This window comes from Eucyclogobius newberryi, unplaced genomic scaffold (assembly GCF_026437365.1).
Source record: "Eucyclogobius newberryi isolate DKJ021-1_F unplaced genomic scaffold, fEucNew1.0.hap1 SCAF_20, whole genome shotgun sequence".
In the NCBI taxonomy this organism is placed as follows: Eukaryota; Metazoa; Chordata; class Actinopteri; order Gobiiformes; family Gobiidae; genus Eucyclogobius; species Eucyclogobius newberryi.
The window spans coordinates 10417136-10489224 of NW_027315835.1; the positions used below are offsets into that span (position 1 = coordinate 10417136).

Sequence of the window (72089 nt, forward strand, 5' to 3'; positions counted from 1 at the left end):
GAAGAGGATGAAGAAGAAGATGAAGATGAAGAAGAAGAAGAGGATGAAGAAGAAGAAGAAGACGAAGACGAAGAAGACAAAGAAGAAGAAGAAGAAGATGAAGATGAAGATGAAGAAGAAGAAGAAGAAGAAGAGGATGAAGAAGAAGAAGAAGAAGATGAAGATGAAGAAGAAGAAGAAGAAGAAGAAGAAGAAGACGAAGAAGAAGAAGAAGAGGATGAAGAAGATGAAGAAGAGGATGAAGAAGAAGAAGACGAAGAAGAAGAAGATGAAGAAGAAGAAGAAGAAGAAGACGAAGACGAAGAAGAAGAAGAAGAAGAAGAAGAAGAAGAAGAAGAGGATGAAGAAGAAGAAGAGGATGAAGAAGATGAAGAAGAGGATGAAGAAGAAGAGGACGAAGAAGAAGAAGATGAAGATGAAGAAGAAGAAGAAGACGAAGACGAAGAAGAAGAAGAAGAAGAAGAAGAAGAAGAAGAAGAAGAAGAAGAAGATGAAGAAGATGAAGAAGAAGAAGAAGAAGAAGAAGATGAAGAAGAAGGAGAAGAAGAAGAAGAAGAAGAAGGAGATGAAGAAGAAGAAGAAGAGGATGAAGAAGACGAAGACGAAGAAGAAGAAGAAGACGATGAAGAAGACGAAGAAGAAAAACGATGAAGAAGAAGACGATGAAGAAGAAGATAAAGAAGAAGACGAAAAAGAAGAAGACGATGAAGATAAAGAAAAAGACGAAAAAGAAAAAGACGATGAAGAAGAAGACGAAGAAGAAAACAAAGAATAAGAAGACAAAAAAGAAGAAGACGAAAAAGAAGAAGAGGACGACGAAGAAGAAGAAGAGGAAGAAGAAGAAGACGATGAAGAAGACCAAGAAGAAGAAGACGAGGCAGAAGACGAGGAAGAAGACGACAAAGAAGACGACGAAGAAGAAGACGATGAAGAAGACAAAGACCAAGAAGAAGAAGAAGACGAGGAAGAAGACGACAAAGAAGACGACGAAGAAGAAGACGACGAAGAGGAAGATGATGAAGAAGAAGACGACAAAGAATAAGAAGACGAAGAAGAAGATGAAGAAGAAGTACACAACGAAGAAGAAGAAGACAAAGAAGAAGAAGAAGACAAAGAAGAAGAAGAAGACAAAGAAGAAGAAGAAGAAGACAAAGAAGAAGAAGAAGAAGAAGACAAAGAAGAAGCACAAGAAGAAGACCAAGAAGATGAAGAAGACCTTTCTGTTTTGAAGCACAAGAAGAGACATCACACATTCAACCATGACCACTGTTGGACCGATCAGACGTAGCTTCTCCACTTGTTTGTACCTGGAAAAGTCATTGAATAAAGTCACTGTTGCCATGTTTACACATGTAGGAAGTCTCCTCTTCCTTCCTCTCCTCCATCGATGCCTAATCCTAAACTCCACTTTGCTTTTTTTTTCCATTACAGCCGTGAGAGTGTGGCCTAAGTGGACTGGACAGCACGCTCGCTCCCTCAGACACGTCCACTATGCCGTAACTCACAACATACTCTCTGGAGCCACAGGGCAGCAGTGTAAATATAGGCCCCACGAACATTAGCCTCACGTTCTGCGCTCTGGTGGGACTCGGTCTTAGAAGCTCTGTTGGCAGTGGACACCAGGAGCATAATAGTGTAAAGAAACCCTATAGAAGGGGCTGGGTTTTCATGTTTTTAGAGTATTTATAGCACTTGAGGTCAGGCGTTTAATACGGGACGAACTAACCATGTTTAGAGCGACTCGGGGCAAAGGGGGTGGAGCTAACATGAAGACACGCCTTGCAATGTTCCATCCATCCATCCATTTTCTACCGCTTGTTCCCTTTCGGGGTCGCGGGTGACTGGAGCCTATCCCAGTGACTTCGGGCCTTAGGCGGGGTACACCCTGGACAGTGGCCAACTTGTCGCCTTGCAATGTTAACTCAAAAATATGCTGATTTGAATACAGGCTTAAGCATCTCAGAGGTTTGTCGGTGCAACGTGGGAAAATTGGCAACATTTCAGGGCAAGATATTTAAGATAGTGCCTGAATTCACACCTCACGCCACAACTAGCTTCCGCGAACACATGTTATTCATATTAAAAAGTGTTAGTGAACGTTTAACACTTGTAATTCGACGTTATCATAAAAGGGTGCTGTTTTTGATCTAGACTGTCTATCTGTCTATTTGTATTTGCAATAAAATGAGGATCAGGCTGAGGCATACCCGTTATTTCTGGACTATAAGTCGCACCTTTTGTCATAGTTTTTGCCGGGGTGCAACTTATACTTATATTTATACTTATATACTTATACTCCGGAGTGACTTATATGTTATAGTATTGGTTATTTTCACACTTGCAACCTCCTCTCATGCTCCAATGCGACTTACATATGTTTTTTTCTTCTCTATTATGCATTTTTTGGCAGGTGCGACTTATACTCCGGAGCGACTCATATGTGATATTATTTGTTATTTTCACACTTGCAACCGCCTCTCATACTCCAGTGCGACTTATACATTTTTATTATTTCTTCTCTATTATGCATTTTTGGCTTCGACTTATATTCCGGTGTGATTTATAATCCAGAAAATACGGTAATTAACCTATTCTGAACATCACAGCCAACATCTCAAACAACATTTTACAAGTAACTGCCTAGAAATAATCTCAAAATAAAGACGAAACACATTTTCAGTGCTGCAGAAAAGAGGAAAAATGGCAGGGGTGTTGCCAAAATTCAATCCCATGACTAATCTTCTGGCACATATGAAGGTATTACACATTTCTGATTGGATCGTGGACAGCTCCTCCCGACTCTGTAGTGGAAACCGGGCTATCGTCTGACTGGCTCTGTCCCCCCCCCCACAAGAGCTGAGTGTAAATGATCCAGGCTCCAAAGGTAGGTAACACTACACAGATTATTATTCTGTCCTACAGCGGTTTGTGAGGGCTCTTCCTGTGGCATGAATCTTTAAAGAGCCCACTGTAATCCATACAGACGGGCGGATAGGAGCACAGAATGGGCCCCTGCTATCTGATGCTGAGCAGGGACCAACTCAAATCTATTACCTCAAAGACAGAGCTCAGATTGCTCACCTACAAATAGCCTACAAATTCCACCAAGAGCCTTTCATTATGGGAACAAAACTGATTATTATTGTCTCACACTTCTAATGTATATTTGAAAAAAAAATACTACAATGACAACTTGACCTGGAATGCCATTGCCTGCAAAATATATTGAGGACACAAACACAAATTGGTTTTAGTGGTAGAATTAGGAAATACAAAGCAAGTAGCTAGTATATTAACTTAAAACATTAGGAGTATTAGTATTTTTAACAATTTATGGTCAGTATGTTTATTTAACTTGTTCATTAACTTGCACTGTCCAGACTGTAAATTAAATTAAATTAAATTGAATTAAATTGAATTACATTGAATTAAATTGAATTAAATTACATTAAATTAAATTAGTAGACTAACACTATATTTGTTTTTGTGGTTTCTTTAAAGCATTTTCAAAAGCATTTTCTAATGATCTAAAAAATGTTGTATTTTATGAGATTGCTCAAGTTCAAAGTCATCACACAAAGTCAGACATAAACCTCCTCTAACCTTCATCACATTTGTAAATATAATGCAGAGAGCAACTGTAACCAATGGCAACTGCTTCTATGTCAACAACAGCAATCTTGGACGGGCCGGGCTCCTGTAGCCTAGTACTGTGCCACAATTGGCTCACCCGCTGCATGCTTAGATAACTTGTCCATCCATTATTCACGCCAGCTCACCTTTAGAGAGTTCTTGAGCTCATTTCCAGGTAAGCACTGTTCACAGGCTGACAGCGCACAGCGGGATCTCCACCTTTTATTGGTAAGTTTTCTTTGTAGTTAATAGTGAATAAGTACCTGTGTTTTGTGTATTCCTCACCTGTGTCACACAAAATGTGTTCATTGTTCATATATTGTGCACAACTAATCGTATTTGTTTCTGACTGATACAAACAGCACACCTAGAACCAACAACCAATAATTTTCAATAACTTATAATGTTTTTTTATCTAGCAAATATACTAGGCTTAGGATTACATGCACAAATCAGCTTTACAATGCATTAGATTAAAGTATACCAGCATAGTATTCTCGTAATATAACAGTAAAGTTTACTTGTGATTTTCCTTGCAGCTAATAGTTTATTTATTCAGTCAAATGGTAGAAAAGGTTTCAAAGGTCGTCATCTGGAAAATGTTTTACAAATCAAAAAGATGACTACCATTAAAACCTTTCCTACCACGGACCACTCCTGTACGGATTTAACGGAATTAAATTAACTTGCGACCAGTCCAATGTATTCTTACCGTATTTATTTTAAACCCAGCACACCACAAACTCTCTAAAAGACAGTCATGGAGCTGATGGGATCCACTCTGTCTGCCACTTACGCCCGGCCAAAAACCAGCCACTTCCTCCCCGCCATCTCCACCATGGCGGCCAGTTACCGCGGCACCCAGCCCGCTTTGGCCATGAACCCCAGTGCCAACATGTGGAGGACCAGCAGCTACTACAAGAGCAACGGCGCCCTCGCATCGCCGCTGTCCTTCCAGCGGGACAATCTCGACCTGGTCCGGGCCAAAACCATGTACTACCCGTCCAACAGAACTGCCCTGTCGACCAGATACACTCCCGAAGACTGGTACAAATCCAACCACAGCAACTACCGGGAGTCCGAGTCGTCCCGGAGAAGCGCCGAGAGGCTGAGGAACGACACGATTCGGCTAATGCAGGATAAGGATCAGCAGACCAGGAGGACGCAGGAAAGTACGAGTAAAAATCTGGGGGAGAGGGTGAACGATATCGTCTTCTGGAAGTCAGAGCTGAGCCATGAAATCGATAACATGGTGACAGAGATAGCGGCTCTCAGCGAGGTCAAGAGGAGGCTGGAGAGAGCGCTGGCCGAGACGGAGGGGCCACTTAAGGTAAACGGTCAATAAATGTGTGTTATCGTTTCACTGCAAGAAGTACTTTTCATTAGAATCTTGTGGATGAAGTATATCAGTATTATGCTATGTTAACCAATTTTTCTCTTTTTTTTCCATTTTTGTTCCAATAGGGTTTTAATATTATTATTGAAAGCTACATTTTCTTGATAATGTTGTGGTTTCACTATAAGAAATTAATTACCGTAATTTCTGGACTATTTGTCGCACCTTTTTTCATAGTTTTGGCCGGGATGCGACTTATTTATACTTATATACTTATACTCCAGAGTGACTTATATGTGATATTATTTGTTATTTTCACACTTGCAACCGCATTTCACACTCCAGTGCGAGTTAAATGTATTTTTTTCTTGCTCTATTATGCATTTTTTGGCTGGTGTGTCTTACACTCCGGTGCGACTCATAGTCCTGAAATTATGGTAAAATGATCAGCAACATAAGTCTATAGTTCTTTGTGTACATGGTGTTTGTTGAAGCTGCTGTTTAGGCCAATAGGAACGGCCTGGGATCAATAATACACACTTATACTTCCAATACTTACGTACTCACGTACAATGAGTCTGGTCACCACTCCTTTTGTCACGCCCCGAGTCAAAGCCAAAAAGTACCGACTACCGAGGCAATCAGATTTGTTTATTTCTGTGATGCATGTGAAACAAAGTCGCTCACTGGTCATCCATCTTTTAGAACAAAATCAAACGTCTCTCAGCTCAGATTAACAGACTTAGCAGTGTTTTTTTAGTCTCCTGTGATATTTTTCCTTTCTTTTTTCCCTCATAAGCAGCCATGTTTGTTTTACGTACAGGCCATGTGTGTCCCCGATTGGCTAATCCACCTGTCAATCAAGCCCAGCTGAACTTGTTGAGATTAAAACGGTGACCAGACCTGTATAAAAAATATATATAAAGAAATAGAATATAAAAAAGAGCTACATTAGACACCATATAATGAGGAATGATCTATAAAGCAACAAATTTGTCTCCATTTTGTAGATCATTTAATGCCATTGCAATATTAAAATAAAGCTACGTTTGACTCTCTGAGAAGTAGTTATAGTAAAGATGGGAGGGAAAATACTAAAGGCCAGGACACCAGCACTTGGTCTGTTTTGTCTATAAATACCACACAATAAAGACACAGTAATTACCCCATATCACGTTTCCACTCTCAAGCCAAGATGTTTTGACTACAAGATCACTTGTGGCAACAGTCTCGCTTTGTACCTTCACGTCACCTAGAAACAAAGACAGTCGTCATTGAAGCTATTTGAGCTAATGGTCAAAAGGACAAGGGCACCAATGCTAAATCTTAGATCAAGTAACAGTGGGGTTCCTCAAGGAGCGGTAATTGGACCTATGTAATTGATGCCAAGCTAATGATATAAAATGAATGACAACAAATGAAACTCTTTACTGTCCTTCATCTGCTCTTGTTTGAGTCATGATCACTTTGTCAATAGGTGTCTCAAGAGTGTTTGTACCACAGAGAGAAGCGGATGTCCATTGATCTAGTGCACGACCACGTGGAGAAAGACCTAATTAGGGTAATGTCCAAGCTCTATAACCAGATGCAGTCTTGATCCAAACGTGAACAGATTAGTCACATTTGGGTTGACAGGAAGTGGAGGTGATCAAATCATGCCAGGAGAGGATGAGGAGGCATCTGGAGAGAGCAGTGGCACAATTAGCGTGAGTATGGGAAAATATGTAAGTATAAGTATTACACAATAGAAACCCCCCCCAAAAAATGTAACCAATACATAATAAATGCTATGAGTGTGAATATGAATATCGTGTTGTTTTCCAATTTATATGATTTAGAATTTAGTTTTTGACATAATGCCAAAAAAAGACTGCTTAGGGAGGGCATCAGGGTTAAAACATGACAAAACGAATGTGTGAATCACTGAAAATTACAAGGCAAATGATAATAAAAAAAAATCACAAGAAAATCTGTTCAACTGTGCAAAAATATGTGTATGTGTATATTGACCTCTGTATGCGTTATTATTGAAAAACTTTTTTTTTTTAAATTACAATGACTATGTTTTAAATCAGAACCATTGCGTATGCGTATGTGTTGTTTTACTTTGCCGCGCTCATAGGTCCAATCGAGCAGCACAGCATGAACTGGAGCGGGACATGAGCGACAAAGTGTCAGCTCAGAGGATCGATGACCGATGTCACCACCTGCGGAACACGTCCAATGGGATCGGCTACTACAGGGGCATCGAGAGACTGGATCCTTCGTGAGTACGCGCAGTCATGGCAACCAAACACGGTAAAATAGGTGTGATAGAGTCAGAGAAACACATGGCATAGGTCTGGTTATGATAAACTTATGTTGATATGAGCAGGCAGAATTGTTATGGTGTAATTTGAGATCAGGCTAGTCAGCAGTGGACATTTTTTATTTTGAATTGCTAACACATTAACTAATCCAAACCATTTTCCTCATGATAACCCTAATATGGAAAGAAATCCATACTTACAAGTAAAATGTATTAGTGAAGAGGCAACGTTTTGGCAACTGGGCCTTGGTCAGGCAAATGGGTGACTGAGGATTGGACAGAGGTTTAAATAGGAGTGGCCTCAAAAATAGGAGTGGCCAATCACAGACGATTAAGAAATACAACATTATCAATACCCAAAAAATAGACATGATAACCCTGAATTTAACAAAATATTCCTATCCATAACCTTAACCATAACCCATTTCTCCTTAGCAAGCTATTTAGCACCAATTGTTGCGCAGTAGTAAGCAGTTGGTAGTAGTAATAATATTGGTCTATTATGAGTACACTTTCACTATTTACATCCTGAAGGAGACACTGCGATTACCCACTATTCACAGCATTGAAGGATGTGTCAAATGTAGGACAGCATTTTCTACCGAAGCAATAAAGTATAACTAATCTTGCCTTGCAGTGATCAAAAGATACTGCATTGGAGAAACACATCATATACATGTAATATCCATATAAATGTTGGGTTTTATGTAATGCAAAGATGTCCCACACAGACTTTCTCTTCCCGACACCTGGTCCAAATTCACGGATGACAACATTCTGCAGTCCCAGAGCGAGCGTGCTGCCTCCCACAAACTCCGGGACGAGATCGAGATCCTGCTCAACACCACGTCCAACGAGATGTGGAACCAGTTCAACAACGTCAACATCTCTTTCACCAACCGCATCTCCGAGACGTCTGACGCCAAGAACAGCCTGCAGACACACCTGGCCAAGGTTTGTTACTCTTCATACATGGTTATTTTACCATATGAAAGCTTTGGGTAATACAAAGCAGTAGGTCTTGACATTTTCGGCAAAGTGAAAGGTTATTGTTGAGGTAAACCTAATCAAATTTAGGACATTTATTCTTTGCATTTTCGCTTATAGTTTAAAATTGAGTTGGAGGACAGGACAGAATTCTATGGAGGTTCATAGAATTTGCTCTCATATTATAGATTTGCTGACCTGGTTTATATTCATATCTTTGTTATTACTGGGCCTATCCGTAGGAAACAAAAACTGGCACAAATTTCGACTTATTCTCAGTGAGCATGAAAAAGCGAAAGTGAAATAACTTTTTGATAGCAATTCCAAAGACGTGATTGTTGTCAGTTGAAAGGACTTTAACTTTAGGTCTTTAATATCGAAGGTTTGCGAAGTAAATCCCAAACAAATAATGAGATAGCTCAATGTTTGTGGATTCTATATTGAAGACCGTATTTTCCGGACTATAAGTCGCACTGGAGTATAAGTCGCACCCAAAAAAATACATAATAGAGAAGAAAAAAACATGTATAAGTTGCACTGGAGTATGAAATGTGGTTGCAAGTGTGAAAATGACAAATAATATCACATATAAGTCGCTCCGGAGTATAAGTATATAAGTATAACGCACCCCGGCCAAAACTATGAAAAAAGGTGCGACTTATAGTCCGGTACTTCTTTCGAAAAAGTAAATCTCCCATTGAGTTATATGGGCCTTTTCCCACAATCTGAGTTTTATGAAATTCTACAACGTGAACATAACCTAATGCTACGGTGAAATGAGCACCCATAGTTCAGCACCAGGACACCAAGTTTCTCCAGGAGTCACTGTAGTGGTCCAGCTGGAGGTCAATCGTCCATGTTTTCGGTGGATTTTTGCCATGTTCCCACCCTCTTCGATAATCCATGAACACTGAAGATTCCTTGGTAGAGGTCTCTGCTTTTCATTTTGATCACAGTCTTTCATAACCATATCATTATTATAACTAATAGAGCCCAGACGTCTATATTGCCACGCATTTCTGACTTCAGTCTTACGCCGCGGGGATATCACATGCTGTTTTGTAACAAGGCAGAATCCCTCTCCTCTTGCATCAGTGGGTAACTCGATTTTCTACTTATTAGCAGATCATGTGCTCGTGCCATCCTCTTTAGTCCGCGAGATGCGAACAAAACCAATGTAAAGTTAATGCATGCACATGTAACCTAAGGACCGATCGATCACAATTGGTCTATGCGTCGCCGGTTTGGGAATTGGTTTGTCATCATTACCAAGCCACCAAGTTAAGATGCACGCTAACTACGCAATGTCCTGCCGGGATGACTAGAATAGACAGCATAGATGCAAAAATAGGTTTATGTTTGTATGGCTTTAGTTGAGATTTGAGGCACACAGTTCTCATTTACCCCAAGAGCTGTTATTTGTCCAGATTCAATTACGTCAGTAGTGTTTAGACACAAAGGGACACATAGTTAGGAGGCATACCAGGTTGATTTATGAGGGTTGCTCTGTATAATCTAGTTTACAGCAGTTTGGCTTGTCATGAACCTACTACAGGAATATGAATATATATGATCCCTTTATGGATTGCAAAAATGTGGCACAGATATTGCCGTCTGCAAACAGGAGGAAGTATGAACTATTGGACAACTTAAAGAAGCAACTCTCCTATTGTAGATGTAGTTTTTAGCCTAGTTTATGAATGGTTAATGTTGGTACACAGATTGAATGGGAAATATTTAACTGTGTTTCCAATAAGCAGGGAAAATATATGACCATTCCCAAATGTATTATGACCCATATCACATTCAAGGTTGAATCCCATCTTAACAAAACTTTATTCCACATTCAAACCATTTATTAAAAGCATAGTTAGCCGTCAATGAACGATGCAGTTGAAAAATTGCATGAATGGCATACCAAAAGAAATAGTTCAAGACGTTTTGGAGCTTTTTCAATCACTTATATTTCCTCATACAGACCCTGCAGGAGATCTTCCAGACTGAGATGCTGATTGAGTCACTGAAGAAGGCCCTCAGGGACAAAGAGTGTCCGCTCAAAGTGGCCCAAACTCGGCTGGAGGAGCGGACCAGGCGCCCCAATGTGGAGCTGTGCCGGGACAACCCACACCACAGGTAAACAGGCACATTTTTATAATCACATAAAAAAAAAGAACATTGAAATCACATTTTACTCATAACATTTTTTTACCATTATGTTATCTAGCAATATTATCATATTGCTACATAGTGTTTTTTTTACCCTTCAACCAATCATACAATTCCCAATTTTTGGCTCCCAGCTTTACATTTTATTTAATTCCTTTTTACATGTTTACTGCTTGAAAGTATACTGATGATTTCAAAGTTCACTATTATGTTATTTTCTTTTTAATGGAGTAAACCTGCTTGTCTTCTTGGAGATGTTATGGCTTTGTCTTGCATGTTCTGAATGTCCTGGAGCTCGAGACGTTTAATGCCACTGTTGAAGACTCCAAGTACAACAGTAACTTTAACATAACTAAACGCATGGATATTTGGTCAAACTCTTTCAGGCTGGTGGTTGAAGTGAAGGAGATCGAGGACACCATTTACAAGCTGCAGGAGAGGCTGATGGAGGCGGAGAACACGCTGCAGAACCTGGTGAAGACTAAAGTGACGCTGGAGCACGACCTCGCCGTCAAAGCCAACTCTCTGTTCCTGGATCAAGAGAAGTGCATGAGCACCCGCAAGAGCTTTCCCAGCATGCCTCGCCTAGTCGGATTCACATAACGACCAGTGAACCTCTGTATGACTATAGATGTTTTAATTCATTTGGAGTGTTGAGTATGAAGGTAGTTTTATGTCTTTATAATGAATGAAAGTGTTGTTATATTCAGGCTTTTAACCATGAAAATCCTATTGACATTTGCAGTTCTCCAGGAATAATACGGACTATCAATAGCACAAGATTGGGTTTAGTAAATTAACTTCAAAAAGTAAAAAAATACTATTAAAAACGTGCATGTAAAAAATTGTTGCGTCAAAATTCAACTTTTCAAAAATATTGCACTGAATTTTTAGACAGATTTATTACATTTATTTATTTATTACATATTTATATTAAATATTATATTATATCCTATTCATACTCCCCAGAAAAAAAATTGCAAAAACTGAAACTCAAATTCTAGTGAAAAAAAACTAAAAAACTTTGTAAATTGAATAATAATTGTAATTTGAATAATGTTGTTTAAAGTAAAAATAAAATAACATTATTTTCCGTCCTATACATTTGTGCCGTTATGTCAGTTTCTTTTTATGCACCTTAGATTTGCAGCACTCTGACAAGTTCTACAGTGCAACAAACAAACAAACAAACAAACCTATGCTCTATCCAACTTGACAATTTTTCCTGGTTCTCTAACTGACTGCTGTTTGCCAAATGTCTCTCCCTGCTCTTCATCTCCATTCCACACTGACTGCCCTGTCCACAAATCAGCCAGGAATCTTTAAAGTCCAAGCAAAACATGGACAATAACCAGCCTTTTACCAAAACTGAGCCAGATCACGTTCACTGTTTTCATACTTTGACTTCACACTCTCTGGCGCTGGTTGCCTGGCGCTGACTCCACTTCTGGTCACATGACGCTGCTCAGGGCTCCGCGGGGGCCCAGGGTTCACTGAACAGGTTGGTAACCCGCTGCATGGGACCACTAATGCACCAGCTTTGTTTTGTGTAACAGGGCAGAAGAGACACGTCGGATGTGTGTTTAACTGGTTTCCCCGGTGAAGATGTTAAACAAACAAAGTCTTCACGCTAATGTTTTCAAAGTCACTTGTCAATATTTGTTGTCTTTAAACTTGATTTGAGTCGTTTGCTGGAGTTTTACTTTTTAACGCCGCCAGAAATGGGAAATCAGCAAAAGAAACAATGTACCGTATTTTCATGACTATAAGTATTTTTTCATAGTTTTGGCCGGGGTGCGACTTACTTTACTTATACTTTACATACTAATATTTATACTTATACACTTATACTCTGAAGCGACTTATATGTGATATTATTTGATATTTTCACACTTTTCATGCTCCAGTGCAACTTATATGTGTTTTGTTCTTCTCTATTATGCATTTTTTGGCTGGTGCGACTTATACTCCGGTGCGACTTATAGTCCGAAAAATACGGTAAAACGGATCTTTAAAGGTGCACTATGTAAAATGTGTATGTGTGCATGGTCTGCCTCCTGCTTGCTTCCATTGAGATGTCATTGCTTTGCCAACAATGTTCCACAGTATGGCATTAAACATATCTATCTTGTGTTTTATTCCTACAAAAAAACATTGAAAAATCTGACTTGTAATTTGGCAAAATAAGTCATAGAGAAGACAAGAATGTGGAGGTCTTGAACCTTCTTCTGGAGTTAGTTACATAGTGCATTTTTAATTATCAATCGCTGGATCATGCATGTTTTACTCATGTTTTAATATAATTGCTATGTGCCTCATTGCATAAAGCATTTACTCCGGAGCTAGAATAAACAATGTACTATTCATATTTTCTAACATGAACAATGCTTTGGTAGAGGGCGGCTTTATACTGTTTCTTGTTGCTCTTTTCCTACATTTTAAAACAGACCCTAAATGTACTGGTAAATACACTTACTGTGCATAATAACACTATAGTTGCTGTACTTTAAATGGACTATAGTCAGTGTTGGGAAGAATACTTTGGAAATTAATTTACTTACAGAATTCTAAATACAAGAATTCAAATGTATTTTCTAACATTTTTCTTCACATCGGCTCATCACAGTATAATTCTGAATCTGTGTAAATCTGTGAATTACATTATAGTGCAAAAAACAACAACAAAAAAGGATTAAAACGGCTTTGTTTCTTGCACCATTTGTAAAGCATTTATTCATCACTGATTAGCAAAGACAAAATCGCACAAGATCCGTATTTTCCTTTTTTTCCAAGCCTAAATTACGTGATACAATGTATTTCTTTGATTTTAGAAAAGTCATTCATTCACATATTCAGCCACTTCCCAACACCGCCTATAGGGTGTTACGACACGCCCATCCCCGTCCCATAAACACCACTATTTCATGTACATTTCGCTCTGTGTGCCACTGGTTTCTGTTTTCCCCACCGACCACACAGTACAGTACATTCACACACAGACACTCCCTCCACTCCCATTGTGACCTTTGCCTTTTCTCAGGAATGTAAACTTCAAATAACTGCGGCTATTTGAACCCGGCCAGCATCGCGTCTCCAGTTGTATCGATCACCGCTATAACACGTTGGAAACTGCATTAAAGATAAGCTGCTTGCACGGCGACTCCTGCATAGCAACACACTATTTAAAGAGTGTGTGTTTCGCTCATAAAGATAAAGTCGTCGGCGGTTGTGTGTGTAAATTGCACTTTGATTTTGAGTAATGTTTTACGGCGGCATTGTCAGGCTGTTCCTATGCTGTGCAAATAGCATTGTGTTTGACCGTGTCCTACAGCCGGTGGTTCTCAAACTGTGGGGCATGGACTACATGTGGTATGCTAGCTGAACTCAGATATATTCCAGTCGATTTAAGTCTGATTTAGTGCTTGTTTAGCAGTTGTTTTAGCTGTTTAGGTCTTGTTTGTCTGAGGGTATTGCTTAGTGTTGATCTGTAACATACATAGAGCAACATTTTATTTTCTTCACAACTACAGGGCAGTGGGCGGGGATAGGGGGTAGGTGATAAACAGTAATGTTGTGAGCATGCAAGCCTAAATTGCAAGACAGCAGGATTACCGGTACTCAAACATGCAAGTATGGATAAAAACGCACAACTTTGAGTAAACTAAAGATGAAGAAACACTGTTGTTTAAGGCTCATTTGGTTGATTTTGTGTAGTATGTCACCTTTAAGTTGGTTAAGTAAAGGTTTAGCTTTAGGTCATGATTTCTTTCTGGTTAAAAATGTGATAAAATGGCAATTGTTGTCTCGGAGCTAGTCTACAAAATTACATCCGACAATATATTCTAGAATAAAACACTTTCAGGGCAGCAAAAGGAGCTGACAGACTTATTTACAAGATTACAAAGTTAGTTATATTTTCAATCAAGTGCCATTTTCTTAGGGTAATTTTGCAAGCAAGCACATTTAGCACTTTTCTCCTGTATTGCCGTGATATCTTTTAAATATTGTCATCAGTTAAAAAAAAAAAAAAATGTGCATCTTCAAACCGTGAAAAACCAGAACTACTTCATTTCAAACAGTTTGCAGCCGTCCAAAGTTATTCCTCAGTTTCACAACACATTCTAATTATACACGTCGATGAGTTTATTAGCACGCAAAAGTCACAAAAGTGCTAACAGCGCACCAGCCTTACTTCCTGGACGGTAAGAACGCACTTTAAGTAGATGCGGTCGGCACACAGCGGTCTCATTTTGACCCCAAGAGCTGCTTTTACAATACGGAGATTCAATCCAGCAATGCATTCATTTGATACGATTTTTTGAGCGCTTCTGCAGCATTGAGATGTCTGCGTGGGGTCTTACTTTCCGCCCTGTGTGTATTCAGCGCTTGTCCAACATTAGCTCTCCCACTCGAGTAGATTCCTTAGCCCTAGCGTCGCAAAGAAAGGCCCCCTGTTGTCAAGTGAATATCAAAGATCCCCAGCGCCCTTGTCACCTCGTAATTAAAGCTACTGACAGAGAGAGCGGGATTGGTTCAGGTTTCTTCACCCTCAGCTTCTTCTCTAACCACCACCAGTATTGTAAAAAAAACAGGTCCAATTACAATCTTCTTCACGATGAAATGTTTCAGTTTGTTTCATTGTGTTTTAATTCAGAATTACCTTTTCAGAATTGTGGGACGAAAACGCTGAATAAATCAAAATGACAAACTAAATAGAACATAAGACGGTCAAGGCCATTGAAAGAAATTCCAGTTGCCACAGGTTATATTTACGGGGAAAATAAGATGGCTGTGTGCTGTCTGTGTTTTATTATCAAGCTTTTTATTCTCTACAAAACAGAATGCAATTTTTTTTGTTAGCTTCACGGCGACTGTAAACGCTGCTCTGAAAGTTGGAAAAAAAGCGTATAAACTGTGAATAATTAGCATGCTATAGGAGCAATACCGTATTTTCCGGACTATAAGTCGCACTGGAGTATAAGTCGCACCAGCCAAAAAATGCATAACAGAGAAGAAAAAAACATATATAAGTTGCACTGGAGTATGAAATGTGGTTGCAAGTGTGAAAATAACAAATAATATCACATATAAGTCGCTCCGGAGTGTAAGTATAAGTATAAGTACATATAGTGTATAAGTATAAGTCGCACCCCGGCCAAAACTATGAAAAAAGTACGGTATTTGATTTTAGGACCACCTTTAATCCTCAAATACTTCTAAAAAAATTGAGAATCTATAGAGCTAATGCCTTAACTAGGTAACTAGGTAACACTAGGTAACACTAGGTAACACTAGGTAACAATAGGTAACACTAGGTAACAATAAGTAATGATTTCTAACAAAAATAAAAATCAATGCAACACTTTTCAGGACACTCAGCAGTCTTGGCGTTTTCCTCACCAAACTTGCACTTATAGAACTAAAATTGACAGTTTTGTTTGACCAGCTCCAGATCCATTGCCCAAGACAGCACTTTTTCTGCGAGTGACACAAATAGCCCCCCGAAGTGAATATATTTGATCTCCTGGCCCGCCCACCGCGCTGAGGGGAATCTACTCCGGCATTCCTCCCGGTCCACACATGTTGGCAGTTTATTTTTACCTTTGGCTCTTGTTATAGATGCCCCGTGCTCCCTGTTATTTTATGGCACCCGCATAGTACACATGCCGTGGCTAAAGAGCTGAGCGCAGAGTACTTAAGCGGTCTTATAGTGGTGGTGATGGGGGGGGGATTGGCACAGTTGAAATTACACTCTTTGACGTGGACCGTGCGCCAAGATAACGCATGCAGCTAAACATTCCAGCGCATATTTGGGGATGCGTTTCGGACTCGGTCACTGGTGATGGGCCTTTAGCTGGAATTGTTCGTTTAAATGAGCTATTCAAATGATCGTTATTAGAAAAAAGCCAGACTGATAACTCATTTTATAAAGAACAAGGCACTGGGAGGAATGATAAAGGCTAAGATTTGATTATAATATGTCTAAACTGGAGGTGGACCTGCATTTACCCTTTGAATTTAACTGCAATCTAAATTAAATGTTGTATTTCGATCATAACGGACGACTACTACGAATTGTGCTCTACAAATAAACTTGCCTCACTTTATGTCTTAAACTGTTTTGTGATTTCTGTCATGTCTTTGTGGTTTTAAAGCATTTTTTTCTTGTTGTTTGAAGCACTTTGAATTGCTTTGTGTACGACTTGTGCTCTACAATTAAACTTGCCTTGCCTTGATTACTACTTCAATGCAAAATAATACTTACATGCAGAAACTCCCTCACATGGGTTGAATTTTCGCTGATCAACCTCTCTAAATTATTGAAATTGAGACCCTAAAGACCCTAAACCTATTATAAAAGACAATTTCAAAGGGTCATGTTCCTCTTTTTACTCTAAAGAATAAATATTAGTTGAACAGGATGACATTCAATCAATGTTTGTGCATTGATTAGAACACGTTTTAAATTCTGATCACTGGCTGGACTCATTGACTTTCCTTTTGGATGTGTTCCAGTCTGCCCTTCAAAATCTTAGACGTGCAGCAGCTGCCCGTTACCATGGGTACAATAATTGGTGTAATAGTAGTTAAGAACCAAGGAACTATCCCCCTAGACAAATACTGTACTCTAAGTTTGAAGTTTTCTATGTTTTTTGGTCCAAACTGCTGGACTTACATGAGAAATCTTGACCTAAAACGATTTTTTTAACTGTGTCAAGATAATATCAGTCAAAACAGTGTGACAAAAAGGCCAATGCGTTTCAATAAGACCTGGCAGTTTGTAAATGTGATTATTTTTTCACACCTCACACCTTTAAGTACATTTTATTACAAAGGAAACACTTGGAAAAAAAGCAAAAACTCACAAAAAAACTACAAAAAACCAGAGACAAACCAAATCGCAACAAAAACTCCATTAAATTACAACTAAGACAGGACTAAATCATGTCTTATCCCAGTCTAAACCTGCACAATACCAAATGCATCTGACTTCTTAGTAGCCAACCATAAGAATTAGTCATCATTCCAGCATCTACACCCAGACCACATCGAGAACCACTTATTTCCTGCATTTTCTTAAGTGGTGGGAAAAAAAACTAAAAAAAAGTCCTTGTCATTCAATACTGTATTGCTATTACAGGAAAGAATCTTGCACTTTTATTTTGGTGAATCATAGTGGACTGAACGGGGAGGAGAACATGAGGCTCGTTGATTGAATCTGATATTATTTAAATATTTATGCGCCTGGCAGAGGAGGAGGAGGATATTGAGAAAGGAAACGTCCCAGATTCTCGCAAAAAGCACTTCAATGATATTACTTTAAAATCTAAGCTGGCCTGAAAGTCACAATACTTCCATTTGTGTCGTAAATGCAGTCAGGAAATTGCAGTTTCTGAAACAGCATTTATGTATTTATATATGTATGTGGTTGTAAAGGGGTCAAAAAAAAGAAAAAAAGGCCAAGTAAGATGCCACTTTATGGAAAATGCGATTAAATGTTCTTTCACCTGGACAATAAAAAGCATCGGTTAAGCTTAGGGCGGTTGAAATGTAGAGTATGTGTAATAGATGAATGTGCTCACGCTGGTCTATTTTACCCAAATGTCATCAATAATACTGTTGGCAACCTGCTTGAGGCATTTACCACCACATGACCTTTGACTCCAGCTATTTTGATTTTGTCACCTTGCGTTTTCTCCAATCAGCAGTTTTTTTAGGCAACACTTTGAGTCTATTTGATCAGTGACGATTTTGGATTTTGTGTAAAGGTGTCCCCCAAGGTATTGCTTTGGGCCCGTTAATCTTTGATCAGTCGTGAATGTTACCAATGTTTTTAGCTCGGAGCTCCTGATATTTCGTGACCCAAAACAAGTACAAATAGACCAAGAAATAAAGTCTCGCAACTTTGTATTGTCAAGTCTTTCAAGTCGAAATACGCCTCAGGAAAAGTGTTTACGAAGCACAGTATCTTGCCGCATCTTAAAAATACATAAAACCTATTACTATTATTTCCTACAAGCCAGGCATTACGAACACTTGGAGCATATTTCCAATAAATCATAAGCTAACAACATTACCGGGCCACTTCCACTCACTCCAGGGCCATATTGTTTGGTTGACTCGCTCTTTCTGTGGCTCATATTACAGCCACTGAACGTTACGGCTAATTTTAAGGGGCAGAGCACTGCGTCGCGTTCTGCTGTCATCACTACATTTGCTCTAATTAAAATGTGTTGATGGCAAAATAGTCCGAGGGCAAACACAGGGAGTGAACACACGAGGGCAAGTCCTCTTTCTTTTGACTGGACAAAGTATTACAAAATTCTGTGTATGATTATAAATGTATGATGTGGTAAGTTGTTTGAAGACATGGAAGACCACAAATGATTTTTACTGCTGACCTAAAAGGGCAAAGAAATATCCATCTACAAGGACATTTTATTGGAAATTTACAGGTGCTCTATGTAACCTTTCTTGTGGCAAATGAATCACATCTCCATGGCGACGAGCAGGTGATGGACTGCTCTCCATAACAGTTACATACTGCACCTTTTTGATACACATTTAGTAGCACAACTTTGGTAGTAATTATGTTTCATCTTTGTGTGCAACAGATTTGGGCTTCACTCAAACAAACAGATGGATACGTCTCTTGAGGAATCCACATCTGCTTTAACACTTCACTGTAAGGTATGTGGACTGGGTTACGGTATCCGAGAAAGTTGTATGCACAACATTCAAGGGCCATAGCTCTGGTCCCATGACAGTGGCATGCGTCACGTCTGAACTTGCTACAACAGGTAGTATGTTTAATTATGTGTACTACGATATTCAAATGTAAATTAAACTAAATGTATGAATAAAAAATAGGCTAATATTCTGTATTCTGCCACGTGCTTGTCTCCATGGAGATTGTCTATCTTTCTTTTTTATTTAACCGTATGGCATTAAACAAGGAGCCAAGTCGGTGACATCATCAGAACAAGTTAGAGGTCAGTTCTGCGGAGAGGCGATCCAGCTCACAGTAAGAATGTATGATTTAAAGGTGTTTTCTAGCAATAATTGGGATTTAATAAGTGCAACATAGATTGGTTTAATGTCATACTGTGGAACATTCAAGACAAAGCAATGGCATCTCCAAGTGAGCAAGTAAGTGACGGACCCTCACTAGAAAACGTACATACTACACCTATAAATGCACAGAAAACGTAACTGAATAAACAAGAATATAACGTTGTGTCTATTCAGTTTTCATTTTATTCATAGCTTTTTCAAACATAGGAAAAACAATAGGAAAAACACAACTAGACTAAACCAAATAAATAATAATAATAATTAATAATAATAACTTTTATTTATATAGCGCTTTTCAGTGACCCAAAGACGCTGAACATAATAAAAAAAAGGGGGGGGGTATTTACAGACAGGGGGGACAACACGTACAATACACATTTATATACAGATAAAATGAACAAGACAGAAGAAGTAGAGAGAAAAAGATGGGGATGTAACAGGGGGTAGAAGAGTAGGCAATGGGGTAGAGGAGGCTAGGGGTAGGGGAGGTCATAGGCTTGGGTGAAGAGGTATGTTTTTAGGCGGGATTTGAATGTTGTGAGTGAGGGAGAGTGGCGGACAGGTTGGGGGAGGGAGTTCCAGAGTCGGGGTGCTGTTCGGGAGAATGCTCTGTCGCCAAAACTTTTGAGTCGGGATGTTGGTGCAGTCAGGGTGAGAGAGGAGGAGGATCGGAGAGCTCGGGTGGGGCGGTGGGGGATGAGGAGGTCAGACAGGTAGGGGGGGGCAAGGTGGTGAAGAGCTTTGAAGGTGAGGAGGAGTATTTTAAAGTTTATGCGCTGCTTGATGGGGAGCCAGTGGAGAGAGCGGAGAACGGGAGTGATGTGATCACGGGACCGGGTGTGGGTGAGGAGGCGGGCAGCGGAGTTTTGGACCATTTGGAGTCTGTGGAGGGAATGGGAGGAGATGCCAGTGAGGAGGGAGTTGCAGTAGTCAAGGCGGGAGGAGATGAAGGCATGGATGAGGGATTCAGCAGCGGGGATTTTGGCGATGCGGCGGAGGTGGAAGTATGAGGTCTTGACAATGTGGCTGACATGGGGAGTGAAGGAGAGGGTGGGGTCCATGATGACACCGAGATTGCGTACCAGGGTAGAGGGGGTGATGGTCGAGGTGTCGATGCTGAGTGAAAAGGGACCAGTTTTATTGAGAGTGGATTTGGTGCCAATGAGGAGGAGCTCTGTTTTGTCACTGTTCAGTTTGAGGAAGTTGAGAGTGAGCCATGATTTTATTGTAGAGATGCAGGTTTCGATGTGGCTGAGGGGAGGGTTTTGGGTGGATTTGGTGGTGAGGTATGTCTGGGTGTCGTCAGCGTAGCAGTGAAAGTCCAGGTTGAGTTGGCGGAGGATGTGACCAAGGGGGAAGATGTAGCAGATGAAGAGGAGGGGGCCGAGGACTGAGCCCTGGGGGACCCCCTGCGTTACTGGGGAGAGGGTGGATGAGTGACCGGAGAGGGAAATGAACTCTTGCCTGTTGGTGAGGTAGGATGTGAGCCAGTCGAGTGCAGAGCCCTCAACACCCAGTTGGCGCAGCCTTTGTAGGAGGATGGAATGGTTTATAGTGTCAAAGGCTGCGCTGAGGTCTAGTAGTAACAGGATGTTGAGGGCCCCGGAGTCTGCTGAGGTGAGGAGATCGTTGAGTACTTTGACCAGGGCTGTTTCAGTGCTGTGAAGTGGGCGGAAGCCAGATTGGAGGGGTTCATAGAGGTTGTTTGACTGGAGGTGGGTGTGAAGTTGGGCGGCGACGATGCGTTCCAGCGTTTTTGAGAGGAACGGCAGGTTGGAGATGGGGCGGTAGTTGGAGAGGTTGGCGGAGTCTAGGGTGGGTTTTTTGAGGATGGGGGTGATGGAGGCCAGTTTGTAGATGGAAGGAACATGGCCGAGGGATAAAGACTGGTTGAAGAGGGTGGTGAGATGGGGGATGAGAGCAGGGAGGCAGGCCTTGGTTAGATTCGTTGGGAGGGGGTCGAGAGAGCAGGTGGTGGTTTTGGAAGCGGTGATGAGGTCTATGATATGAGAGGAGTTAACAGAGGAGAAGGTGGTGAGGGCAGGGAAGGGTGGGTGGTCAGGGAGAGGGGGGGGCAGGGGTGGGGGTGGTGATGGAGTTAATGGAGACGGCAGTCATGGAGCTGTTGATTTTGGAAATTTTGTCATTGAAGGCAAGGAGGAAAGAGTTGCAGAGGTCAGGGAAGGAGGGTGGAGTGATGTCCGGTGGCTGGAGCAGCTTGTTGACGGTGGAGAACAGGGTGCGAGGGCTCCGGTGGGAGCTGTTGATGAGGGTGGAGAGGTGGGCAGATTTGGCGGCTTGGAGAGCGTCACGGTAGGAGGAGATGTGTAATTTGAAAGCTTCGGCGTGGACAATACTGCCTTTGATTACATATCTGAATCGAGTAGAGCTGCGGCTAACAATCATCCCAGTCAACCAATCAGCGCTCAGCAAAGATAAGTGCAATAATCAAATTATTATTGTGCATTTCCTCAACAAACAAAGACTATTATGAAAGTAGCACATTATTCATTTTTATGCCATACCACATGTTCTAAGTTGAGATTTACTACAGAAACAAGGAAAAGGGGACGACAAACCGAAGCTGTAGTATTAGTCACTGTCTCACCACAATAAAAAAAATAGATCTCCTATAAAGTTAAGCTCCCAGCTCGGTGCAAATAAAAACTGTCCTTTGCAAATATTGACGCATGAGGGAAAGGCTCCTTTAAGCACCTCTTAAAAAGGCATGTTAGGTTTTTACAGTTGACCAAAGTTCACATTATTGTCGGAGCTTTTTGCGATGGTGAAACTCTGGCTGTTGCGCCATGTGGAACACAAAGACTTATCACCGGAGCGACGAGCGTATCAGACAAAGTGGTGCTCGGATTGAGAGTGGCACATACTTGGCACCCGTGTGATCAAGAGCACCTAAAGGTCTTGGTCTGAGAGGGGATGAAGACGTGAGGGGAGTGCGAGTGACGGGGTGAAGAGATTGTGATGGGATGATGACAGGGTTTTTCTGATGTCAAGTGACTTCTCTCTCACGTGACTGGACACAAAAGAAAAGGTTCGACAGCAAATATCAGGATAGTTAGTCAGTTACAGATCTTGGCAATAACATTATATTGACAAAAAGTCGGATATACAGTCAACCATTAGTCAGCATTTGTCTCTGGTCCCATGTTAAAGCTGCATATTTTTCAAACCGCAAAAGCAAAAGTATGTATTTCAATCTAGTTCCCATAAAAAGCTCCTACAAACATGCTTAATATGAAGATTTTTGGGTGAGAGAAACTTGGACGGACCTCTAAAGCATAGTCAATTATTGTGCTGGCTCTTACTTACAGAGTTTATGATAAATAGAACACTTTATTATTTGGTGTAGACAGGACACAGCGTCTGATTTTGTTACAAACTGCTGCTTTTACAGTGTACTCTAGGGGGGAAAACTGAATTACTAATTTACGACAATAAAGTCAGGTAATGTACTTTATTTAGTGTGATTGCATGTATTTGACTGATTTAGAAATGCTACTTTTGTGTCACATGTCATTACATAATATAGATGACTACTAATCAAAGTAGATGAATAATACTGGAAAAATAGATTTGTCACAGATGTATCATTTGATCAGAATCACAATCAGAACGGGGTTTATTGCCATTGTCAGAGAACTTCCTTTAGCATAAAACAAATGTATCACTTGATTACTTCAGTCAAATATAGTTATACTGTATGAATGGTAAAAAGCTCAAGAAGAGGAGAAACATATTACTTTACAATCAACAAAACCTTAAAACCTGTTACCACCCACCTGTCCGCCAGCGAACATTTTCTATATCTCAAATATTCTCTTACATCATCACTTTTATTTCCGTGGTCAATACCAGCAAACCATACATCATTTTAAAGCTTATTTTCTCAACAAAACGAATATGTCATTGATTTACATTGAATAATATGCCCCAATAAGCAATTGCCAATAGTTTGTGAGAAAGTCTCAACTTTTACAAACGCATGTCCTACCTGTTTGCTGTTTATGACGGACGAAACGGCTTTAATTCTGTACATCCTTGTACTCAGTCTGTCCGTAAGGAATCATTGAAAAACAATATCCACTTGTATTTTTCCTGAAGTTATCCGATTTCGAGATATTGTCAAGTAAACAAACTTTTCTTCGTTTCTCGCCGGACGAGAATGCGCTTGTCCGGCGCATTTCTCCGTCCATAACAAATGACCTGTTTGACTTATACGATAGTGTTTGACATCGATCTCTTCCTTAGACTATTTCCTACAGAATGAGACCATCCACGATTTGTTTGCTACAGCCTCCGGAGGAAAAAAATTTGGCGCTTCCGAAGCGCGCGTCCATCTTTGTTTTTAGCCCTTAGCTTCTGCTAACAGGCACGCAGGAGACTTTGAGTGACATATTATTCTAGCCAATGAGGAGACCTTTTTACTGATAGGCGGGACAAAGGGCTTATTGACACAGAATCTTCTGTATTCTCGTGCGTAAGGCTGTAAAGAGCCAGATTTCTCGGCAGGATTTTGCGCATAACGTTTTCTGAGTTTATTAGCCTTTTGGACGTGCATTTTGTTAGATATATGTATTATTATACCAATACAAAAATAAAATAAAAATATTATATATATATATTTTTTTTTAACCTCTATATGGGAAATTCATGGGTAAACTCATATTTACACATTTTCACAAATATTGTTTTTTAGCGGTTATAATTGCTATTAGTGGCCTACAAAACATCAAAATGTATGTTTTATGATCATAGAGGAGCTAAAATTGTAATAAAACAGTTTGGCACAGTTGGCACATATTTGGATCACTTGTTCCGAATATACTTTTTGATACAAAAAGGTCAACAGCACCAAAATGCCTGTTCCTAGAGATCTGAAACTTTACACAGTTGTTGTCATAACAAGATAAACAGCATGTGCAGTGAACAGCATATGCACACAATGAAGTATGTCATGCTCAGGACCATTACAAATTGACAATATTCAGGCGAGACTAAAAAAGGATGTTTTGTTTATGTTTGGGCCTCTGTAGTGTAAGTTCTGAAGCCCTGACAGTGTTCATGTGCACATCTGCAGAAACTAGAAGGCCTAAGCTTTCTAATGATGCATCACACTTGCATGTGGAACATAAGATCCTCTTTTAATAAGCAATGCCATTTGGGTATGTCCAACCATTGTGCACAGGGCGAAAATAGGTGGGTGGTAACAGGTTAAAAGTCTCTCGCGACGCCTTGAGGTACAGTACAAACCTCTGACAAACCAAAGAGCTAAAGTGGTCTGATTTCATAGAACAAAATTGCACTAAACACTGAATTTTGCACTACTCATTTCCCCAATATAGTTCACTATTCGTGTCCCAATATTTTGCCGAGTAAACTTTCAACACCGCCTGACCACAGCTCTGTGGAAAGAATGATAAAACATATTCACTGCTTCCTTTCCTCCCTTCACAGGAATCCCATTGACACCGCTCCCACAGGTCACACTTGTATATTTAACATTTAGCAACATGGGCCCGCTCGCTCCAGGGTGGGATGTCCCATTACTGCCTGTGGAAGTGAGTCATGTCAAACAGAGGAGAGCCCCTGACGCGCTCCCTCCCGCTCCCTCGCCCTCTTTCTCTTCTCCCGTCGTCTTTCTCTCTCTCTCCGTCCCTCTGAACCTGACATTCTCGTTCCTCACACTTTCACACGTGGGCTGCTGGTCAGTCACGTGGGGTTTGGGGGCATGAGCGGCCTGGGGAGAGCCCGGCTTCGTCGCTGTGTTTGTGTTTCCTATCGCCAAGACAACAAAAGGCTCGCTTCACAGGGAAAAATCACACTCACCACATTGAGTCCTGATACGCAATGTGTTTAAGGAGTCGGTGTGCTATAGAGCAGGAAGTGTAACTCATTATGGTAACAATGGGTTGGTTGCCATGACAACGGGGAAATAAAGTCTATTTCTGTAACGACATGTGGTTAAAGAGTCATCACGCAATTAAGATGCATTAAAAACTATCTAAGTTGGTAAAATGGTCAAAAATAAGTCCACATACCACAGGCCAGGGGTGTCCAAAGGGTGGTCCAGGGGGAAATACAGCCCTCATTGGCCCAAATTACTAAAATGTACTTTATTAGTAATTATAAGAAATACAACCTTGAACCTTCAAGTAAATTCCACAGCAAGTTTAAAAAGATCCGCCATCATAACCTCAAAACAACCATTTTGGTGCAAGGCAGACCCAACATTTAGGTCATAAATCCAAATAAAAGTGAGGTTCAGTCAAACGTCTGTTTAATGCACCAATAACAGTGATTCAGTGTATTGATTTACTCATTTCAATCCATATCATACATTTCAATAAGTTGGCCTTGATTCACAAAGCTTGGATACCTCTTGTCCCGTCAGTGTAGATATTTGTAAGCTATAAAAAGATCTATTTTTTGATATAACTTGTTGGTCAAAATAACTTGAAGATAAGTGTTTAAATTTAACTTACAATTAAATTAAAAAATATAATTATTTTTTACCTTGACAGAAGTAGGTCTTTATAAACGAACAAACAAAAGTATATTAAAAAAGAAGACATTATTAACCCTGTAATCCTCCTAAACAACAACATTCAAACAAAAAGTAATTCATCCCAAATGTTTTCTTCTTTATTGACTCTAACATTACCAAGTCTAGCCATCACATCAAACAAGTCGGGTAACCACGGCAACCACGCGCCTTCACGCACTTCACGTCTATATCGGGAACTGTGACTGAGGGCCAGTGCGTGACGTCACGACGCACACGGGGCGTAGATCTCCCAAAATGAGAGCGTTTATAACAGCCACTGGCATCAATCTGTGCCCTCAGTCGGACTCTGCGCACCGTGCACTGAGGATACACCGCTGCCACTGGACTTTAGGGAAACTTTTGTCCCGCGTTTATCCATTTTTTGTGTGGAAATTACTGCTGCGAGCAACAAGTAAGTGCACTTTCCTCTTTTGACAAACTTCAACAGTTAATGCGCAGGAGAAGCAGGGAAAAGCTGTCATGGATGGAAGAGAATTACTACTTGAAACGCGTTATAATAATAATAATAATAATAATTACGCAGTGTTTTATTCATGCTTGTCGCGTTAAATGTTAAAGCCTAATTAGACAAATCGCGTTATTGTTTTTATTCAATTCGTCCGTGTTTTGGTGACGCATGACGTGACGCGCGCTTGTCATAATTATTATTTGCACAACATTCACATTTTCCACTTGTGTCATTCACAAACACAAGCTGCAAAAACGCGACTACAACGATCCCAAACCAGCGCAAACATTCCACAGACTAAAATAAGCAGCTGTGTGTATAAATATATAAATATAAAAGCGCGCGTAGCTCATCCCCGGGGGCCCGCTTTTCGTCCCGTTTTGACGTGACACGCCCATGAGTCCCACCAGCAGGGGCCCCCCCCCAAAAAAAACGCGCACCCGCATTACCCCGGGCGCACCCGCACAGAGCGCACCGCCTTGACTCTTGCTTCTGTCCAGACGCTGCGTAAAGATGCTGCTGCTACTACTGGGAATCATCTTCCTGCACATCGCTGCCCTCGTGCTCCTGTTTGTGTCCACTATTGTCAGCGTAAGTATAACGTGCACTTTTTGCAAATTTTATTCAAAAAACGGGTGATAACGTCACAATTTTCACCGATGTGCGCTGTGGGATTGACTTGTGGGATCGCTGTGAGGTTCATTTGCTTTTTTAAATTATTATGGGGTGTTGAGCTTTACTTTTAAGTGATGTTTTTGTTGCATTTTCTGGATTTAATTGTGTTTATATATGGTTGTCGTTGTCAGGTATGGTCAACGGGCGAGTTTGGAACCTCGGACCTTTGGCAAAATTGCTCCTCGATCAACTGTGCTCCTGCTTCAACTGGAGGTAAGTCAAAAAAACATACATAAATAACACACAAATGAATATCTGCATTAACGTGAAGCTTTGCTCTGGGATTTGTAGTCCTTTGCGACGTTTGTAGTCCGCCTTACTACTCAACATTGTTGCGCGAAATGCCAGATGAAAGTGGATCCCTTAAGGTCTTTAAAAAAAAAATTAAAAAAAACTGCAAAACTGCTTGTAATGTGGGTGTGTCCCGTGTCCTCCGGGAGCGTGGTGCCATCTAGGGCAGAGAATGTGGTACTGTCAGAGCTGATAGGCCGTGGCTGTATAAATAGTCACGGTGCTATGTCCATATATTGAGGGCCAGTGTGTTGTAGACGGGGCTATTCGGGGTGGGGCCGGTGCTGCTGCTGCTCCTGCCGCTGTCGCTGCTGCTTCTGGTGTTGGAAACTGTAGTATTTAAAGTTGTGCATCCGTGTGGAGGGACCTTGGGCCACCTCGCGCGGGGCATAGCGCAGGGTCACGCCCAGAGTCAGAGAATAGTGCTCAGGGATCATTAGGACAGTTCAAGGCGGCAGCTGCACGAGTATTTTAAACCCGGAGTAGATGGGATTGGAAATGCCTAAATGCCACACAATAATACGCGTGTTTACGGGAGGTGCAAAAATGAGAGTATTCCAAGTGAAATTAGAAGAATACGAGCATTAATATCACTACTTACTACTGCTTTAACGGCTCATAATTCACCCTACACATGCACGGTTGACCACTTTTGCTCACATTACTTTCACTAAGAGAGTCCCAAAAGTATAAGACGCAAATCGTGCCGCGTAAATACCCCTTTCATGTGCTATTTTAAGGCTCCGGCATTTTAATATGAATATAAAATCCCCCGAAACAGCTCAGAGTGGCCGCTGTGGTGAGGGTGATGTCACAGGTGGAGAATGAGCCTGGCTGTGCGTGTGTGTGTGTTTTGACAGAACAGCAGCAGCTCCCGGGCCCTCTGTAAGGTCCTGGGGGCCAATGCAGCCTCGCCACTCGTTTGACCAGCTTTCTTTCTGTAATGACTCGTCGTTTATTTAAGAGAAGCGTGCCTGTGCTCCCCCAGGGCTCTGCAGAGATGGTCAATAACAGAGGCTTGTGTACATTCCTGTTGGACATTCTGGTGTGGTTGGTTTTGTGAGAACTGTAAATGTTCCATATTTGCTGTTGCCTTGGGAGAGAATAGAATTAAGTACTTTAGTTGTACTTTTCTCAGTATAGAGCTTAATTTTATGTCGTCACACCTCAAAGAAGATTTTAGGATGCTGATTGAGTTGTTCCATTTCCTGTTTGTACTGTTTTTTTCACGTTCAATTCCGCGATTTATAGGCGATTTTATCACCTAATTGCAATTTGTGGACATCTATGGGAAGATGTATGATTCCCAAATGACCTTCAGTCATTGAAACTGCTGTATCACTATCATCCGACCCCCTAATGTGCTGCGATTTGCACATTGATTTTGGATCGCTTCAAAGCTTCTCTTCTGCCGTCTTCTCAATTTTCCCCAACATTGAGAGATGTTCAAAGTTGAATTTTGACCCCTAAATTAAAGAGACCTTACATCACCCGATGCATTCCATAGTCACATAATTCAGAGAAAGAAGCATTTGGGATTCATTCGTAGGAAAGATCGTCAAATTCAACATTTTTGTCATGTGCTTGCGCTGTATGCTGAATCATGGGCTTTATTTTTAGAGACATTTGGTTTTCATTTCCTCTTTTGTCATTGAAACTAAATATATTGGGTTAGGCGGGATTGTAGTAAATAATCACATGCTGGACTCGCATTTTAACATCTTCTTACCCAGGAAACTGCATTACCAAATTAACTTCATCGCCAGATACGCACTCATCGGGATCTAAACTGAATTGGCCCCTAAAGTAGATTTCCTTGTTTGGAAAGCGCATGGCCTCGCATCTCTCGTCGTCGCCAAGTAACGCCGCAACGGCACATTATGTCATTGGTGTAAACTGTAGCGAGCGTGCCACATTTTGAACCCGGGTCCAGGAAATACCTCACGCCACTGTTTTTCTTACTACGACAGCGGCGACGGAGGAAGGAAGACGGACAAGATGTGTTTATCACAAGCCAGCGATGATTTGTGTCGAGGTGAAGGCGGAGCGGAACATTTTGCCCATCAGTCATAATGTTATCAACAGCTATTGCGTAACACGGCCTTATAATGATCGAATTGTTTGTCGGAAAGATTCATAATAAGCTGTAACTTTCCGCCGGTTGGTTCAATCGAAGGAACGTCTTATGTTTCCAAATTAAAGTAAAGGTCGCCGCGAGGTAATACAAACTGGCTGTTGAAAAATCAAGAAGGGCGTCGATTTTCCAGCAGTTTAGGAGATGAAGTGGCAGAATTGTTAGCTTTCGCAGGCTACCGCGGCAACCAGAAATGGCTGCATATTGTCTTTATGTTGTATACGCCGCGATGTCACGATATTTATTAAGGTTTTGTTCGAATCTAAACGTCATCTGCAGATTTCACGATGCTGGATGGTAGGAAGAATGCTAGATTACTCAAGATCACATGTCTAATTCAAGGATTGCACCCTCAACCTGGTCATAAAACACGAGGCTAATCCGTGCAGAGTGTGCAGCGTGCATCCGCCTATAGCATACAACGTTGCTTGGATAGGCAATAGCTACCAATTAAACTTGAGAAGAACAAACAAAAGAATGTAAATGAAGTTAGCGCTGTGTACAGTGAGGTAAAACGAGTTGAAAAGAATACTTAAGGTAAAGTTATGATAAATTATTTACTGTGTCTAAGTCAGGGGTGTCCAAACTTTTTTCACAAAGGGCCGCATTTTGAAACTTAAACGGGGCAGAGGGCCACAAACTTGACAATGTTGAATTTGTTGAATGACAAAGTGAATCATTCGAAATTTTGCATTTGACGTAATTGCGATGAGCCTCCACAACCTTCAATTAGACCTGGAACATTAATATTAGGTTTGTATAACATCAATATGCCTGAATTTTACCAATTTCACAGTAAAAAGTACTACTTTTTGTTGTTTGGGCCGACATAGTAGGAAGCTGGAGGGCCAAAAAAATCGGTCTGAGGGCCGCATTTGGCCCCCGGGCCCTAGTTTGGACATGCCTGGTCTAAGTCATGCGGTACGACGGAGTATAAGGGGCAACCAAAAAAAAAAAATGCGGGGCACTACAAGAATAAAGTAATTAATTAAGGACTTTTTTCTCGTTATTAAATGACTTTTTTCTCGTTATTAAATTACTTTTTTCTCGTTATTAAATTACTTTTTTCTCGTTATTTAATTACTTTTTTCTCGTTATATAGTAGAGTTTATTGTCATTAATTTACGATTTTTTTCTGACTGACTTTTTTCTGACTTCAACTTTTTTCTCATTAATTAACGTATTTTTTTAAATGAATTAATGACTTTATTCTCGTAGTGCAGTACATTTCTTTTTTCTTGGTTGGCCCTTATACTCCGTCGTAAAAAAACACATTTTGCAATTGAGTTGATGTCCGGCGTTTAAGGTGACGATGGTTTTATAGACATAATGGTTTAAGCAAGCATCATCTGTAGTGGTTCAAGTCGCAAAAGTAGACGGCGCGGATGACGTTTGGCGCGAACGGCTCCTGGAAAACAAGTCGAAAACACAGATACAAAGTCATTGGAGGAGGCGATGGACAGAGCGCGAATGAAACCCGAGCGCGCCTAACCCATACACAAGAAATAGCCTCTGCTTAGAAATCCAAGGATTCCTGGCATGGCGTTACAAATGAGGCCTAGACTGATCCAGTCGCCATAAAACACAGCTCCACGATACAAAGATAGACACTGGAGGAAGATAAACAGTTAGACGGACGGCTCCTAGTCGATACAGGTGTGGTAATGGGTTAATGGCCGGGGCCTTGGAAAGACTAGCAGTGGCGATCAATACGGAGCGTTTCAGTCATGGGGCCGGCAGTAAAAGGGGGCACAGGGCTTTTAGCAATAAGATATCCGCATGTTATGAAACCCATTATACGCTCCCAGAAGAAAGCATGTCTGAAGCATTGTTTTTATTCCTATTTAGAGATTTACTCTTTATTGTTTGGTCTCTGTCACTTACTGAGTAGTTTACTTTCAAATAGTTTCTGCATATTTATGGTACATGTTTATATGATTCAAATGTAATTAATATATACATGTTTTGTGATAAGTTTGGTGTACCTCAAGGCATTGCAACCCTTACTGGGACCCTTACTGTTTACTATAATACAGTCAAACACAATACTAAACTCATCAATTATCATATTTTCCGGACTATAAGTTTTTCATGGTTTTGGCCGGAGTGCGACTTATACTTATTATTATACTTATATACTTATACTTATACTCCGGAGCGACTTATATGTGATATTATTTGTTATTTTCACACTTTCAATGCATTTTTTGACTGGTGAGACTTATACTCCGGTGCGACTTATAGCCCGGAAAATACGGTACATGTTTTGTATAACGTGATAAATTTGGCGTACCTCAAGGCATTGCAATGGGACCCTTACTGTTTACTATAATACAGTCAAACACAATACTAAACTCATAATTTACCATATTTTCCGGATTATAAGTCAACGTTTTTTTTCATAGTTTTGGCCGGGGTGCGACTTATACTTATATTTATACTTATATACTTATACTCCGGAGCGACATCTATGTGATAATATTTGTTATTTTCAAACTTTCAACCGCATTTCATACTCCAGTGCAACTTATACATGTTTTTTTCTGCATTTTTTGGCTGGTGCGACTTATACTCCGGAAAATACGATACATGTTATGTATAACACGTGATAAATTTGGCGTACCTCAAGGCATTGCAATGGGACCCTTACTGTTTACTATAATTCAGTCAGCAACGATACTAAACTCATCGATTAGTTTGCTCTCGCTAGTCCTCCTCTTTAGGCCACATCCGTATGTTTACATATGAAGTCCTGAACTGGTCTATTGTTACGACTAATGCTAATGGTATTGCTATTGGTATTGATCGCTGTCTTGTTTGTGTCCGTGTGCAGAGTGGATCCAGGCGGTCCAAGCCGTCATGATCCTCTCCATCATCTTCAGCGTCCTGGCCCTCTTCCTGTTCTTCTGTCAGCTCTTCACTCTGCAGAAGGGGGGCCGCTTCTTCCTCACCGGAGCCTTCCAGATCCTAGCCAGTAAGTCCATTCAATACGCATTAGAATCAGACTCGAATGTCACTGTCGTCTCCGATTAAGATTAAATGACTAAATGAGAAAAGCTTTGAGATGCAAATGTGGTTGTGTGCAGTGAGTTCATATATTTACCGACTGCTGGACATAGTTTATAATTTTTAACCATATTTCCTGACCAAGTAGGAATTGTAAATCAATCCATAACACATTTTAAAGTTTGAAACTCTTAAATTAGGTTTTAGAGTTTTGGGTTTTTAGGTTTTTATTGCTCGAAACGCTCTTTCAGACCATGAACAGTTGTTTTATGAGTTCTATAAAAAGTACACAAGATATTTGAATCATATTTAATAAGCACAGTAGGACTTGTAAATCGCCACAATATATTTTTGACAGTTTGAAGCTATCAAATTACTTTTATGAGTTATTGCTGTTTTTAGTGTTTATTGCTCAAAAAGCCTTTACATTTTATATTTTTGAGCAAATATGTACCGTAAATTTAGTGATAATCCAAAAATATAATATGAAATAAATATGAAATATAATATAATATAAATAAAAGATAATACAAAGATTGTTGCAAGCATTTAATTATAAGATAAGATATTCCTTTATTGTCCCACATGGGGAAATTTCATTGGTGCAACGCAGGTAGATACAGAGGTAGATACAGAAGAACAGATCACTTATAGGAAAAACACTTTCAGTAGAAGATCTCCTATAAATAATAAAAACTCCCATAGACAAATAAATAAATAAATAGATAAATACCATTGCATGTGAATTATAAGATAAGAGTAGATATAACTTTATAAATATTATTCAAATGCAGGTCAAAATCAAGATATTACTTACAAGGAATAATGTAATTTTCAAATAAACAAATAAAAGGGTAAAAAGAAAGACTGCAAATTAACAGTACCAAGGTGGAAACATGTACTCAGTTGTGGAGTTAATAGTAAAAAAACACATGCCTAGAAACAGTGAATAAAAAATAGCTTTCAGACGCCGCTCCCGACACAAAGCCGGAGTCAGAGTGAAGCCCACAGTGCATCCTCTGTGGCAGACGATTAAATTAGGAGAGTCTGAGCCAGTTACTAATGGCTTAGAGCTGCGTTTGTCTGCTCTGCCATGTGCCCTTTGCCAGTCCATTGTGTGGCGTTGGCAGCCCCCCCACCACCCGCTCCGCCCCGCCACCTCCCGGGTCCGTGCTCCGCATTGTGCTCGCACGTTGCCTGGCGCACTGATGCCCACCAAATACTGGGCCCACCGCCAGCGGCCGAGTCCAAATGTCAGATGTCTCACTGAGTAGGGGCTGGACAGAGATAGTGCCCTGTCACGGACCGGGAGGTGGGCAGAGCGGGGCACGCAGAATGCCTTCGATAGAACGATTTCTTGGGTCTTACTGCAGGAAACAAAAGGACTCTAATTAAAACAAAATGTTGAGCGATTTTGTACGGAATTTGATGCTAAAATTTGATTAATGGTGATTAGAAATTCCATTATTCTAACCACAATTGAACAAGGAGAGACAAGACGTTGCTGGAGATTTGTTCCACTTTCTGTAGAAAAGATTGTCTGACAAAAGAAAAAAAGTAAGACGTAAAAGAGTTTGATGGTTGCGCTGTGGCGGCTGAGATTGGACCGCATCATGAAGCTAAAGTAGAAAAATGACAAAAGAAGAAGACTTGTGATTGAGAGTTAGCAACTGGATGAAGGAAAGAAATGAAGACTTCCTGGTTAAGTTTATGTCGCTTCATTTTGCTGCTCGAGACGAATCTGCATACTCAGATCTGACCTCATCAAGTCATTAGAAATACACCAAGTCGGCTTTATCATCCCCGATACAAGCGCCAAAGCTTGAGTTTATTTTCATGACTCGACATTGGCATTTTATAAACCCATTGTAAGCCGTTCGAAGTCGGCTGCCCAGTTTATTCCCTTTAAATACCCTTATCCAGAATCCTCAACGAACGCCATCACTTTCAGTTTATATGTAGTTGAAGATCCATCCATCCATCCATCCATTTTCTACCGCTTGTTCCCTTTCGGGGTCGCGGGTGACTGGAGCCTCTCCCAGTGACTTCGGGCCTTAGGCGGGGTACTCCCTGGACAGTGGCCAACTCGTCGCATGGTCAACACAGAGACATTACAGACAACCATTCACTCTCACATTCATTCACTAGGGCCAATTTAGAGTCACCAATTTTGCCACATGCATGTCTTTGGACGGTGGGAGGAGCCAGAGAACCCGGCGAGAACCCACGGTAACACGGGGAGAACATGCAGACTCCACCCAGAGAGATCATGTGATGTTGGTCTGGTCCGGGAATCGAACCCATGTTGAAGATGTTGATCGTTAACTTAGGTTCAGGAGCTGGACCACGCCTCAACCTCTTACTCCTTCAGCAACCACGCCTCCACTCTTTAACTACATCTAATTACCCAGAAGCCCTATTCATACTGGCCTATCCCAGCTCTCATCGATCCATCATTGATCCATCTTCACTATTATCAATAAACATTTGTTCATATTCCACTGTTGTGGCGTGTGGCTAGTGAACTACCGTATAACAGTTTTTGCGTCTCTTTTTGCAGGCCTGTTCGTGATGAGCGGCGCCATCATCTACACGGTGATGAGTCCGGAGTGGGTGCCTCCCGGAGACTCCTTCGGGTACTCCTACATCCTGGCCTGGGTGGCGTTCCCTCTGGCGCTGATCAGCGGAATCATCTACGTCGTCTTAAGGAAGCGAGAATGAGTCGACCGAGTTTGCACACGACCCAAATCCAACACGACACGTGACCCCGCGCGCTTGTTTCAGGCTCTCGCGCCATTGGCTGTTTGAACGGTGACATCACAGACAGGGGGGTTTATCAGATTCACCATGGAAACCATCTCCAAAACCCAACGATGAAGGATGTAAATAGTATCTATGGTTTAAGACCTATTTATAACACTTTTTACATATATGTACATAGTTTTGTGTTGCTCTGATACTGATGTATGAGCTTTGTTTTAGCTGATTAAGTGCCTCTGTGTTTTATTTGTAACGATAAAATAATTTGATGCTTTCTTTTTTTTTTTTTTTGCCAAAAAGTGAAAAAGATATTACTGTACTCAATAACCAAAATGCATGACAAGAACTAGTTGTTTCTGGCATAGCTGATTTGAAGGGCTTGTGAGTTTTTTTTTTATTTTTTTTTAAATAATTTTCAACAAAATGGTGCTATGTTTTATCATTCCTATCACTACAACAGAGTTACTGCCGCTTCGCCATTCATTTAAATCAGACAAGTGCAATTCTTTCATTATAATATTACTTAACACTTTAGCCGTCTTTACCAATACCGTAGTAGTTATGTAGTAGCTATTAATATCAGTATTATAGCAAATGTCGGAATAGATTTGAAAACATAATATGATAATAATAATAATTTTGATTTGGGCTAACTATCACTAGGCTATACCAAAAAATTAACTCTAGGGGGCATTCAAGTTGAAAGCCATACCAGAATATAGAGACTCTTACAAAGTATTATTAAGGGCACAGAACTGCAGGAATCAAGCAACTATTTGTTTTAACATACTTGAAGTTTGACGTGATGCAGTCTCTGGCCCGTGTGTTTCTTCTACTGTAAAGTTCACTGTTTATATGTCGATGTTTAACTTTCACCCAATAAAACTATGATCACTATTCCTCAGCTTCACCCATGTGTTTCCAACGGCTGCCAATCAACTAACGCACTAAGATGTCTAAATGTCTTGTTGTAAAATGGGGATTTGCAATATTTGCCAAGCTCTGGGGAAAATAAGAGATCGCGGCGTCATTGTTTTATTTTGAAGGCCTGATATTTAGTTTTTATTTATTTTGGAAACCTGCTAATACAGTCACGGTTTCAAAATTAAAGAAAAACAAATTGCAACAGTTTTAAAAGATGCACTATGCAACGCTTTTGTGGCCACCTGCTCGTCTCCATGGAGATGCCGTTGCTTTGCCTGCAATGTTTCGCAGTATGGCATTAAACTTGCATCGATTCAATCACATGTTTTTATTTTTAACGCCCAAATAACACGTATTCTACTCCAAGCTCGGTCACCTCTCCGTAGACCCGACCTGTAACTCGGCCTGGTACGTTCGCCTGCTTGTCTCCACGGAGATGGATGCGTTTAATGCCATAATGCGGAGGAAAAAGTGCACCGTTAGCGTTGCTGGTGGCTAACTTTTGCCTGAAATCAAATTTCATTGCTGTGATCTCTTATTATTCTTATTCTTCTAATACATGGAAATGCCAGGGCCGCACCTGAATGACACTGTCGCATTCTCCTGTCAGCGCTGAGAGATTTAAGCGCAGCGAGAAATGCTTTTGCAAATGCCAAAACAGACTAAGGTTACGAGCAGCGCATGGGCCTCTCGGGACACGAGCGATCCCGAACACGCGGCTCGTGTTTCGGATCGTCGAGCGCCATTGAAATAAACAGAGCGGAGATCCCGATGGCGACTCCGTGACAGTTGTATTTTGTAGTAGATGTGTTGGCATGATACTCGGCGGGTCCAGTTAGAAGAGATGTGTCGTCAGCTCTAATGAAAACTGCCCACTTGTTCAGTTTGTGTTGTGTTTACATGTACCAAATGCTCTCAATAATATCAATGCGACGTTAAGTTTAACCATTAAAGGATGTTTCTTACCACCACCGTGAATGAATGGTACTTTATTTGGTTACTTATTTGCAACTAAAGTAGCAATTTGAATGTAAAAAAGTCAAGTATATCTTTTGTTTGTTTAGATGGGTCAAAAGTGAACCATGCAAACTAAGGACAAAATATGTAAGCTGTATTACAATGTTTACACACCATTTTAATCATCTTATTACTCCAAAATTCTCACAATAATTAGGTTTTTAGTGCGCATGAAACTGCCACCAGTAGTTCACTAGCATTCCCAGTATTTTGGCAATGAGTTTGATTCTTAGGAAGGACAAATTATGTAAATTGGACTGTTTGAATTTGAATTTTTCAGATGAAAGGCAAGAGGAAAATTGCAAATCAGAAGTGAACATTGCTGGAATATTACTTTTTTTGAATCAGAGTCAGTTTTATTGCCATTGTCAGCGAACAGTTCACAAACTAAGGTGCAACATACAACAATGCAGTATAATAATAGTAAAATAATGGCATGCAGAATGAAATGTGTAGAGTAAAATGGATTTAAATACAATATATATACAACGAGATCAGAATGATAGCATAAAAGAGTGATTTATGACGTTGGCTGTATTAGGTTAGGGTTGACTGTGATGATAGCTTTCCCTACTTGAGTCAACACAATGCTTTGATAAACAGCTTCTAGTCTAAACTAATTAGTGTTAAATGTTCATAGATGAAAGATGAAAGAGTCCTCAGAAAGAGACATTCTTGTGGCGGGACTCATAGGTCACAGCCTCCCACAGCCTCGCCTCCGGACATATCTGCCCTGGGTCAGCTGGGGACACCGCTGCACAGTTATGGCCAGGTTAAACAATCATTCATATATTATACGTGATATGTGCATGATTTTATGTTTTTTTAATGTACATTTTTATAATTTTTGTTTTTGTTTTAAAAAAATTGAATAAAAGAAATCTAAAAAATATTGATAATTGATTCAGCCCAAGAGCAATCTTTACTGCCATCTGCTGGATACACAGAGAAACTGCAACAGGAAATGCAAAGACATGTTTTGTTTTTTGGTGAACACTGCCCCTTTGTGGCTAAATGTGTTCATCACATGCTGCTAGGAATATATACTGTGTTGTTGTACATTAAACATATATATAATACGTTATCATAGAGTCATAGAAGCTTTAATTTGGTTATAGTTAGGTGATGCTAAGAATGTGTTTTGCCAAATTAACTATTATTTTGGATAAATGTAGACCAGGAAATAAGGTCAATACAAGCTCAGTGCTCAAGATGAATGAAATACTTCAATTAATACACTTGTTTACCTACTTTGATGTATAATTAGGCTAATAATTATGTAGATTAACTGCTACAAAATGATTAAAGCATTACAGTCTGTCTAAATAAAATATTGTGTTCAAAAGTTAATATAAATGTAATAAATACATACAACAATTGCAACATTTATAATTATTTTCTTGTTTATTAATTATAAATCTGTAGCCTCAGGCCAGCTGTAGCTTTAACCCATTATCTGGAGCAGAGCATTAACCCTGTCTGATAGTTAGCTTGTTGGCAAGGACAGATTCTCTGGCATTAGCATCAGATTAGCATAAACCCACACCATGTGACAAATGATCGCTCCTCACCATTAGCCTTCAGTCGAACTAATTAATTTCCCTCCATTTAGATTTATTGCAAGGTTTTTTAATGGCAAAATGCATCAGAGCAGAGACAAAAGACTTTTCCACTTTTGATTAAAGACTTTAATTTTGAAAGACACACAATGGTTAGATGATTGGGGCGAAGTGAATGGACATTTCAGATGAGTTTTTTATGCATAACTGGTTTCAATACCAATTAAATAACAATAAATAAGACACATAACTAGACGTATTTGTCAATATTAGACGTGTCTGTCTACGACTATTATATTGAGTCTAGAATATTGTCTGTAACAACCGGCAGTGTGCGTGTGTTTTTACAGTTAAAAGAGCTTCATAAAGTCTCAACACTCAAAGCCCGCTGTGGTTCCACAAGTAAAGTTCATATTTACTTTCAGAAATTATGCTATTAAGATTTTAAAGGCACGGCAGCGGCAAACCTCCATAATGTGACCATTTTAAATTCAGCTAAGTAGTTAAAAAAGTTCTTAACACAGATTTTAAAAAACAATTACTGGTCTGATATCTGATTAGCTCAAGCTTTCAAACTTGCTGTGGAAAGCCAATGTCAAATATTAATGGTATATTTACCTCGAGGTTTGTTATGGCCTGTAGGCAGAGGTCAGTATCCTTTACTTCACCATATTACTGCTTATTAATTTTACATTTTTTATGAGTACTTACTTGGACAGCAATCACCAAATCAAATAATAATTGGACCATTTCAGTGTTTACTTTGGGCGTGATAGTAGCCCATGTTTAGCGGTTCCCAGCGTTTATTAGTACCGTATTTTCTGGACTATAAGTCGCACCGAAGTCGCATCAGCCAAAAAATGCATAATAGAGAAGGAAAAAAACATATTTAAGTCGCACTGGAGTATGAAATGCAGTTGCAAGTGTGAAAATAACAAATAATATTACATAGAAGTTGCTCCAGAGTATAGGTATAGGTATAAGTATGAGTATATAAGTATAAATATAAGTATAAGTCGCACCTCGGCCAAAACTATAAAAAAAGGTGCGACTTATAGTCCGGAAAATACGGTACTTAAAGTGAACTACTACCATAGTGCATCATTATCACTATCCATGGTGCACTTTTTAACAATTTATTTTTATTAATTTATAGTTTTTTAGTCTAATCTAAAAATAAATAAATAAATAAGTTATTCAAATAATAACATCAGTAATACCAGATATAGAAAGAGGACAAAAAGACTACATTTCCCACCAGTGGCGACACAGTTATTATGTAAATACGAGACTTGGGTCAAAAACAAGCTTTCGACATAATCACTTTCTCATTAATCCCGTCTTGTCCTGTCCCACCCAGTGTCACCCTCGCCCCAGAGTCCCCCTCGTCCTTTAAGGCGCGCGACAACCGCAAGATAATATTTCTAATTCCTGGAACACAATACGTGGGATGCAAACAGAAGGTCCGCCTTAATCTATCACGACCCCTTTCAGGGCTGCAGCGGTGACAAGCACAAAATCGGGGAGCCGGTGCTGAGCAGGGCAATAGACGCAATTACAGCTCATGAAATGCAAATTGGGCTTCGTATGAGGGGTTTTTGGGGGGTCCAAGAGAGGGGTGCGCATGGTGGGGGGGAGGACCTGTGGTTGTTGCCATCTGCTTGCCATCACAGCCATCGGGAGGCGCTCTTTGTGGGTAATTTGTAGCTTTAATAATTGCCACTACCCCCCACCACCAGAGACAGGAGAGAGAAGAATTTGGAACAGGGCACACAGCTGGGCGAAGTTAGACGTGGACGAAAACATGACTGAAGAAAAGTACTTCAACTTAAAGTGCTCCGGAGTCAGGAAGAATTATATGGGTTGAAAATGAGAGAAAAAATTGAAGTAGAAAGTATTACAGCAGCTACTACTATACTGCCGAGTCGAATCTGTTCAAGAGTAACATTATTTGCCCCCCGTGAAAGTACCTGCTCATTAAAAGTGTTGGAACTTTTACAATTTGCTTCCATTTTTGAATATATACCGTATTTTCTGGACTATAAGTCGCACCGGAGTATAAGTCGCACCAGCCAAAAAATGTACAATAGAGAAGAAAAAAAAACATATATAAGTCGCACTGGAGTATAAGTCGCACCAGCCAAAAAATGCATAATAGAGAAAAAAACAAACATAAAAGTCGCACTGGAGTATGAAATGTGGTTGCAAATATAACAAATAATATCACATATAAGTCGCTCCAGAGTATAAGTATATAAGTACAAATACAAGTATAAGTCGCACCCCGGCCAAAACTATGAAAAAAGGTGCGACGTATAGTCTGGCAAATACGGTATTTGTTTATGAAGGATCAAGAACTTAACCTAGTACTGTAGATTTTTTTTCTGCTGAACGAGTTAGATGAGACATACAGTATTATGCTTTTTGTCTGGAACTTAATATTAAACTGCAACATAAGAAGATCACCATTTTTACAATGCGATGTTGATGTGAAACGGCATCTGACATCTCACCGCAACAAGCAGCGGTTTGTCATTGAGGTGTTTCTATTTCTGAAAAGTGTCTACATTATATTTTGGAACCGTACATGTATCACTTGGAGTTTTCATTTAAAAGTATAAGGATGTGGGTGGGGATAGGGGGTAGGTGAAAACAGGAATTTTCCAAGAACTCAAGCTGCCTATACAGAACAATACAGATTACTCAAACATAAAAATAAGACTTTGAGTAAGAATATGATGAAAAAACACCAGGTTAAAAGCTAATTTTGCATAATAGTAGGTGCCCTTTAAATAATTTTCTCCCAAATATGTAGAAGGAAAAGTCCTGACTGTGTATCTAACAAAGCATTGGCATGAGACAAAATTGGGTACGTGTATATAATAAATCCAGGCTTCCAAGAGGGTTTAGGTGAACTACTTTATTGGATCCCAATTAATCTTTATCATTCTCCCGAGGGTCCAGGTAACATCATTTTAAATAAAAACATTACATTAACTATAAAAACGTTCCGACAAAACACAGTCCTGTTCCTGTTCTTCACATAAACATCTAGACAAATTCAAAACAATACTATAAGTTGGTCTCTTTTCATATGTATTTGACATTAGACTTCAATATAGTCACAAACGCTTCAGTATATTCACCGTACAACACTCACCTTTCACAATCCTGACCCCCGTCTAAGGTGAACTCTTGGGGGGGAAAGGGACTCCATAAATCTCTGAGGACTTGTGGGGGTTCTTCTGGAACATGATCCTGGCTCAACCCCCAGACAACAGCCCCGAATTCAGCCTCCACCGCTGTGTAAAGCACGCATTCATTTAGGTCAAAAGAAACCCACCATATTGAACCGGCAGACCCCAAAATGTCCAATATCTCAGAAAGGAGCAAGCACAGGTCAAGGTCAACACCACAGACGCATGATCTTTGACCTCCGGAACGTCCATCAAGTCTGAGGGAATAATAGCGGTGATCGACAGCTCATGAAGTCCGCGAGTAAATCAACTTCAGGTTTGGCCATGCATCACAATCACTCACGCCAACATGCACCCGCAAAGGGAAGCTAATCGAGTTATCGCCAACGCACGCCCACAAAGGAGACGGAGTCCAGTCAGACGGAGAGGAGCAAATTTAAACAGGGACTTACGGGTGATCTTATAAAAACGTGGCTCTGTCTCGGTAAAAAAAGAAAAGAAAAAGAGATAAGTTGCATTTGCAGAAGCTGGAAGGTATCAGTAAACTCAGGGACAATAAAAGGCCTCATTATTTGAATGGTTGGAACACTTTAAAGGTGCTGTAGCTGATTTTTACTGCCATAAAAACACGGAAAACAGAACTGGTTCATTCCAAACTGTTTGCCGCGGTTATCTCCCACTTTCCTAGCATCCTTTTTAGTCACTGCGATGGTTTTTATAAATGCGTTTCATAACTTAACTCAGAGGCCAAGAGCGGACACGGTAATGCCAACCGCTAATAGCATGCTAACGGCGCATTGGCCTTACTTCCTGGTTCGCGAAGACTAAAAACGCTCTATATTTAGGCGCAGACAGAAAGCAACCGTCTCATTTTGACACAAAAGAACTGCGATTACGATATATCTGTACCTGGGCAGGAGAAATGTCACTTTATTACATGAAAAACGCGGATGTTTGTCATACTGGAGTCCTGTGAATGTACAAAAAAACCACAAAAAGTAAGGGTAATGATCAAAATGATTATGAAAAAATAAGGTGCAGTTTTGTGATGTATGTAATTCGACAATTAGCCAAGGCACACAGAAGAACTAGGCCTATTGCTGTCACATTTTTGCAACTTCTGCTTTTACAAGAGGTTATTAAAACTACAAAACAGATTCAATTTAATAACATTTTACCTCCTTACTAGAAAAACTAGTGCTATCGGACACTGTGTCTGGTGCACAAAGTTAATGCTGCCTTAGAGTCAGTGTAAATAAAAATATGTCAAATATATACAGCTCTTTGTTGCCCCCATCTGGTCAACAGTGCACACGACAACACCAACGATCCCATTTGACTGTTATCAACACAGCTAAAATCAAACACGTCCTCTACATGAAAAGGACACTTCACGCGATTACGCATATGATTTATTTCTGGCAGTGAAGAGGCATATGCGCGCCTAATTATCATATCAGTCTTCCTTTGAATCATTGGCGCATCTAAAATAGGCCCCAAAAGAGAAAAATATCTCTCTTCATTCAATGACGTGAGACAAAAAGTGCAATAAAACTGTCATTAGTGAAGCTAATTAGTCGCATACTTCAACAGATTTAGCCTTTATATTCAAGTGGCATAATTCAGAGCCGTTAGTGGAACAAAAGCTGCTCTCGAATGGGTGTGCGTCGATGAGGAGGATCTTGTCCCGGGACAGGGGGGTTCAGCTCGGGACAGTGCGGGTATTTGGGGACAAAAGGGTTTAGAAAACAGAAGTGGAGTATAGATATCAGAGTGAATTAGAACAAACACAATATCATGTACTTTGTGTGGAGACGGTACAAAGAATGGCCTCTTTGTTGGGTTTTGTGGACAAAGGAGAAAAACTACAAGTCTAAAACATTGAAAGTCAAGTAACATTTGGGAAATTACAATAACTAATACAATAATACACAATTACTAATAAAATAAACACAAGGTTCAACTCTGACATGCTCTTAAAATCAGATTTAAAAGGACACATTATGCGAAATTGACTTTTCTTAGCTTTACCATGTTATAACAGTGTTTCCTCGTCCCTTAGTCAAAGTACTAATTATGTTAAAAAATAAATGAGAGAGAACAGAATTTTGTTTTGACAGATGGCGAATGGGAAATATCTCAAGTGAGAACCACAAATTCACATGTTTGGAAGGAATTCTGTGAGTAAAATGTATCTTGTTTCTTTATAACACCATGTGAAAGTGCTTATTACTCACAGGGATCTACAAACTGTGGGGAAAATGTGGATGTCAAGTGGCTCATCATTACCATGTGTTATGGGACTGTTATTCACAAATACTGGTCTGAGATCGATGAGGCGCTGCTATGCGGATTGTCTTCAACTCTGATATTCCATTTGACTTCAAAACAATGTACCTCGGATTTAAGACTCATGCGATGGAGAGGATGAATGGATACCTGTGGAATACGTGTTTGGCTGCAGCAAAAAAGGCAATGACAAGCATGATGGGGACAGAACATTGGACAAAATGGAGAAATTGACTTTTACAGTGAACTTGAACATGGATACATTTAACAGACACTGGGACAGATGGGAAAGACACTTGGGAGGACATGGACCGGACGGATTTAAATACAAAATGTAAAAAATAAAAATAAAAAGAAGACTATGGTCATACGTTGGATCAAAAATGATTGGTAGTCATTCTTCAAAAATAAACACTTTTAGATCAAAATCTGATGGTTGCCACAGTGAAATACCACTATGAAGAGGCGGGGCTTAACAGTTTTAAACAGGCACTAAATGGCCCAACGTCTATTACCAAGCCCTGTAAGATTAACCTTGCGCTTTACAAACTGCTACTACTTATGTTGTAGTTTTAATATTACGTTCCAGGAAAAAAAGCATAATATGTCTCCGACAACAAGTCCAACATACTACTAAAAAATATACATAAAAACACATTTGTGGTTGTATTCAAAATTCACCAAAAACAAAAATGTAAATTGCATATTCAAGAACATTTGAAATTCATTCTTTGATTTTGAAGTCCATTGTGAAGTGATAACACCAGACAAATTGGATTGCTCTCTCTAAAACAAATAAAAAATTAATTAATTCTGGTTGTGCTTACTGACCTCAAACGATTCTGTGTGGTACAAGTTTCGCTTAATGCACCTTATAGTCCAGTGCGTCTTATATATGAAAAATAATCAAAATCGACCATTCATTGACAGTGCGCCTTATAGTACGGACAATACGGTATATGTTTTTTCATGCATTCATTACTATTCTCAATACTATGCCCGTGTTTGGGTTCCGTTTCTGAGCCTCTCATTCACTTGCACGGCTTTGTTGCACTTGTGGCTCATTGCTGTAAATCACAAACACATCTGGCTAACATCCGCGCTCCGACACTCCCCCCCAAAACACCCCAAAATCCATACAACATTTCAGGAACAGCCCCTTTTTACCCACAGCCCTCTGCCTTTTTCAGCTTTCTTTCCGTCACCTCCAACAGCCAAAGGCCATATGGCGGACATATTGTTTCGCTCTGTTGGTTTTTATAGCTCCTGTTTAAAGAATGTGGCTTGGTTTTGGGGAGAAGGGGTGATTCCGGGGGGCCAGAATTGAAGGGCAGAATAATTTGGTCTACCTTTGGTCCATTAGAGAGGTTTTATTTGTGTTGGTTGAGCAATGCACTCTGGGACCATTGGGGCACCTCTAGTTAATTAGGGAAGAAAAACATTAGGTGCTGTTAAAAGCGGATTCATCAAGGGCGCGTCATTTTCCGCCTTGGTACGCTCGCCGCTCAGCCATAACTCAAATTAGCATAATATTAGAGTGTCGCTGAAGCTAATTGCGCTTTACTGAGAGATTTTGCAAACATGTAAATGGCTAAACAAGATTTAAACAGGGAGTAGTTCCATGTTACATTATGAGTGTTATGAATTAATCTGAAATCTTGAACGTTTTCCAAGGACTCGACGGTTTTATTGTATGTTTAGAGCTTTTTTATACACCCTCGTCATCAGAGGAAGTAAAGATTGACAGGAAACAATGATAAATCAATGATAAATCAATGCAATTCAATGTATTTTTGTAGAGCTCAAAATCACAGCAGTAGTCGCCTCGCAGGGCTTCACAAAATTGTTGACTATGTTTAAATCACAAATGTCCAATGTCATTAATGATAATGCTAAAGTTATTTCTACTTACGAGTTTGCGTATGGCTCAACAAAATACTTTACAGTACATTCACAAAGTAATATTATTATTATTTTTTTAATTATATGGGTACAAGCATTTCAACAAAAATAAATAATACTTTTAATTTTTTTTTAAATAAGATCCCCACAATACATTTTCTGGCAAAAAGGTTAAACAAAAACACTGTATTTTCCGGATAAGTCGCACCTTTTTTCATAGTTTTGGCCAGGTTGCAACTTATACTTATATTTATATACTTATACTAAAACTCCAGAGCAACTTATATGTGATATTATTTGTTATTTTCACACTTGCAACCACATTTCATGCTCCAGTGCATATGTTTTTTTCTTCTCTATTAAGCATTTTTTGGCCGGTGCGACTTATACTCCAGTGCGACTTATAGTCCGGAAAATACGGTACATACATTTTAAACAAATTCAATCAATTCAGCAACAAAAAGTCAGTCTTTTAATCAGCTCAAATCTGGGTTTGCAAAGACAACTAAAGGAGCACTGTGTAACTTATCTGGCTTGTCTTCATGTATATGCTATTGCTTTGCCAGTAAAGTTCCCCAGTACGGCATTAAACAATCATCTACCTCCATGGTGACGAGAAAGGGACGCCATCAAGCCAAGTTATAGAACAGATCTGCGGAGAGGCGAGCCAGCTCACACTAAGAATGCATGTTTCTCCAAGGTATTTTCAAGCACTAAAAGCAATGGATGGATGTCAACCTCTGCAAGCAATACAATCTCCACGGAAACAAGTAGGTACATATCCTTCATCAGAAAAGTTACACAGTACAGTCTTTAAAGCAAATGCAATGCAAAGCAAGCAGACAAATATTCAGTTACCAACAAAAGTTTTGAGACCTTGGAGTCCCCATTAATACGTCAGTGCGTCACAGCAAGATTTAGCAAGGACTTGAACTGCAAGAATCCTGTAACACTAGAACACAAAAGGTGCTAACACAGGCTAATTCACGACAACCTTTCCCCTCACGGGCAACCGGCCGTATTTCAGCGAGTTTGGAGAACCTTAACATGTCACTCGATACGATTAAGCGATCCAGAGCAGAGCCACTGGAGACAAGCCTCGCACTCAAGCTGCCACAACTTTAGCGCTTCAAAAAACAAGGGGAATTTATCTCAAGGCGTGGCTAGCGGGCCATTGTGTGCAAGGTGGAGTTTTTGGGGCGTCCTTTCCTTGGCGGCGTGCGTTTTTACGGGCTGCAGTAAGTCACCCGGACAGCGGCGCACACCCTGCCGTTGACCCGCATCTGGCTAGCATCTGAGGTCAGCGGAGTTAGTCAGACAAGCGCTAAACCATCTGGACACTTCCTTCTACACTTCCAGAGGTCACTGTGGAGCAGAGGGTGCCGGGGAGGTTCCAGTCGATGGAGCGGAGTGGAAGAATTCAGGGCGTTTGTTGAAATCGAGGGTTAGGAAGAGCTGATACCTTTATACATCATTTTCCTTTAACAGTTTTGTAAAGCTTGTTTTCAAAGTGTCAGGAAACTGGGTTGACTTTGACCCCGTAGGCACATTTGACCTCTAAATCTGATCCGTCCTTCAACACTTTAGATCAGGGGTGGGCAATTATTTTCCTCCGAGGGCCATATTCGAATGCAGGCAAGTAGCAGAGGGCCGGCCCGCGATCATTGGTGTGAGAAAATAATAAAATATCACTTTTCTGTCAAATATAGGCTATTGAATCTATTATTTAATTCATTTCACATCATCTTTTTCAAGGATACAAGTGCAGACAGATGCCTAAGGGCCAACATTTTTTTTTTTATATTACTTGGCATGTTTGGCGGGCCGGATTATAAAGACAAACGGGCCGTATGTGGCATGCGGGCCGCAGTTTGCTCACCCCTGCCATAGAAGCAACGTGTCAAAAGCAGGATCCATCTGCCAATTATAAGCTTGGACCAACTTAGCTGGACGATTTTTACCAATTGTGGATGTTTTGGGTCGACGCAAACAAAGAAATGCTCAGGAGTCGAACTTAGAACCTTCTTAAATAAAGGTCAATAAAGAGGAAAGATTTGGAGATGAACCAGTGTGACACAAAGGTTTTATATTTCTGCCCTTTAAAATACTGAATGTCTTATTACCTCGGACTATTTGAATACATACACGCTGGTTCTTCTTGTGAAACAACTTTGTTCCGGGACTAAATAAAGCCTCTGTATGTGCAGAGTGACTTTTGCATGTCTCTAAGGATAAGTGTCCTGGTTTTAGAGGATGTAAGTGCTGGGAAAACGTTCTTAAAGGAATTACGAGAAAGGCAAAGGCTGAACAAGTACATGTGTTAATGCAAAACATCCATCTTGCCATCTTAATTACATTTAGTTAATGAATGCACCTTATGCCATACTACTTTTTTTGTAAACAAACATTATGCTATTTTATGTTTTTATTCCAACAAAACGAAATGGAATCTTGGATAACCTTTTATTCATAATGATTCTATCGTATTGTGTTCTTTTTGTTTACTTCTTGCTGTAACTATGCCATAGCGCCATAGCAACACTGCACATTCACATCTTTTATGTCCACTCATGACTACTGAGACGTCAAAGTACAGTAATTAATAAGTATATATACTGTATGTTTCTCTCAACTTTTTATTTACAGGTACGAGGTAAGGTGAAATGTGTCCTCTTTTTTTCTATTTCATTTATAATCCCACAAAATACGCAGTGACTTTCACTTTGACTGAAATCATTAACGGAGACATAAAAAATCAACGTTTCCCCTCATCATTAACTCAAACATCGTTTTAGCCCTGACTCGTTTCTATTATTACCTCGTTTTAGCCCTGACTCATTTCTATTATTACCTCGTTTTAGCCCTGACTCGTTTCTATTATTACCTCGTTTTAGCCCTGACTCGTTTCTATTATTACCTCGTTTTAGCCCTGACTCGTTTCTATTATTACCTCGTTTTAGCCCTGACTCATTTCTATTATTACCTCGTTTTAGCCCTGACTCATTTCTATTATTACCTCGTTTTAGCCCTGACTCGTTTCTATTATTACCTCGTTTTAGCCCTGACTCGTTTCTATTATTACATCGTTTTAGCCCTGACTCGTTTCTATTATTACATCGTTTTAGCCCTGACTCGTTTCTATTATTACATCGTTTTAGATGAATATAGTGTTTTCAAGTAAACAATGTCTTCTTGAACTTCCTGCTGATCACTGCCCTTCAGAGAACATCATTAAAACTAAATCTGTTCCATTAACAAAACTTCTGACTTCTGCGCGTCAAACCCACTTTCAAAACACATTTCTATGAGGAGTCATTATGGAGCGGATCATGAATTGTTTAATCAATAAGAACCTTTGCTCCATCCTTTATTGAGCTAATGGTGAGAGGAGGCACTCGGAGCGGTCATCTGCATTAACATAAAGTGGCTTTTAATGATGTCCGCTCTCATTAAGACTGATTGAGAGAATTGATCCCCGCTGTAGCCTTTGTCTCCCCACTTTCTGACCTCTGGGGCCGCTCTCACTTTGGTTAAACTATAAACCTGGGCTGTAGGGGCCCCGAGCTGTTGGACATCTGCCGCTCAGTGTCCAAGGTGTGAGAGGGAACATTAAGGTGATAAAATATGCAAAGTTTAATGGGTCGTTTGGTCAATACAGGACAATCAATGTAGAATATATAATATGTGCATATGACTTAGTCCCTGTGTAATTGTTTATCAAAGTTTAGTAAGTGTCAGTTTGTAAAGAACTTTTGAATAATACAAATTAGAAAATTACAGAAAGAAGAGCTGTCATTGTCATTAATAAGCGACATTCGATCAAAAATGCTGTTTAATAATTTGTTTGAACTAAAGGTGTTATCAGGTGGTATTTGTCAAATTCTAAAACTACTGTGTAATTTATATGGATTTTGGCACTTGTTTTTGGTATGGTTGCTATGTAACAGTTGGGGAATTCCCATTAAAGTTGGTCAAGTTTTTGGTAAAATCTGAAATATAATCATGTTGATAAGTAAAGGTCTAACCTGTCATATGTATTTTAAAGGAGGTTAATTTATGGTAGAGTGGGTTTTTTTGACAATAAAAATGGCGGTAATAGAAAAAGAAAAAAGAAAGAAAAAATAATTTACATACATTATACATTTATGTGCAACATTCCATTTTCATGCATTTTCATGTGACAAGCAGGAAATTACATGCTGAATCTTATAATTCAACAGTAATATTAGATGCTTTGAATGCGACTGATGTATATAATTTTTCAATAAGCTTTAAAGGGACCCAGAGAGGTTTAATTGTATACAGGGGGCGCTGTTGAGCTGTAAGTCTGCAAAAGAAATAACTATCTACAGTCTAATAATATATTTTTTAAAATGTTACAATTTTGAAATAAGTTTCTGTAGTAAACTAGTTATAAGGCATTAAACCAATGATCATTTGTTCTGGCACTTTTGCAACCATTTGTAGATAAATTATAATACTTTTCATTTGTTGACCAAAAACGTGTGTGTTAATAAATCTCGTACAAAATGTTTGCATCGATAAGCTGCTTATTAAACTATTTTCAATAACCAAGAGATAAAGGCTTATAAACAATACTTAGTAGTGCTTTATAGTTTACTGAGGAATCTTAGTTTAAAGCGTTACCAATACCAAATACATGTACATAAAGATGAGCACAACCGAGAAAGTACTTATACTATATGTACTTATAAAAAAGTACAATATTTTGTAATTTGTAAAATGCTTTTTTCTACAGATTTACTTTAGCAGCTTTATTTAAAACCATTGCCAGTGCTTTATTTCTCCAAACAGATTTCTCAGCAGATGTAGTTGTCACATGTTAAGAGTGAGAAGAGTTGAAGCATGAATATTGTCAAATCAGCAAAAAGTGGCCAGAACAATCCCTCATTTATAAGTTATAAAAAGAACAATTTAAGCTTAACTTTTCCCAAATAATGCATTTTATTCTTACATCCTTCACCAAAACAAAACTTGTCAATTGTAGATTATCTAATGACATTTTCCTTGAGTCTTTAATAATTGGTCCTTAAGGAGAAAATACTACAGAGTTCCAATATAGCCTGATTAAAATGAAATAAAAACCCCTGACATTTATGCTGATGCTGCGCTCCTGTACTCCATTTGCCCCAGGCACTGTCTGTCTCCCGGTGCCAGCTGATGTCCCGGGACCTGTCTTCACTTTTGTACCCCTCCCGGCCCCGGCCCCGCCCCGCCGAGGGCTGCAGGTTTCATCCACAGCAGTGACAAATGACTGACGGAGCTTTTTCGGGGTGCAGCTCCGAGGCCATCGCAAAGGCCCCACATGCCACTGTAGCTAACCTCTTTATATGCTAATGCGCTAATTTGTAACTGCTCGGCCAATCAGCGGGGAGCTCACAGGACGCAATGGCGACACAGCAGGCGCAGAAGGACACTGCGGCTGACGTTGAAAAATCAATACTTCTCAATCGTGTGGGTAATCAAAGTATTCTTGATCATTTTACAGTACTTCAGTTCATTAGTTTGTGCCAATGTAAAGACTTATATGTTCATACATGTCGTTTTGTTTGAATTCCATCTGATATTTGGGGTTGATTGAGCAGAATTGAGTAAACTTTGCGCAAAATGCTTATGTACTAAATATGTTTAGATGTTCTGGTTTGAAGATAGTTGGAAAATATGCATAAGAAAAGAGCTATGATGCTGTTTCTACAGTCATAAGTGGTTTTAATTCTGTGTTCATTTGCATTTATAATCCCTTATTGATATCTTATTCTGCATAATCTTTGTCTCTTGCTACTTACTAACACATCCCTAATAATAAATCCCTTATCACTGCTTATTGGTATGATGTTTGGACATTTCTGCACAGCTTTTGGTAATAAGGATGCTGTTAAAGAAGAACTGTTGTGCTTTTGTCTGCTGTATAGGTCTAAACTACGACACCCGTGCATCATTATGTTATATCAGGGATCGGTGACAATGACAGAGCAATGGCGTCTTGTCTGCAGGAGACTAAAAAGTACTCAAACATGCATGAATCACTCTAAATACAACTACTTTGGCTGTGGCGCTGATGTGCAGTTACCATGACGCTTGACTTCATGAAGATATATATACACATATATATATATATATATATATATATATATATATACACATATATATATATATATATATATATATATATATATATATATATATATATATATATATATATATATATATATTTGGCACCCTCTTTTGCTAGTTCCACAGAATAAAACACGTTCGTCCCTCTTCTTCTTCTTCTTTTACCTCTTCTTCTTGTCTCTCAACTCATTACGCCAGCTTGGTCCGCTACAGTGGTTTAATGAGAAGGGGAAACAGTATAATACGGTTAAAAGCTCCTAAAAGTCGATTTTGCATAATGGGTCCCTCAAGTGCTATAGCAGGAGAAATGTAGCTCATTCAAATACTGTTGGGGAAAAATATCGCGCCACACATTTCACAATCTGTATGTCCAGATACTAAACGTGCGCTGCTCATTGTCATGTCACAGGAAGTGTTAAAATGAACATTGTGCGCTTAAGAAATGACAAAGAACAACTAATCTGCCATGGACCTTATCTATCAAGGCCTTGTCTCCTTTACTGATGGGAACTGGTTTGTTTAGTGAGGATGTGGCATTCACGCCTCCCGGTTTGGAATAAAATGTGTGTTTCCTGTTTTGACTTCACTTAAGGACGGACGGGACGGATTTGTCTTCAAAAGAAAAGACACAACAATACGAAAATGTCTTAATAACGTGCTAACAAGCAGTAATAATGAGTTTATTAATGGAAAAGTGGTAGTACATGTTTAACTAGCAGCAGTATAAGGTTATGCAGAAAGAGACATGAATAAGGGTCAAACTAGTTCACTTTAGATATAAAAAAAAGGCTAGTTAAATGTTGATAAGTGTACCTTAAAATAAAGTTAACCTTAAACTGTTATTGAATGCATATATAGATGGATAGGATATTAATAACACACATGAAGGATAAAAAACTATTACTTTAGTAAGAGTAACTGTCTGGACGCAACATTTGATTAAAATTTAAAGTTCATGTAATAATAAAAAAGAAAAAAAAATAGAAATAAAGCACAAAATCTGGTGTTTTCAAAGGATAGACACAAAAATGAGAAAAACTAAATCATATCTGAAGAAACAGTGCAAGAAACACAAATATTTAAATAATGCCTTATGTCAACGTAAAGGGAAGATGAACCAAAAGTTTTACTCAAGTAAGATGCGTACTGTTACTTCAATAAACATAGTACTCAAGTAGGAGTAAAAGTATAGTGTCAAAAATATACTCTAAGAAGTAAAATTCTTTGAAAAGTAAAGTTAAAGTAACTGAGTACTACCCACCACTCCACCACTACCCACTTTTCTTTTTTTTTTTTTACTGAACTTGTCAATAATACTAGAGTAAATGTTGAGCCGCAAACCCACTACTTAACTCCATACTTAACTCCAGGTGCACAGCAGGACGTCGGGTTACGGACACGTCAATAAAACTGTGGTCACCGGCTGCTTCCCCGTGTTCAGGCATCGTGACCCTGAGATAACTGCACTCGGAGGTCAAACCGACGCAGTCAGACAACAGTAATCCGCTCTGCACAGCAAATTGGCCCGCGCTGAGCAAAAGATAGGGGTTAATTGGATGTGCAGTGCAGAAAAATCAGTCAGTCTGAAACAAAAGTGAGTAGAAGGACTCCACATGTCGTTAGTGAGGAGATAATGCTTGATAAGAAATTGCCTAACGGTGTTGAACGTACTCGTGCACATTAGGAAATCAATAACGCAAGCAGAAGTTCACAGGGAGATAATTGTTTGGTTGGTCGGGAAAGTGTGTAAGATTTTAATTTGCCCAACAATTTGCTTTAGATTAATGTGCATGGGATAAAGTATGTATCAAGAATAAAAAGGATAAGGAGTGCAAAAATGTATTTATTCTTCTAAGCTTTGTTTTAATGAAACACAATTTGGCACGGCAATAAAACAGCCACACAGTTTGCACTTGTAATTGTATTCAGTTGGTTTATTTTTCTGGAGAGATGGGAGAACTTGGCACAGCAATAAAACAGCCTCACAGTTTGCACTTGTAATTTCATTAAATTGCTTTATTTTTCTGACAAAACAAAATGCAAAAACAGTACCTCTACTAATAATAATAATTCAATAAATTAATGAGCATACAAAAATAATACATAAATTGAGTCTTTTAGTTTAAATTTGCTTGAATAAATCAATCTTGAGTCAATTAAAATGTGATCAATTGCAGCCCTATTTGTAGAGTTTACAGGTTGGTTTATTAAAAAACAAAAAAACTGGTTGACAAATACATCTAAACAGTTTGAATCACACATTTCAAAGTGACTACAAGAAATTATAATATTCTACCTAATAAAAAAACCACTTAAAATCACTTAAAGACTTGAGCCATTATGATGCAAATGGCAGTACGGGAATATAAGAGTCTATCCTCCTTTTCTGAAGAACTAAGCTCCCAAAAAACACCTCTAAAAGAACTGTTGTACTTCCCAATGAAGACGCCACAAAAGAACACACTGCTCCCTTTCAAAGTGCCGTGAAATCTGTCCCTGTGTTCTTGATGAGACGCAGTGAAAACACATTGTTTTAAGCGGCGGGAATGAGAAGACCCCGGAGTGAGGGGAAGTGCAGCCGGACGGATGAGCTTACGGCCGACTGTCACTGCAAAAGCACCAGCTCCACGTGAGTCCTCAGACCACCACTCCTACCTCAGCCGGGGGCCCAATTAGCGTTTACAGAGGGTCATTTACCAGTGGAACTATTACAATAAGGTTTCATTGAATAAAATACTTATAATATGAATAGTGTGAAAGTAATCATCATGGAAGAAAGTGTTATTTACTTCAAGTCACAGTCCAATACGGGATGTGTAAATGGGTATTGAATAATTGCCACAGTGAGAAGGTAGAAAATGTATAAAAAATGAGTGAAGTAAACACAAATTGTGAACCACCATTGAAATAAATGAAATATTAAATAGGCAAAAGACACTGAAATCACATATTTATTGAATGTTTCTTATAGTTAGGCTGAATTCACACTTGTTCTGGTTTGATGCAGTCTTGATTCTGTTGAAGTCCTGAAGAAGACTTGGTTCAGTCCTGGTTTAGTGATGGTTTAGTTCAGGTTTAGTACCAGGTTTAGTCCCAGCATAGCCCTAATTCTGGTGTGATGTGTGTGTAAATGCGTGAAATTGCAGCCTAAATTAGTGTGATAAAGTGTTTGTACAAGCATACAATTATGATTCCACAACAAAATAATTCACATTTTTTGTCAGAAAATACTCACCATGTTAAAAGAATATTAAAAAAATCACAGAAAAAAGTCACAGAAAAAAATCATGAAAAAGTCACAGAAAAAAATCATGAAAAAAGTCACAGAAAAAAAATCATGAAAAAAAGTCACAGAAAAAAAATCATGAAAAAAAAAATCACTGAAAAAAAACCACTGAAAAAAATTAAGGAAAAAAATCACTGAAAAAAGTCATGAAAAAAAATCACTGAAAACCCAACTTGAAAATTGCCTTCAATCTTTTTTTTTCTTAACCTTGTTTTCTTTGTGTTTTTGTCTTGAACTGTGAAGTGTCACGAACAAAGCTATACAAGCATTACTTTTTATTATAGTCAATTAAAAAGCAGACAAAACAAACAAAGTAAAGTAAAAGCTGGCAGTTGGGCTTTCATTGACGGAAGACGGCTCTAAATGACTCGCAAACAAACAGAATAGCATCAGTAAGACAATAGCATTAGGTATTTGTGTCACTCAATGAGTCTTTCTCTTCTCTCTCAGAATAAATCACCACAAAGAGGATAATGGGAGATTGATTGCCCGTAATGGTCTAATTCTCAAACAGCCATAATTTGCTCACAATTTTCACTCTTTTTCTCCAGAGAAAGAACCTTAACGCGCCATAAATCTCACATTGCTTTGCCTAGCGACCAAGTACCCCACAACCTACATTTGTTTCCAAAATACCGCAATTACTTCTGAAATTGAGGCCCGTTTGTTGAACGACATCAACGCAAAAGTGCCATCAATTCACATGGAGCGGCAAGAACTTGAGAACAAAGCGGCGATCGCGCTTGATACGTGATTGATGGCGCGGACTTGTCATCTTTACTCAAAAGCTAAAGACGTGCTAGCATTAGGGAAAGCCATTTAGCGCGGCGCTGCCTATATGCGAACGGCATCGGCGGCCAATCAATCTTGTTAAAGGGGGTCTGTCAAAACACGGGAGAACTTGGCACGGCAATAAAACAGCCACGCAGTTTGCACTTATCGGCGACGGAGACGGCGAGGTATGTTGGCGAATTGGCCTCATTAGCCGCTCAGAACAAAAAAAAGAGAAAGGAAATCTGTCAGGACCACGACGGCAGGGTCCGGAGAGAAGGTTGCCATGACAAGATGTATGAACAAAATGTAGTAAATAATGTTTGAGATGCAAAAATGTGGCAACCCCAAGTACCCATGTCGCCCGTGATGTATGTTTGCCAAATTAGGGCCCAATTAGGAGTAATGGTCCTTGCAGTGGTGTAAAATGTATGTTCGCATTTGGGTTTGATTAAGCGCTGGAATGAGCTCGTGAGCGTGTTGGTTTTTTTTGCTGGGAGTGCGGCGGTTAATGTAATAGAAGAGAGAGACTTTGAGCGGCACTTAAGAGGAATATCTAAAGTACTGCTTGTACTTGTATTTGAGTTCAGAAAAGGACTTGATAAACGAATGACTACAGCTCTCTTGTTGTTGATGAATTGCTTTTTACAAAAGTATTGAAATGCACGCAAGAAATACATCTAAAAAAATCAACAACAAAAAACGCTTTTTCAATTTATTTTTGAAATGCATTGTTCATTTTTTTTATTTTTTTTTTCCACATAATGTTTAATTCATGATAATCTATTCTGATCTGCTCTGTACGCCAGGGTAATATTCGATATAATCATTAGTATTGTATTGATCCCTGATATCAACCGTAACAAAATATGATAACATTGACAAACGTGTTACGGCAAATGTTCACGAGGCTGAACACTGACCAGCACGAACACCAACAGAGAGGAAGAGTCACTAATTGTTCGACAGTAAGTCAGGAATTCACTTTGACAGTTCGGTCTTAATTCATGTTTTGACAATTTTGACAACTTTTGATTTAGTCTTAGTCGTTTGGTTTCAAAATGTTGATTTATTCCTTTTTTAATTTTGCATTTAATCAACTAGAAAACAAATGTTGATGTTCTTATATATTCTTCTTCTTCTCCTTCTTCTTCTCATCTTCTTCTTCTCCTCCTCCTCCTTCTTCTTCTCCTCCTCCTCCTCCTCCTCCTGCTTCTCCTCCTCCTTCTCCTCCTCCTTCTCCTCCTCCTCCTCCTCCTCCTCCTCCTCCAAGTGTTACATTACCACCACCTACTGTAGTTGTACGTTTTATTATTATATTATATTGCCCCTTGTTGTGTCTGTCATTATTCTACACATTTCTTTTTATTCATATCGGTCAATAAACATATATACTTTTTAGTTTCAGCTCAAACATGATATTGACAAAAAACATAATAAATAATTTGACTAAAAGAGCAATTATAACACAACGTTTTGGCAGCTCATGGGTGGTTTTGGTTGGATGCTAGTTTAGATACAATTGGCATTCAGTATAAATTAACACCGTAAATAGAGCCAACAACACATTACCAATACAACCTTTTTTAATAATGACAAAATTACTCAGAGATTCATGTTAAATAAATGTTCCTTATCAGCGCACACCTTAAATATCCACAGCTTTCTTTCTTTGTACGGGTCCGTTCTCTGGTTCAGCTGATCCATATTCATGCCCAGGTTTACAGGCAAAGCTGATCTTTTTTACGCCCTTCTTCTTCCTCCCGCGCGCAATCACATTAAGAGGCTCGCTAATCCACAACGTCGTGTTTGCATTACGGGCACATCGCCGAGTATGAAGCGTGCCAGGATTCAGGACTTAAGTGTGGTATACCTGGATCGCATTAGACACGGCAACGTGCTCCGGATCAAACGGCGAGCGGAGCGGAGTCATTTCATACTATTAGGGTTTTCAAAGAACAAAAGGAGAGAGAATCTGTTGCAACTGTAACTGCATCCAGTCGGTTTCAAAGTGGGCCCAGTAGTGGAATGAGCAATGTTTGAGTGTAGTAGAATATATTATTAGTAGTAGCAGTAATAGTAGGAATAAGGAAGTGTTTTCTTGTGTTTAGCTGCACATACTTCTCTTTTAAAATGTGTTTAATGGATGGTTTTTTTACTGTTTTAATGCACTTTTGAAGTACTTTGTGTGCATTTTGTGCTGTACAAATAAACTTGTCTTGCGTTGCAGTTCATTGCAGTAATCTTCCCTTTTACAATGGAAATTTTAAGCCACATTAATTACTATTACCAGTCTTATTACTGTCAGTGTTTTCCAACTTTTTTTTTTGTTTCAAGTATCTTCTAAGCTTTGCCTCGCTACCGTATTTTCTGGATTATAAATCGCACCTTTTTCATAGTTTTGGCCGGGGTGCAACTTATACTTATATTTATACTTATATACTTATACTCCGGAGCAACTTATATGTGATTTTATTTGTTATTTTCACAACCGCATTTCATACTCCAGTGCAACTTATATATTATTTTCCTTCTCTATTGTGCATTTTTTGGCTGGTGCGACTTATACTCAGGTGCGACTTATAGTCCAGAAAATACGGTTATTTACTGTAGTAGCACATGATAAATTATCACTTTTATAAATCATAGTGTTTTATGATTCCCCTGAAGATTCTTATGGATGAGGAATTTACCTTAAAGAACATGTTTATGACAATAATAATATATTAAATTTAATCTTGAAACCTGAAACTATTCCACACGCGCCTGAAAATGAATCCATGTGGATATTAACGATGTGCCAAATGCTTTGTGAGCGCTAGAAACTAATACTCCCGGTTTTGCTGAGTGAAAATAAGGTCCCGCAGCTTTAACCTTTGATTTGATTCACCCATTACATTTAAATGAAGGAAAACCATAGTCTGATCATTACCGTATTTCCCGGACTATAAGTCGCACTAGAGTATAAGACGCACCAGCCAAAAAATGCATAATAGAGAAGAAAAAAACATGTATAAGTCGCACTGGAGTATAAGTCGCACCAGCCAAAAAATGCATAATAGAGAAGAAAAAAACATATATAAGTCGCACTGGAGTATGAAATGCGGTTGCACGTGTGAAAATAACAAATAATATCACATATAAGTCGCTCCCCGGCCAAAACTTTAAAAAAAAAAAGGTGTAGTCCGGAAAATACGGTATATATTTTTCCATCAAATTCAAGTTATTTTATATTTTTTTAAATACAGTTAAATAAGCTATTTAGAAAGTTAAAAAAAATCAACCGTATGTGTTTGGGAAAGAAAAGCATGCTTGTTATTTGTACCCATTGATCTTTTGTCTTTGCTTCACTTCATCAAAGCCTTTCTTCTTGATCCACCCAAGTCTGGTCCAGTCACTTTTATGATCTCCTGTTCTTAACGCACGCATTGTCCATTTCCCTCACTCCCCTCTCAGTTAACCCTCCTCCATTCTCCCCCGTTGGCGCCTTCACCACCTGGTCCCCATTCATTCCTATTGATCGCTTCAGGCTGCTATGATCAGCTGGTCCGTGCGCTTTGGTATTTAGCATGTATAATGAATAGTTCCGACTCTTCAAAAAGGCTTTCTCTGTCACAAAGAAGGTTGACTACCCCCTTTCTCCAACATCTACATACTTGTCCCGCTACCGGAGATCAGGTTAACCCGCCTGGGAAAAGACCAAGGCGCAGAAGCTTTTTTCCTACTGGGACTCCTCTCGTCATCATTATGATTTTGTGTCAACACTTTGCCCCTTGCCCTATCCTCTTTCGGGACCAGCCCATTTAGGTGTACACCGCTGTTATTTCTGTTATTGACATGCTGTGTAGTCAGAGTTGCCAATCAAGCCGGGCAAAAAAACCCTCAGCGGTCCTCATTTTCTTGCCATCCTGCCAGAATCCATCACTCCCCTCACAATGGGACAAAAGGAGGCTGTACCGCCGGAGGGTAAAGGGTTTGACAAGGTGGGGGTGGGGGGTGGGTGAGGTGAGGTGTATGGGACGGGGTGTCATAGTAGGACAACCCCTTTATCCAACCTCCTCAGCCAAAGCATAAGGGGTTAATGACAGGTTGAATGCTTGTGCGCTCCCCGTCTTTCGAAGAAAAAAGTGCAGATAGGAGCGTTCATTGTTGCCCCGTGCCAAAGTGCACTGAGACAATGAGGGATTCAAAGTCCGGAGTTTACCTCCAAAGGCCCGCGAAAGGGAACTGATCAGGTTTTCATGTGCAGTGGGGTGTGCTGGCACTAACAGTCTGGTCAATGCACCCCTTTGATTCCACTTTGGGACAGGGGGACAATGGGAGGACAGAGCGAGTGCAGGTGGGAGGGGCCTGCAGATTAAAAGGCAGGCTTCAATCTTTGACCTGTGAACACCGAGATGGAGCTGAGCGGAGAGGGCAGAGGGGAACGTGGTCCGCCGCTGGTCCGCGTTATTGCAGGGCTTTCGCTTTGGATGCTCGGGACATGTTTTGACCATGGGCGATACCTGTGACTTTTGTTTAGATCCAGTATCAAATATGGCCAGCATTGAGATATATCAATCCAATAACAATGTGTTTTCTTCTATTAAAAAGCATTAAAGCTCCTCTAGTATAAATAATTTGACCTTGGTGTATAGAGGCCATCAATAAGGGACTTGCTGGGACAGAAATTTAAAGTTTATTGTTGATTTATTATTATTTGAGCTTGAACTGATCTAAAAAAATAAATATAAAAATGCAGATAAACAAAGTGCCTATAACAATATTGATTAAAAAAAGTTCCCATACAGATTAAACAGAACATTTGGTAATTGTTTCTTTCGTTGGCTTTAACAGTGAATAAATTGCACATTTTAAACTAAACATTTATTGCATTATACAATCATATCATTTGTTTTTCTTCCAGCATTTTTAATTGTCTGGGTCTGTTTTATTTGCATGTTGAAAATTGTAATTCAAGACACCCTCATAATCAACCTCAGGCATTTGATTACTTAGCAGCTTTTACATTCATCAAATCAAATACTTACTCACCGACTAATTCATGTTCATTATTTAATCACACGGACAATTAATTTAGGTGGAATTTACAGTCAGTATTTAGTTGTAATGGAGCACAAAGCTTTATTCCATATTCTCTTTATTAATATCCTCTTTGGATTACTACATTTTAATGAGCTCCACTCTGCCAGTAGACTCACTCTGAGGTAATCATTGCTCACTTTAATTACTGCCACAGTGTTGTCCGCTTGTGCTGCTTAGTGTAACTTATTTAAATGTCTCTAAATGCAACAAGGACTTTCTTACTGAATAAAATGAGAGACAACGAGAGCACGGAGGGAATATAAACAGCAAATATATGATTCAAATCAAATCAAATCAAATCAATTTATTTTTGTAAGGCCCAAAATCACAACAACAGTTGCCTCTGAGGGCCACAGGGAGAAATGAATCAACAATGTCTGTGGTGGCGATGGAGTCAGACAATGTCTGTGGTGGCGAGGGACGATGTCCCAGGGTCCTCTGTCCTTAGACTCTCCTTCTCGGCCAGGAAAAACTACAAAAAAAACCTCTTTGGGAAAAAAGCGTAGAAACCTGGAGGAGTTCCAGTGAAGGAGAGATCCGACTCTCACAGACGGACAGACGGACACGAGGAGACTGGAGCTGGACCCACTCTTCAGGCAGATGAGGGACCGACTGAGTCGAGCTGGACCCACTCTTCAGGCAGATGAGGGACCGTCGGAGGCGAGCTGGACCCACTCTTCAGGCAGATGAGGGACCGTCTGAGTCGAGCTGGACCCACTCTTCAGGCAGATGAGGGACCGTCGGAGGCGAGCTGGACCCACTCTTCAGGCAGATGAGGGACCGTCGGAAGCGAGCTGGACCCACTCTTCAGGCAGATGAGGGACCGTCGGAGGCGAGCTGGACCCACTCACATTCACACTGATGTAAATGTGCAGTTCAAGTTCATGCTTCCTGAATGTATTTTACTGACATAAATGAAAGAAAGTAATATTTGTCTTTCAAATCAAATATTGGATGTGGACTATTAATGTTACCAAACTAAACTACAATATATACTATACTACACTATCCTAAAAATGTGTTTGACTGTGCAATCTTTCATTCCTCCAGCTTTCTTTGGACATATTGTCAAGCCAGTAACTGATAAAGGCGTTTTTTGTAAGCACAGTATCTAATATTTGTCTAAAACCTGACTAGTTTTCCTGTTAAACTGCACTGAGTCCTTTGTTTGAGTTATTCTTGCATTTATGTATTTGTATGCAATGCCCCTTGATATACATTTTCTTTAGGGATATCACATATTTACTGTATATGGGCATTGTATCCTCTTGCAGTGCTTATATAATGTTTAGTTCTCTGAGGTAACTCAAACAGAAACACAAAAGACAGAAAGAAAATCCACTGTGGTGTGAGGCTTGTATCCCAGCAGGAGGCTCCGGAGTAATCACAGACAAGAGTCTATAATAAAATCTGGAGTGGGACGATAAGGTTTGTCTCACTGTAAAAGTGTTTGCGCTGCACTTTCACTGAGAGGCTCACGACGGGAGGCAGCTCTCAGCATCTGTAAGCCCAGAGCGGAGGAGGGACAGGGGGAGGGAGCCGAGCAGTGACGGGGAGGGAGCCGAGCAGTGACAGGGACAGGCTAACATTAAACACAACTAGACTAATCCACTGCATTGTAACACAACTCGTATTACAGTTGCTCAAAGAACAATTTTGAAGTAGCCTGAATTTGACTAAAGTAATGAGCAAAATCTGTCATTTTTGCAGCAGTTTTTGTATTAGTGTGAAAAATGTGTACTAGTGTGAAAAATGTGTGAAAAATGTGTACTAGTGTGAAAAATGTGTAGTAGGGTGAAAAATGTGTACTAGTGTGAAAAATGTGCACTAGTATGAAAAATGTGTGAAAAATGTGTAAAAAATGTGTGAAAAATGTGTACTTGTGTGAAAAATGTATACTAGTGTGAAAAATGTGTACTAATGTGAAAAATGTATACTAGTGTGAAAAATGTGTACTAATGTGAAAAATGTGTGAAAAATGTGTACTAGTGTGAAAAATGTATACTAGTGTGAAAAATGTGTACTAATGTGAAACATGTGTACTAGTGTGAAAAATGTGTAATAGTGTGAAAAATGTGTACTAATGTGAAAAATGTGTGAAAAATGTGTACTAGTGTGAAAAATGTGTACTAGTGTGAAAAATGTGTACTAATGTGAAAAATGTGTGAAAAATGTGTACTAGTGTGAAAAATGTATGCTAGTGTGAAAAATATGTACTAATGTGAAAAAATGTGTACTAGTGTGAAAAATGTATACTAGTGTGAAAAATGTGTGAAAAATATGTAGTAGTGTGAAAAAATTGTGAAAAATGTGTACTAGTGTGAAAAATGTAGACTAGAGTGAAAAATGTGTGAAAATGTGTACTAGTGTGAAAAATGTGTAATAGTGTGAAAAATGTGTGAAAAATGTGTACTAGTGTGAAAAATGTGTAATAGTGTGAAAAATGTATACTAGTGTGAAAAATGTGTACTAGTGTGAAAAATGTGTACTAGTGTGAAAAACGTCCACAGAAAAACATTATCCAAACCCAATAAACTGCTGGGTCACTACTAGTAAATACATTTATTATACTATAGACTCAGGATACTTTTGAACGAAGGCCAACTTTAGAATTTAACATCTTAAAATCACCATTGGTTTAATATTAGGCCGAAAAATCCTGAGCTTTATAGTCACATGTGGAAACAATGCAGGTTTTCCTCAAGGGATTATTTTGGCCCCGTTAATATTGAATATGTTTTATGTTTTAGTGCGATAAGCCAATTGAATTTTGGAAAAGAAGTTAAAAGATACATCGGAGCTTTCAAAGTCATTATATGGCAGAAAGTTTGACAATGATACAATAATGAAATAGGCCCCTACAAGTATTTTCAAGCCTAACAAAGGTGGAAAAGTACTTTATAATGCTAGGTGATGATGATTAAAACAATGCAACTTTTTAAAAACCTATACGGTGTTGATTTGAATAGTTTATGGAACACGAAAATTCCAAAAGTTTAGTATTTGCTTTTGAAACAGAATTCAATTTGGATTAAAATACTTTGAGTTATAATGAAATTGCAAATATACTACAACAAAACAGATGGTATCGCCTAAACCTAAATCCATGAGCAAATTCCTCCAGACTCATCCCCGCACTTCAGTCATGCTCACGACATAAACCTAGAGTGAAGCGTGTATTTATCAGCTTTACGTCGGCACATATGGGCGCGCATGCATTTCCATAGACGCGCACTTGGACAGACAGCACTCTAACGAACCCGGGCTCTAAACAGGTTCTTGTTGTCTTCTATGACAGACCCCCCACTCCACTGCCAAGCTGTCCCACTGAGATAAGCCCGCTGGCATTTCCATCATGGCCGCCGCGCTGATTGGACCATTATCATAAGAAAGAGACGGGGGATCCGGGAGGCCTTTCCTCTGGGTGCTGATTCATGTTCAAAGTTGGGATTATAGCATCGCGTCGCTCAAAATCCGCCCAAAAAGGACAAGGATGGACTGGGAAAATGAAGTAAGCATTCAACAGATAATCAAGAAGATTTCAAGGGATGGATAAAACTAAGGTAAAAAATTACGCTGATTTTTTTTTAATTCGTTTCAGTATTTACCATTACTATAGCTACAATAACTGATTAAAATAGAGTGTTTATTTTACCGTTATTAGTAGTATTATCTTGTCTTATGCTAGCTGTTTTTTATTTTATTTTTATCTTTATTTATTTTTCCCCTCCATTCCTTATTAGGAAATGAGAGGTTTTGTCTATAGGAGTTTTTGTTTATAAGAGTTTTTGTTTTTTAAGTGTTTTTTTAAACTTCCTATATGTTATCTGTCCTTTTCCTCTGTATCTACCTGCGTTACAACAATGAAATTTCCCAATGTGTGGACAATAAAGGATTATCTTATCTTATCTTACTCCGTCAAGAATTCAAAGGCAAATTAAATTTTTTTGTGCTATATCTGAAACACTTGTACAAAGGCAATCTTATATTTTACGTTTGAATACATTTTAAGTTCTTTACATAATCCTGTGAAGTATAAATCCAATTGTCTCCTTTCCATAACTCGTCGCCACAGTCCACAGGCCGCTATAATGAAGATCCAGTTTGTAGGAAAACATTACCAACATGTTGTCCTGCACGTCAATTATTTTTACAGGGAGCTATTTTCTTGAGACGTAAAATTGCTTCGTTTTTTGTCGTAGGATTCCCCGTGGGAGCGAGTGCCAACAGCCGGTCAGTGTGAGGGCAGTGGGTTATGAAATGAGAGGGTGAATATTTAAGATGAAAAAATACATTCAGACTTTTTTACAGACATTAGACAAAATGGGACTTATGCGCTGGACAAGGATGGAAGATAACGTAGCTTTGGGTGTGAAAAAGAATACTATCTGCATTACAAATACCGTATTTTCCAGACTATAAGTTGCACCGGAATATGAGTTGCACCAGCCAAAAAATGCATAATAGAAAAGAAAAAAACATATATAAGTTGCACTGGAGTATGAAATGCAGTTGCAAGTGTGAAAATAACAAATGATATCACATATAAGTCCCTCCGGAGTATAAGTATACTAAAAATCACACCCGGCCAAAACTTTGAAAAAACGACTGAAAATGCGACATAAAGTCTGAAAAATACGGTATTAGCAGTACTACACCAATATATTATGTATTATGATTACAATTATATATTATGAAATTTCCCCATGTGTGGACAATAAAGGATTATCTTTTTTTTTTTTTTTTTTTTATATATATGTCAGCTGCTAACCAAAAATAAAACAAACTGAACAGGAATAAAAGAGGACTTAAAATGCTAAATTAAAGTAAGAAAACCTCATTTTAACGCATTGTAAACGTTTGGACCAAATGTAAACTTTGCATTTGACCATAAACCAATCCACACCTCTAAAAAGGCCTCTTGCTTGTAAACCCTCCACCGTGCTAAACATTATTTTCTAACTCTCCTTGCTAACATACAGGTGTTTTACAAGCATGAGCTAATCTCCACTTGACACCTAAAACACGGCGTGGTCGCTGGTGTCAGTCAATGCTGCGCCAACGCAACACGCTCGGCAACAGGTGCTGGGGCCAGTCCATAAATCCAGGTCAATCTTTGGCATTGCACTCTGCGGCACGGTTCGAAATGTGTCGAGGAAGTTACTGGATCAGAACATGATCCAAATAGCAAACACGAGAAGTTGTGTTTCAAAGAGGTATTAGACGAGATTACCAGGCTGAGCGGAGGGCGGTGCGTCCCAGCTAGCACAGGGGGATGCTGGGTACTTGCAGCTGTTACGGACGATCGGCTCGAGACGCCAGTGAAACTACATGTGCGGTTGTGTCCACACTAATATTTATCTAACTGCTGCTGGGCTGTGTTCATGTCTAATTACAAATAACCGAAAGTAGAAGTAACTATTAGCAAAGCCTGAAGGATCAGAGATGGGCTTTTACTGTGATGTGGCGACCAGAGATCGTATGAGTCGTCCCTAAGTCTCCAGAGAGCTGCAGTTTAGTAATGGAAGGCTATTATTGGGCATTCCTCTGTCACTATCTAAGAATAACACTTGGATTTGTAATTTAACTCTAAAACACTGTAATAAAGCGGCTAGGTTTAGGTTTTTGAATGCACGTTTGCTGTATAAGAGGTCAAATCTAATTTTCAGCAGAGTCAAGGGGGCTATTCAACTGTAAATGTTGTGTACACAGTAAGCCTATTTTTATTTTCATCTTATAGCCTATTTGAATTTTTTATCCCATTGCAGATTTTAATTGTTTTTCTTTTTGACTTATATAGGTTGTCTTATCATTGTTCATTGTTTTATGTTGCACCAAATCACCTAAGCAAGTCCCTATGATTGTGAATTCTGTTAATTGACAATCGTAATAACCTTTTCTGATTCCGATTCTGATGTTTTAGTGTTGTAAACCAGCGACACAATAACCATAAGTCACCATACCACCCAATTAAATAAGGTTCTCAGACATTGTTTCTATTTTAGTTTGACATTTTGTGTTTATTTAAACCATTCACCTAATTACAAGTAAAAACACAGCAGAGGTGTTTGTATTTTTCATAAAACTATGCTCGACTTTGCCAACACAAACTTCTCCGAATGATCTTGGGACTCAAGTGCATCTCGAGCACATATAGACGGCCCCTCTACCCGGAAACATGTCTTAAAGTGTTACATTTTTAACCTCCATAAACTCAACATCGAGTCAAAATGGTCACACGTCTTCCTTCCTCTCCCGTCTTCACACAAAGCAAGTTTTTATCCACTCCTGTCAATGCTTGGGACCAATTACCTCAAATCTCCCGCTGTGGGTCTACCTTCTTCCCATCCATTTCCTGTCTGACATCTTTTCCCCCCCTAAATCTACTCCTCTGTGTCTGTCTAATGCCTCTGGATTGGCACCCGGGGCCCAGGTGGGATTGTGGTTGTCAGTGGCATCAGCTCCGGGTGGATAACAAGCGCTGTAAAGGAATAGTAGTGATTAAGGCGGGCTTAAAAGTAGCTTACTCCATCAGAAAGTAGGAATGGCACAGGGCGAGAGAGGGAGGCGTGTCGCTGAGCTCATTTTCTACGGGGGGACCTGCGGACGGGGCCGTTCTAAAGCGGAGCGTGTCGGGCGCTGTGGTGACCTTTAAGGACGGCATGTACGTGTGAAATACTACGGTGACATCATGTACGTAGTCATTAACACAAGACGGCGAGTTGTACACGGACATATCCTGGTTAAATAACGTTAGCGATCGGAAATATACAGAATTCAGAAGAGTAGTAAGGGTAAGTAAGGGTACATTTTGTCAATCGATAAGATGATCCTGCTGCTACTCCAAGCCAAGGTCCTATAGATGCACACGGCATTCATTAATTAAAGTTTCAAACATAAAACAGAACGGACACAGACCAGAGAGCTAAGTTAAATATAAAATTACAAATAGACACCAACAAGAAAAGAAAGGAAACACAACCATGACACTGAAACATTAAAATAAGAGTCCAATCGAGTCCAGAGTTGGTCCATTTTTCTGATTTCTGTTACAATGTCAGTCTGACCTCCATTCATTTCAATGTAGAAGAGCTGCTCTATCACCCACTTACAAGTGACGACGATGAATGACAATGTCCTAAAATGTACACCGTACCCACTGTTCCAACTACAACTACAAGAGCAAGTGGACTTTGGGTTATTTCAGGTACTAAATTCAGACACGAAGACATGAAGAAGAATACAGTGGGCAATAAAGTGACCTGAATGTGTATAAATATTCAAGAACTAATTAAATTCCACCGCAACTTCCCCTGCTTGCTCTATTTTCACATCTACAGAGCAATCCGTTTACTTTTATGACGTAACATAACAACAGGTCAACAAAATCCATTAAGAGTTCATTTAAACTGTTTACAGTGGGCCATGTGTATCACAAATGTACCAATTGCCTTCTGAGTATCCTAAATATCCATAGCAATGAGTGTTTTTCACAACTGTACAGGTGAAAAACAGATTTGACCTATTTTACCTGCAAAAAACAGCAGAAGGTTAAAGTTGAAACCTTATAAGAGAGTGTTTTGAAGGTATCTTAACAAACAAATGAAGTACCAGTTGTCTGTTAAATGTTTGTTTGTCCACTGTGCAGTAAATGCCGGCTTTTCCATTTCAATGCTATTCCGTCTCCAGCTCTTTCATACACGAGTCACCGCTCCGTCTGAACATATATCTGGTGCAGTAGCTTGAATATTTTTAGCCTAACATACATTTTAACACTATTATTTGAACTACAGGTGCACATTTCCCATATCATATTGTACTAAATCATCCTCAGCCTCCTTCTTCTCGTGCATCTCCAGTCGCATCTTCACGGTGGGCTCGATGCCGGTGCTTTATGACAGCTTTGACTGAGAGCGTTGGTTGTTCCCTGCTGGTTAATCTACTGTGGACTTCCTCCAAACCAAATGGAGCCAAACTGTTTCAACATACGCAGTACCGCGGGGCCTGTAGCGCGGTAACACGGGCACCTGCACCTCGCGGTTTATACAGGCGCGGGGAAAGATTCTTTATTCAAACTAATGGTCCATAGAACAGCAGCAGGTACTGTGCAAGTTTGTCATATTTGAGTAATGCCACAGTCTTGCATCGTCAGCACAGAAATGCAAATGTTTGGGTCTCCTGGATTCAAAGTATGATGTTGTAAATGAAAAACACGGCATGTTCCAGATAAAGTTGTGGTTAAATGCTCTTTTTATGTAAAATATATGCATTTTCCCTAAGGTGAAGTCCTTTTTGTAAAGTAAAGACATTTTATTTTTATTTTTATCATGAGGCGAACTACTGTCCACGAGTTTCAGAATGATGAACAATTAGGACGTTTGCCATATTATTATGTGTATGTTATGTATTTATATAAAAGAAAATCCTTTGAATGGTAAAAAGTTGCACTAAACAAGTTGAAATCCATGAATATGAATGATTGTATTTTCCGCACTATAAGGTGCACTTAAAAACTTTTAATTTTCTTTATTATAATTCATTTATATATTATAAGTTTATAATCCAGTGCGCCTTATATCTAGATTCATTCTGGTTGTGCTGACTGACCTAGAAGTGATTTTGTGTTGTACATGTTTGTTTCGCTTTTGCACCTTGTGTATGAAAAATAATTGAAAATAGACCATTCATTAACAGTGCCCCTTATAGTGCGGAAAATATATATAGTAATATACCCACCGTCCAAAGACATGCATGTGTTAGGCAAAATTGGTGACTCTAAATTGGGCCTAGTGAATGAATGTGAGAGTGAACTGTCTGTAATGTCTATGTCTCTGTGTCAGCCCTGCGACAAGTTGGCCACTGTCCAGGGTGTACCCCGCCTAAGGCCCGAAGTCACTGGGATAGGCTCCAGTCCCCCGCGACCCCGAAAGGGAACAAGCGGTAGAAAATGGATGGATGGATGGATGGATATTTTTAGTTTTATATTTTTCATTTTATTTGTACATGCCACTTTCACCTGGACACGTGTCTAAAAGTGACATTTTTAACCTCATTTTGTTGTTGTTATTTCTGTTTCAAGACGTAATGACATGGTTGGTAAGACATTTAAGACAAAGTTTATATTTTATTGTATGTACTGCGACGAGTTGATCCCGGTCCAGGGTGTACCCCACCTAAGGCCCAAAGTCACTGGGATAGGCTCCAGTCACCGGTGACCCCGAATGGGAAAAAGCAGTAAAAAATGAATGAATGAATGAATGAATACATCTGCAATTGTTCATTTATTCAAACATTGAACAATTTGAATCCATCATTACTGTGAATTAAACAGAGGCCTAACATGTATTCCACGTGCACGTTTCGGACATTTATTTTCTTTGAGAATGATTTGCATATCAGCAAATTCCAGCCACTATTCGTCGAATGTCTTTGCCCGATCTCCCTCCCCTTTAAGACTTTCATCAACAGTCAAACATGTTAAACACTTGCATTATTCCCGACCATTGAACTGCGCGCATAGTGACACAGCCATATCAAACGTTCTGGGAATACGAGCGCTCATCAATCACCGCAGAGGTCACCGCTTGATTCGCTGGTAAATGCTTTAACCCCCGCCCACTTCATTCTGGCCCCGCCCACTTTCCCCGCTCCGGCTTTTGGGGAGCAGGTGTAAAAACAGAAAGGCAAAGAGGAAGAGGCACGGCATGCTCCAGTTAGACCCGGAGTCGGTCTGCGCTCATTAATCATTGCTTTTTGCTGACGGGAAACTCGCAACGCACACACACGGCGCCCTTTTAGCCGCCGTGCACGCCATGTTCACGCCCTGAATTCACCCAAACGTGCCCAAGTGGAGGTGCCACCCACGGGCACGCATACGTTTTGGGGTATCGGAACCAGGAAGTCATCCATCTTCTGTCCTCTCACCCGTCTCTGAGTCTCTGCTCTCTCTTTATACGATTAAAACGGAAGGAAATTTTACTTTATTATGGCAAGCAACGAGAAACGCATTTGAGAAAGTATTGATACTAACCTTCCGGAACAATTGTATAACGATCTTTAGCGTTATCAGAAATAGTAAGACCTACTAGTAACAAAGAAGGTATCATTATTTAGCCTTGTTACAACACTGTTTCCTCATCGTTCGTTGTATTTTGGTTGATTCATGCATGTTTGAGTGATCCTGATTGTCCTGTAACTGAGGCTGTTTTCACCTACCACCTATCCCCGCCCACATCCCTGGACTTAGTCGCGATTATTTTAAAAACTCAAAAGGTTTTAAAATGTCACAGGTAAAACACGTTGAGGACAATCTGCTGCTTGTTACAGTGAAACGTCACAATGAAGAGGCGGAGCTTGTCAGTTCTGCGGTTTTGAACAGGAAGTCGATGAGTCTGTTTCTAATATTAAGCCGTTTTTGATCAATATTGCAGTTTACAATGGACAAAATTATAATTGATGGATCTACAACAGTTTTAGTTCAATACTAAGACCTGAAAAAAGATCATGATGTGTCTCCTTTAAC

At 39.5% G+C, this 72089-nt stretch overlaps 2 protein-coding genes across 2 annotated transcripts; both read left to right on the forward strand.

The window, feature by feature from the left end:
• Nucleotides 1-4311: 4311 nt before the first annotated feature.
• tekt3 (tektin 3) lies at nucleotides 4312-11202 on the forward strand. Its single transcript, XM_072456279.1, has 7 exons — nucleotides 4312-4963; nucleotides 6447-6530; nucleotides 6605-6675; nucleotides 7092-7235; nucleotides 8009-8231; nucleotides 10243-10397; nucleotides 10817-11202. Exons 1-7 carry the CDS (start codon nucleotides 4394-4396, stop codon nucleotides 11031-11033), a joined length of 1464 nt encoding a protein of 487 aa, XP_072312380.1. The 5' UTR covers nucleotides 4312-4393; the 3' UTR covers nucleotides 11034-11202.
• A 15150-nt stretch (nucleotides 11203-26352) lies between these two features.
• On the forward strand, nucleotides 26353-37297 carry pmp22b (peripheral myelin protein 22b). The gene is made up of 5 exons (XM_072456177.1): nucleotides 26353-26479; nucleotides 27037-27127; nucleotides 27343-27424; nucleotides 32470-32610; nucleotides 35203-37297. The coding sequence occupies exons 2-5, from the start codon at nucleotides 27050-27052 to the stop codon at nucleotides 35361-35363; spliced, it is 462 nt and encodes a 153-aa protein (XP_072312278.1). The 5' UTR covers nucleotides 26353-26479; nucleotides 27037-27049; the 3' UTR covers nucleotides 35364-37297.
• Nucleotides 37298-72089: the final 34792 nt, after the last annotated feature.

Excerpts from the sequence above, each read along its gene's own strand:
- tekt3 (XM_072456279.1), top strand. The coding sequence starts at position 4,394 with ATGGAGCTGATGGGATCCACTCTGTCTGCCACTTACGCCCGGCCAAAA. Across the intron at positions 6,676-7,091 it reads AGAGCAGTGGCACAATTAGC|GTCCAATCGAGCAGCACAGC; the intron begins GTGAGTATGGGA and ends CCGCGCTCATAG. Across the intron at positions 8,232-10,242 it reads TGCAGACACACCTGGCCAAG|ACCCTGCAGGAGATCTTCCA; the intron begins GTTTGTTACTCT and ends TTCCTCATACAG.
- pmp22b (XM_072456177.1), top strand. The coding sequence starts at position 27,050 with ATGCTGCTGCTACTACTGGGAATCATCTTCCTGCACATCGCTGCCCTC. Across the intron at positions 27,128-27,342 it reads TTGTGTCCACTATTGTCAGC|GTATGGTCAACGGGCGAGTT; the intron begins GTAAGTATAACG and ends TGTCGTTGTCAG. Across the intron at positions 32,611-35,202 it reads AGCCTTCCAGATCCTAGCCA|GCCTGTTCGTGATGAGCGGC; the intron begins GTAAGTCCATTC and ends CTCTTTTTGCAG.